This window comes from Hyaena hyaena, unplaced genomic scaffold (assembly GCF_003009895.1).
Source record: "Hyaena hyaena isolate Hyena2069 unplaced genomic scaffold, ASM300989v1 scaffold_245, whole genome shotgun sequence".
NCBI lineage: Eukaryota > Metazoa > Chordata > Mammalia > Carnivora > Hyaenidae > Hyaena > Hyaena hyaena.
This window is the reverse complement of record NW_024080878.1, coordinates 400,080-453,890: the sequence shown is the minus strand read 5'-3', so window position 1 is coordinate 453,890 and position 53,811 is coordinate 400,080. Positions and strand designations below refer to the sequence as shown.

Genomic DNA, 53,811 nt, shown 5'->3' with positions numbered 1-53,811 from the left:
GTTGCTTGAGATCTGCAAGAAGTGAAGTCAGAACTAAAATCAAGATCCAGACTTGAGCAGTCACCACCAATTATGAGAGGCCCCAGGGCTTCACTGCAGGCTCTGAGGGTTCAAATTGGCAGCCTGTCTCTAGGCTATGCACCCTCAGGCTTTGCGTGGCTCATTCTGCCCCATTCTAGCCCACCTAGTGCAGGCCCTGAGTGGTGGCCAGCTGTGACCTCCAGCCGACATGACTCAAATATTTCTATGACTCACTGCAAAGAGTGGCCTAAGTGCTGGGGCTCAAAGCCTGGCTTGGGGAAGCCCAGGCAGGTCTTAGGTAGCAGTAGCCATGGAGGATTATGTGTTTCAGGGGGACTTTCTTTCTCCAACTTGGTATCACTTGGGAGCTGACAGGCCCTCTCAGACAGGTTGGGCACAGGGTGAGGGGGAACTCCATTGGCCTCTTTGACCTAGAGGCAGAGGTGGGATAGGAGGGCCCTCCTAGAGACTGGGGGGGAAGCAGACCAGGAGCACTCCCCCATCAGCGCCACATACCTCAGCCCCCTCTGGTAGCATCCAGGACTGCTTCTGAGACGTGTGTGCTGTTGGGACATGCGGTTGTAGCTCCAAGGGGGCCACCTGCACGTGGGTGTGTTCACGCTGGTGTGCTTGTTGGGAAACAGTCTGCTACCTGGGAGTGAGTCACGGTGCTCAGCCCCACAGGCCCATCGGTCAGACTCCATGAAGCTCTGGAACCAGCACCAGCCTCAGAAGTGCGCTGAAATACCTGGCCTCTGAGACCCAGCCCAGGATCGCTCCAGGTGTCCATTCCTCAGTGGAAAGGTGATCAGTAGGGTGGGAGAGGGTACAGATGACCCCTAATTGTGCAGAATGAGGACTGAGATTGAGATTCTGAAGCCACAGGTCAAACTGGGGCTTGGTTGCTGGAGTGTTTGTTATCCTCAGGGGGCCCTGTGGGCTCTGGGAGTTCATTTGGTGAGGGTCTCTGAAGGGTAGGGGGTGCAGAAGTAAAGCCATTTGGAGTTTGGGAGAGCCCCATCCTCCAGCTGTGCCTCACTCTAGCAGGCTGGGGAAGCCTGCAAATTCACCAGCACCTCCAAGGGCTTTGTCATAGCCAATCCTCAGGACAAGCTAGTTGGCTAGATAAATGAGAGAGTATAGGGAGGTATTTGAGCCAGGCAAATTCTCCCAATTGGAGGTAGGGTGGTGAGGTGAGGAGGCCAAGAGCAAGTTCAGAAACTCAGAGTTGAGTTAGATCCCGGAAGCCTTCTTGTCTGCCCTGTTTCTCTCCCAAAGCAGGGGGTTGGAGGAGAAGATGCAAACACTTATAGCTTAATAGTTTTTCTTTTATCCCTGTCATACAAATAATTATACAAATAACTATGTAATTAACTAGATCATTGTGATAAGAGCTATGGAGGAAAAGAACAGAGGGCTGTGCCAGGCTGTAACAGGGAGGTCTAATCTAGTCTTGAGAGGAGAAGCCACCCTGAGAAAGGAAGTGACATTAAATCCCAGACCCAAGAGGTGAGCCAGAGGAGGTCCAAACGAAGAGGAGAAGAACATTCCATGCAGAAGAAACAGTGCATCTGCAGGCCCTGAGGCAGGTGTTGGTTCAGACAATGTCAAGGGCAATCTGCTGCAGTGTGGGAGCAAGTGGTGGGTGTCAGTAATGGGAGATGCTTCCGGAAAGCCTGTGTATGCAGAGCCAAGGGGCAGGCAGAGAATGGGGGCTTTCTGCAGCGAGCAACAGGAAACCATTACATGTTTGAGGGTGGGTAGACTAAATTTGCATTTTTAAAATATCTCTTGGCTGCATCTGGAGTATGAAGGCCGAACTAGTGGGGCTCAGGGTAGAGGCAGGGAGGCCAATAAGAGGCTCTTGAAGCGGTGTGCAAAAGACAATGATCACTGGGACTAGGGCGATAGCGGTGACTATGTGATTGGAGGGAGTATCTAAAAGTGACTCTGACTTATTTCCAAATATTTTTAAATCACAGGTTAATGAAAAGATTCTAAAAGTGTATAATAAAGAAAAGTAATACTTGGCCCTTAATTCCCACCTTCCATACTCACCTGCTAAGGTCGCCATACTGACAGCCTGAACAAGGGCAGCCTTGAACATCTTTTCCTGATGTTCTAAACAGAAAGAGGTTTTCTTTTAAATGGGTGATATTTCTTGCTACTCTGCAACCTACTCTTCTCACTTAACAGTGGATCACAGACACCCTTTGGAAGCCAGTAGCTTTAGCTCCAACTCACGTTTTAATGGCTGCATTATATTCTACATGAAGCTGTCAGACCATTTAGTCAACCATTGATGGATACTGATATTCAGATAGTTTCATTTTCTGCCACCGCAAACAATGAGAAGTTATAGGGTTATCCTTATATACATGTGATTTTCCCCCCGTAAGATACATTCCCAGATGGAGGAATTGTGGGTCAAAAGGCAGGTGCGTTTTTAATTTTAATAGATAGTGCCAGGTTACTTGCTCCAAATTGTAATAGATAGTGCCAGATTGCTTGCTCAGCAACAAATAGGATTACCCATTTTCTCAAATTTTTAGCAGACCCGAACATTTCACTCTAAAAATTTTTTGGCAACCTAATGAATTCAGGTAATGAAAACTGATTTTGCTTTAATTTGCATTTTCCCAATAATAATGAGGGAACGCACTTCATTGGCCAGTTAGATTTCCTTCTCCTAGAATGGCCCATTCATACCCTTTTTTCTGTTTTTCTCTTGGGCATTTGTCTTTTTCTTTACAATTTAGAGAAATGCTTTGTATAGATAGCATATTTTTCACTTTTACTGTTAGATATTTTGCAGGTATTTTTCCAGTAAATCGTCTGTCTTTTTTCTTGGTTTGTTGTATCTCTTGCCATTGAAGTTTTAAAACTCAAATTATTTCTTTTTTAATTAAATTAAATTAATTTATTTATTGAGAGAGAGAGAGAGAGGGAGACAGGCAGAAGGAGAGAGGTTCTTAAGCAGGCTCCATACTCAGTGTAGAGCCTGATGTAGAGGTCAATCCCATGACCCTTGGATCATGACCTGAGCTGAAATCAAGAGTTAGATACTCAGTGGACTGAGCCTCCCAGGCACCCCTCAAATCAAGTGGTTGTTTTCTTTTGTTACTCTTGCAGGCACCATCAAATTTATTCATATTATCCAAATCTATTTAATTTTTCTCCTTATATCTCTAATGTTTTCATTGTTCCATTTTTATTTTAAAATCTCTAACCCTTATGAAACATTATCTTTATGTGTGGGGGTAGGGACCCCTTTTATTTCTTCCAGATAGATAACCAATTATGGCAGCACCATTTTTAAGACAACTTTGTTGAGATATAATTCCCATACCATAAAATTCACCCACTGAAAGTGCACAATCGAACACGTATTAGTATACTCAGAGGTATGTTATTTGCCACAATCAATTTCAGATCATTTTCATCACCACAAAAAAGGAACCCCAAACCCTTTAGCTGTCACACTTCCAGAACTCCCAGCCCCTGGCAACCACTCATCTGCTTTCTGTCTCTATAGACTTGCCTATTCTTGGCATTTTATATGAATGGCATTATATAATATGTGGACTTTTATGACTGCCTTCTTTCGCTCAGCATATTTTCAAGGTTCATCCACTTTGTGGCATGTATCAGTACTTTATTCCTTTCCAGGGCTGAATAATACCCATTTGCCAGTTGATGAACATTTGTTTTTTTCCCCCCATCTTTTGGCTATTATGAATAATGCTGCCATAAATATAAGCGTACAAACTTTTGTATAGACGTATGTTTCCAATTCTCTTGACTATATAGAGTGGAATTGATGGATCATATAGTGATTCTGCTTTTAACTTTTGCAGAACTATCAGGCTATTTTCTAAAGCGGCTGGACCATTTCACATTCCCACCTGCAGTGTGTGAGTTCTGATTTCTCTACATCTTCACCAACATTTGTTATTATCCGACTTTCTGATTCTAGTTTCCTTATGGGTATGAAGTGCTATCTTACTGTGATTAACATGTATTTCTAATGATGTTGAGCATCCTTTCAGGTGCTTATTGGCTTATTTGCATATCTTCCTTAGAAAAATGTCTATTTAGACGGCAGTATCATTTATTAATTTTTTTCTCTGATGAAATGAAATGCAACTTTCATCATATATTAAAGTTCTTTCTGGAATTGGACCTATTTATTCGCCCTCTGTTGCACTGATCTACTGATCTCTCCCGGGTTTACACCATGCTGCTTAGATCGCAGTGGCTTTGTAGTGTGATTTATTGTCTAATAACACAAGTTCTCTCCAACTAGGCTTTCTTTTCATGTTTTCTTAACTAGCTTCAGATATTTAGTTTTCAAATGTACTTCAAATTGAAGTTTTTACAGTTCTAAAAAAAACCTTTTTTATTTGGGATTCTAAGATAAATTGTGTTAAATCTATATATTAATTTTGAAAGGATTCACTTTTTATGAGAGTAAGTCTTTGAAACCTGGCTGTCTTATATGTTCAGGTCTTCTTATATGTCCTTTAATATGATTTTCATGATTTTCTTCAAAGCAGATCTTTAACTTTGGGATGGTTGCTGTAGTTATAACTATTTCTGAGTATTTTATAGTTTGGTCACTGTTGCAAATTATCTTCATTTCTATTTCTTTTTTTTAATGTTTTTTATTTATTTCTGAGAGAGAGAGTGTGTGTGTGAGCAGGAGAGGGTCAGAGAGAGAGGGAGATATAGAATCTGAAGCAGGCTCCAGGCTCTGAGCTAGCTGTCAGCACAGAGCCTGACGCAGGGCTCAAACCCACAAACCATGAGATTGTGACCTGAGCCAAAGTTGGACACTTAACCGACTGAGCCACCCAGGTGCCCCTCTTCATTTCTATTTCTAATATGTCATTGCACTTAGGAGAAAAACATATTCCAATTTACCTTATTTTTAGCTACCTTCCCAATAACTTAATTAACCTAGTAGCTTTTGAACTAAATTTTATTGGATTTTCTCAAAATGTGATCACATCATTTATAAACAAATGTATTTTTGTCCTCTTTTCAAGCAGTTGTTTATTCTGATTAGTTCATTTTTTTGTGTTATTGAATTAGTTAGAATTTCTAAAACAAGTTGAAAAATAATGATGATAATGAGCCTCCCATGTTGTTCCCAAATTCTGGAAATTCCTGCTCTATATTATTGTTCATATATTTACTATTGGGCTTTAGTAAACAGTCTTTATCAAACTGAAGCAGTTTTCTTCTATTTCTGGTTTCATATTTGATTAGCAGTATTTGCTGAATTTTATCAAGTGATTTTTGGCATCTATTCCTATAATTATATTTTATTACCTTTATTTGTTGATGTAATGACTTATATTGATAGATTTTCTGATGCCGAATGAGGTTTTCAGTGTTAAAACAAACTCTCTTTTATATAGGGTATTACTCTTTTGATATTGTTCCCATATCCAGTTAGCTAACGTCTTACATCAGGTTTTGCATTTAAACTGCTCCGTGATTTTTTTCTTTCTTTTTAAATTCATTCTTTAGAAGCTTTGGGAATTAAGAAAATGCTAACTCATAAAATAAACTAGTAAGATTTCTGACTTTTCTCTTTGTCTGGAATAGTTTAAATAACATTAAAGATCATCGCTTTTAAAGATTATATAAAACTCACTTTCAATATAGTCTGTGCCTTGCGATATTTTTTATTTTATTTTTAATTCTGGTAAAATATATGAACATAAAATTTGTCAGCTCAACCATTTTTAAGTGTGAAGTACAGCAATGTTAAGCACATTCACATTGTTGTATGACCAATCTCCAGAACTGTTTTCATCTTGTCAAACTGAAACTCCACCCACTGAGCAAAAACTCCCCATTACTTCCTCTCCCAGCCCTTGGTAACCACCCTTCTATTTTTTTTGTCTCTACGAATTTGACTACTCTAGATAACTCATATAAGCAGAATCATGCCATATTTGTCGTTTTGTGACTGGCTTTTCTCACTTAGCTTATTGTCCTCATGGTTCATACGTGTTGTAGCATGTGTCAGAATTTCTCTCCTTTTTAAGACTGAATAATATCTCATTGTGTATATATATATATAAGTTCAGTTATTTGTTCACCCATTGACAGATACCTGAGTTGCTTCTGCCTTTCGGCTATTGTGAATAATTCTGCTCTGAACATGGCTGTACAAATATCTCTTTGAAACCTTGCGTTCAATTCTTTTGGGTATATGCCCAGAAGTGGAATTGCTGGATCATATGGTGTCTTGTGATATTTTAATGGCAGAGTTTTCATTTCTTTTTAAATCTCTTCTGTTTATTGGCCTATTCAGAATTTCAACTTCTATACTCAATTTTATTAATTTTCTACTTTGCCTGGAAATCATCTACTTCCTCTTGGTTCACATTTACTTTCACAGGCTTACACATATTACTGTTATAATTCTTTTCTGTACCTGTGATATATCTCTTTTATTTTTAAAAAATTTTAATTTAAATTCCAATTAGTTAACATGCAGTGTAATATTAGTTTCAAGTGTACAATATAGTGAGTCAGCACTTCCATACGTCACCCTGTGCTCATCCAACAAGTACACTCCTTAATCCCATCGCCTAATTTACCCATCCTCTCCTATCCCCCTCTGGTAACCATCAGTTTGTTCTCTATAATTATGAGTCTGTTTCTTGGTTTGCCTCTCTCTCTTTCTTTCCCCTTTGCTTGATTGTTTTTGTTTCTTAAATTCCATATATGAGTGAAATGATATGGTATTTGTCTTTCTCTGACTTATTTGACTTAGCATAATACACTTAGCTCCATTCACATCATTGCAAATGGCAAGATTTCATTCTTTTTTATGGCTGAATAACATTGTATATTTTTGCTTTTGTTTTTTTTTCCTCACCAGGTTTGCATGGTTGTCATTTCAAGAAACCAGGTTTGGGTTTTAATTTTTTTTTTAATTATTTTTTTCTATTATTATTTTCTATCTAATTAATTCCTGATTTTGACTTTATTAATATCCTTCTACATTCTTTTGGCTTAGTTTGTACTCTTTCTGATTTCTTAGATTAAATACCAAGTTCATTTACTTTAGTCTTTTTCTGTTTGTTTAATACTAAAAGCATTTAACGCTTTATTTTTTCCTCTAAGTACAGCTATGTCCCACAAACTCTGTACAGCACTCTGTGTTCTCCTTTTCATGACTAGATGACTTGCAACTTTAGTTTTGATCTTATTTTTGATCCAGTAGTAATTTTAAGAGAGCGCTTCCAAGCTGCTTGTTTTGGGCCTTGAGGTTAGCTTTGTTTTCTATTAATATTGCTGCTCCTGCTCCCTCCCTGCTTGCATTTGAGAGGTATATCTTTGCCCATTGGCCTTATTTTTACTCTTCTTTGTCACCTTTTTTGGGAGTATTTTAAATAGCATTTAGCTGTATTTTATTTTTTAACTTACTCAGACAGTCTGCTTTTTGATAAGGGATCTTAGTCTCTTCACACTTAGTGTAGTAAACTAATATACTTAGTTTTTTTTTTTTTTTTTTTTTTTTTTTTTTTTTGACCCTTGCTGGGCTTGATGGAAATTCTGGTATTAAGAACTGAGAGGCTGGTTTACTAAAACAAGATGAAGAAAGATTTGGAAGAAATATCAAGAGTTCAATTCGAACTTTCAAATTTAAGACCCTTTGAGATATCCAAGTGGAGATGTCAAGAGCACCTTTGGAAATACTGGAGCAGAAGTCAAGGGAGAGATCTTGAGTGCAGGTGACACACAAGGACAGCCATGGATGGCACCCCACAGGAAAGTGTTCCAGGAAGGCCCAGGACCCACTCCTCGGGAAGGCCAACAGCTAAAAAGTTTGGATGAAAGAGGAGAACTGACAATAACTATGATGAAAAGGGAATGTCCACAGGGGAATGTGGAAAACTCAGAGAACACATTAGTTTATGAAAAAGGCATGCTCAAGAAGGAAAAAATTAAATGCATTATTAAATGTTGAGAGGTCAGGTCAAGTGAGGCCTGGAAATAGTCCCTTAGTGACATAAAAGTCACTGGTGACCTTGGCAAGCCTTGTGGAGGCTGGAGAAGATTGCGTGCAGAGAGCGAGAGAGTGGGCGGTAAGGAAGAAAGACAATAAAAGGGAATGGATAGTAAAGTACCTCAAGAATTATGAAGTCCAGGGACTTCATTTGTTTGCTTGTTTTGGATGAGACACCAGAGTCTGTTTGCCTGCTGTGGTGAAAGGTCCAGCAGAAAGTGGAGATCAAAGGGGACAGGAAGAGCCAACAGAACACCTTGACAGGCGGTAGCAGATGGGCCGGAGCACATGTTGAGGAATAGGGCACAGGTAGGTAGAAGGCCATATTTGCCACTGCTTCAGGAGAGAAGGTGCATGTGACCAGGTGTCTGTTGTAGATGCTGAAGATAAAAGTAGGAGCATAGACTGGAGGCAGGAAGGGGAGGGTCTTACTGTCTGATACCTTCTCTCGTGTCAGTCAGGTAGGAGGTGATGTCATCTGACGAAACTGGAATGGGACAGAGGGACCAGATGGCTGGGGGGATGAGAAGGAAATGAAATAGAAGTTCAGGAGCATGAGCGAGCAAGCATGGCCTCAAGAGGCCCCCTAGGCAGGAGGGGCAGGGGAAGCAAAGCCTTTGATCCACCTGATGACCATGATGGAGTGTCCTTTGCATCTCCTGCTGAGCTCCACTGCCAGCAGGCAAAGCTGGCAGTGGGAGCTGCTCCCTTATCATTGTTCTGGCTCCTTCTTGCTCACACAGCCTTTCCCTTCATGCCCATAATACATCTAAAACAGGTTATAACATAAAAGCCATACAAATACCAAGTATCAGGTTTTATATATTTATAATATCTAGCCCCAAATTCTGATCCTTCTATTCTCCTCCTCAGGATCCTTTTTTCTAAAAAGTTGTGCGGTCTTCTGGGAATTACACGTGCAACCCAAGTGCCCTCTGGGCACCATTAGATTTTGAGTTCTCGATAAAGTCACTTTCTCTCTAACAATTCCAGCACTGGGAGGTGGGGTTGATGGGCATGAGGTATAGATGCCTCCCATGTAATTACAGCTGCTGTCTGATGCCCTTGCCATCTTGTTATCCACTCTATGCACATGCTACTGCCAAGGCCACGAAGCTGCCACCCCTAGCTGCTCTTCTCCTTTTTTTTTTTTTTTAATATTTTTATTTATTTTTAGGAGAGAGAGAGAGACAGCATGAGCAGGGGAGGGTCAGAGAGAGAGGGAGTCACAGACTCCGAAATAGGCTCCAGGCTCTGAGCTGGCAGTCAGCACAGAGCCCGACGCGGGGCTCGAACCCACGAATCGCGAGATCATGACCTAAGCGAAAGTCTGACGCTTAACCAACTAAGCCACCCAGGCGCCCCTGCTCTTCTCCTTTTTGACCCAGCAGGGAGATACCTCCTGCTTCTACCAACCAGCTCTTTCAGAGGGGGACCCCATAGCAAAGCTGTGGGCCCGGAATGACTCAGTTCCTCACTTGAGTTCTCCTCTTCCTGTTCTCCTCTTCTTGGGGTGCTGGTTGGGACTGGGACAGGCCCAGCTTAGCACCGTACCCGGAACCACAAGGCCCTACCAAACTCCAGGCCTTGTAGTTCAGTTTGGTCCCCTCATGAGGATCTTCTCTCAGAAACCTCGTTTTCTCCCCTCCAACACGGCCCCCGTTAAAGACGTCGGTCCTTTATGGTAGGTCTGTGCATGTCCACACCTCAGCTGTGGACTGATTTCAGTGTCTGTCACCAGGGCTTAGGGCCCATATACATTCAGAAGTGGAGCTGGGCTTCTGTTTCAGTATCCCTGACCACTCCATGATGATTAAGTTCTCTGAACTCTTTTTCTCTATGAAAACCAGGAGATTGGCCTTCTAAGAGCTCATCAGATCCTTGGTTCAAGGGAGGGTGGGTGCAGGAGCGCATGGGTGACCTCTCAGGCTGGCTTCTCTGGGCATAAACTCCAGCCGGACAGAGAGTCCCAACCGCAGGGCCATGCTAGCCCACATGGTGCCTTTCCAAAAATTAGAAAAAAGTGCTTTCTCTGGGTGAATGTGGCCTATAGGCACATGGCTTAGAAAGCAGTGAGAGGGCAGAATTTCAGCCCCCTCTTGCCCCCTTGGCCAGATGCCCTAGTAAGGAACAGCCGGCACTAATGTAGGCAGTGGCCATGCCTAGCTACAAAGAAAACTAAACAGTATGACACTCCAAATATTGGGCCTCCAGAAGAAGCATGTGCCTGGGTTCTGGTCCCATGCCATCTGAGACCCTGGGGGGAGGGGGCAGGGAGACGATACCCAAGTGTCTTTCTGAGCCACCATACTTGTATCTAAAGTTCAGGAAGACAGTTCCTTCCCCTGCCTCTGCAGCTCCCATTTTCTCTAGTGACCCAGTGTCTTGATACCATATCATCCTTCCGCTCCTGGGGAGAGCTGAAACACTCTCCTTGAGGGCTGATCATATCCCCCTGAGGCCTCGACTAAATAATCACACACCCCTCAGCAACCCAGGCTTCACACAGAGACACCCACTCCGAAGAATATAGATGAGCTGCTGCCTTAGAGGATTTGGGGGAACGGATAAGGGCTTTCTAAGCACAGGGATACCACAGGAGGGTCACGGGAGCCAGACCCTGCATGCAGGGTGTGTTCAATGATGGGAAAGCAGTCCAGAGGGTGAGGCAGGCGTGTAAAGACGGTTGCTGGGATCAATCAATATCAGTTGAAGCAAGGGGTAGTGGTGGTCACAAAGGCTTCTTCAGATCTTGTGAAGGACCTGACATGATAAGTAGTTAGGTTTTTGTCATGGGCATGTTGGAGAGCCATGAAAGATTTTTGAGAAGGAATGAGGCAGGGTCAGGTCCTGGCAACAGGAAGGTGACTCTAGTGTCTTGTACAGGACAGTGAGTAGGGAGGATTTGCCAACCCTGGGCATGGCGTGGTTATATTCAGCGCCAGTAGGAGACTGCAAGTAGCAAATTTGGAATATCATTCTGAAGAGCATCTCTACACAACCTTTTCTTCACCAAATGGAGTGTAATGCAATCATTTCACAAACTCTTCCAGATACTGTGTGGGTCCAAGTGCAAGGATGGATGACTCCCCCCCTACCCCTACTCAGCCTTCGCTCCACCCCTCAGTCAGAATGTGTTTTGATAAGTGGTGGCTTGGGGACAGCATAAGGGTGACAAACTGTGCCCCCCCCACCACCAATTAAAATTTTTAAAAAGCTTCTATGGAAGGAGCGAATATTAGTTTCCTGATTTATAAAGCCAAATGGATTAAGCTCATTCATTGCCTGAGGAAACAAAAAGGAAATCTTCAATACCTCTGTGCACATTGAGAACAGGAACAATACTGGTCTTTAGAAAGCAGAAACCTAATTTGGGGGAATCAATTACCCTCTGTGTCCCTGCCTCTGTGGGCTCTCATACCCACTCTCTCTCAATAGAGATTTCCTGGGAGGTAAAATGTGAAGTTGGTCAACCACAGACACACCCTCGGCTCAGCCTTGCAGACAAGAGGGAAGAACTAGGCAAAGGGTGGGTGGAGTTGGGTAGGGGTGTGCCTGGGTGTCAGGCACCTGTGGAAATAGGGGCAGGCGGTAGGGAGGGCTGTGGGATAAAAGCGGGGGTGGGGAGGAGGCTGTACTGAGATACGTCAAGGACTGGGGAGATGGGAACCTGGGGTTTAAAACGGGGTGGGAGTGGGGGGCTGGCAGGGGGGAGCATAGCCCAGCCAGAGCACAAACAGCACCCACCGCTTCCTGATCCTCTCATTTTCTCTTCAGCGTTCTGCACGTACACCTCGTGGGCTTGAGTGTTCAGCGGGCAATGCTGGGGCAGTTATGAAAACAGAGAGATAGGGCGCTCACCACAGTAGCCACGGAGTCACATTCACAAAGTCACCCACAATCTCACCATTCCTGTGCTGGATCTCAACCCGCGGCCCGCAGTCCCCAGACCCAAGGCCACACCCAGCCCTATGCACTCATACAGCCCCTCACTGTCACGCGCACGGACCCCCCACTCACACCCGCGCGGCCACAGGCTCAAACTCCCACCCGGGATCGCAATACATTCCGCCACCCCCAGGCTCGTCTTCGGCTCACACAGTGGCTCATCACCCCGCACAGCCCTCACTCTGGCATGCGGTCACACACACACACACACGCACACGCACACAGTCGCTCACACGCACACACTCTGGCTGTGCTTTTGTGTTTTGTCAGAATTAATGAGAAAAGTTCCCGTGCCCTGCGGGTAATTAGTGTCCTTGGAGTTAAATAAGCTAATGGCGGGCACCTCTGGCCCAAGCAATTATGTTTGTGTATTGAATAATTGATTCAAAGGGGGGAAGGGCCGCTAATCAGATCTGAGCATAATGAATTGATTTAATTAACAGGGGAACTGAGGGGCCCTGGGAAACGCAGGCTGCACTCGACTGAGGCGAGCGCGGCCCGCGCGGACGGAGAACGGGCGCGCGGCGGCTGCGGCGGCGGCTCCGGCGGCGGCGGCTCCGGCCCGGCCCGGGCAGCAGCTGCTGGCGCGTCTCCGGCGACCCCGCGGCGGACCGACGCGCCCCCGCCCCCACCCCCCGGACGCGCCCGCCCCCCCAACCCCCCTTGCTCCCTGCCCGCGGGTCTGAGCTGCCGGCGCCGGTCCGCCCGCCCCCGTCCCCGGCCGCCGCTCGCGGGGCGCGGAGCCCGCGCGGGGCCGGCGGGAGCAGCGCAGGCGGGCGGCCGCGGAGTCCGAGCCGCGCGCCCCTCCGCGTCCTCGGCCCCACGCCGGGCTGGAGCCGCCGCGGGACCATGGTGTTGGACCAGGAGGACGGTAGGTGCCCGGGGCCGAGGGCGGCGGCGGGCGCGGGGCGGGGGCGACGGCACGGGCCCTGCGGAGGCCACCCCATTCGCCTCGCGGAGGCAGCGTTCGCCCCGCGCCGGCCTCGGCCAGCTCGGGTAGCCTGGCCGCTTCCCGGAAGCGCGGCGCTGGATGTGCGCGCAGGCGAGTGTGCCGGGGTGCCAGGCTCAGCCCCCGGGGTTCCTCGGCAGGGTGGGGAAGTCGCCCGGGCCGCCCCGGACCCGCCAGCGCCGCACGCTCCGGCCCGGAACTTTCTCTCTGGCTCTTGCCGCCTCGCAGACACAGGGAGCGCCTCTGCGACCCGCGCCGTGGGCTTCCCCTGCAGTGCCCACTGCCCCCAGGTCTCCCAGACTCCCCGGGAGCCGGTGTCTGCACATCCCCCCTTCCGCACCCGACTGCGGAACGGCTCCCCCAGGGGGATGCCCCGAGAACCTGCAGTCAAACCGGCATGGTCCTGGGGTCTCTCAGATCTGGAACTTCATAGCTGCGGGGTGGGTGACATTGCTTCGCCCCTGGCAGGGTTCCCCCAGCCAAGCGTGTCGGGAGGTGCCCAACTGGTAGGGTAGGGCTCTAGATCCAGAATATCCGAGGCGGATTTACCTTGAAGCTAATGAAGTTTAAGCTTCATAGTCCTTCAGTGGTCATTTTGCGTTAGTAATCTTGTATTCCTTTTCTTAAAGAGCACCCCAGGCCCCAGATTGCAGAAGGAAGCTCGGCTCTCAAAAAAAATCTGGATCCACCCCTGAGTCCGACTCACAGCTTTCCCATGGTAGCTGCCAGTCTGGTGGGAGCACTCACAGCCTTGCTGCCCCATGGGATCATCCCCAGGGGGCTAGGGCAGTTCCTCAGTGCCTGGGAGATCAGGCTCTGAAGCATGAAGCAGGGAACTTTGAGGCTGGGAGGCAGTTGCTCGTCTGCAGGGAAGGGTCTGGCTGCCTGGCTTTTCTCTCTGGCCCCACAGTCCCTTGTCCCAGCCTGCCATCTTAGCCTATGGTAATCAACTGTCCTGGTTACCCAGAACCGTCTGGTTTTAGCACTGAAAGTCCTGCATCCTGGAAACCCCTTGGTTTGCCTGGGACAAACCAAGCAAGACACTTGGTCAGCCTGCATCCACAACCTTCTCTGAGCTGTTGTGCAGGAGTGGGTTGGCCTTGAGAGGATGGGAGAGACACTTTCTGGTGCACAAAATTGGCCTAGGCTTCCACAAGGCCTAACAAATTATAATTGCGGCTTCCTAGAAGGGCTTCCAGAAACCAAAAGAGGAAAGTTCATTAACTGTGTACTTCTCCACTCTAGCTGGTTGCAAATTCCTGTGTTTAGGCTGCTTTTGCGTTCCTAGGGGGCAGGCAGGGCATCTGAACTTGGCCAGCAGGCATCCTGATTGTGCTGCAAAATCTGTAGGGTCACTCTGTCCTGTCATCTGTGGCAGCCACAGGGCCCTTGTCACTCCAAATACCTCTCTGAGCGTCACCTGTGAGGCCAGTTTGTAACCCCACCTTGGAGACAGCTGCAGTGTGTTGGAAGCAGGGCCCTCGGGCTGAGGCACATCTGACAGCCTCCCCTGGGTTCTGGAATATCTGGTCTGCCCAGGCCCTCGGGCAGAGAGTCTCCCCCGCCACGCATGTGTGCATGCATGCGCGTGCGTGCATGCACACACACACACACACTCACACACACCTTCCAACCTGGTGCACAAACCCTTACTTAGGACTTTCCTGCCAGGTGCAGAGACAGACTGCTAGGACCTGCCCAAAACTTTGAAAGGCAGCCAGTAGCAACCCCTTTCTCCTCACTATAACCTGGGGGCTGATCAACCGGTCTCCCTCTGCTGTCCCCAGAGGCATTTCAAGGACTTTCTGGAGCACTCTTGGCCATGTTGACTTGAGAGTACATGCTCATCACCTGTGGGCTGTGTTGGATGCACACTACCTCCCCCAGGGGACCGGAGGGTTCCACCCTGGTGTTACAGGTGTGCCCATGGACCTGGAGGCAGCTTGCATGGGGGTAGGCCTGGGCACGGGAGTTACCTGCCCACCCAGAAATTCCCGGTGCTCTGAGAGGGTGGGGCTGGCTGCTGGATGGGTGAGGCTCATGTCTGGCTCTGTCAACCCAGCAGGCCCCTTCCTGGCTAAGAGTTCAAGTCACCTAAACCCTCCAAGGCTTGCTCGGTAGGTCTATAAAGTGGAAGGTCTCTGTGGAGGCCCTTCTCCAGATCACTATGGAAGCTCAGTGCTCACAACTGGGAGTGCAGAGAGAGCTGTCTGTGGACACAAGCAGCCCTTCTCACGCAGCACCAATCTGCAGACATAGCCTACCTGCTTCTTCAGCCCATGCCTCAGCACCCCAGGCCTGCTCCAGTCCCTGAGTTGGGGAACTGGGCTCCTGACTTCCCAGAGGGATGCTGGTTGGGTGGCTGCTAATTGGGCACCTTGGAGCCTTGGGGAAGCTGGTGTTGGGACAGAGTTCACAGCACAACACATGAACAAGAGAGTAGGGAAAGTGCCTCTGGCTAGTCAAGTCCTGGTTTGTGGGTCAGGGCCAGACCCTGAGAGTGAGGAGAAGCCCCCCCTGGAACTTGAGAGTAAGCCGCAGCCTTGGGAGAGTGAATGCCTCCAAGTACCACAGAGGCATCTACAGCAAGAAGCTAGCCCTTGCCAACCTGTCAGGCCCATTGCTTGTGACACTGTCTGGCCCCCAGCTCAGGCCAGGATGAAGGGTTGCTACTAAATGGGCCAGTGGCAGCAGTGCCAAAGCCTCCCTCAGACCCTCGGGGTATAGCTCTGGCTGCGGTGGCAGGGGAGAGATCAGGCTCGCAGTCCTGAGGGATAGTGAGGCTGAGCAAAATGATATATTTAACATCAAATATACTCAAGGACTATTAGGATTAAGTATTCAAGATGAAGGAGAAAGTGAAACCCTCTGAGCTGCGGATGAGGCATCTCATTAGAAGCAGCCTCTCTTCTGTTTTCTCAAAGCCTGACTTCCCTGCCCAGGATGGAGGAGGATGGGCTGCTGCACTGCTCCCCCATTCCCCACCCCTGTCAAGCACCCTGAATTGGGGCCTCCCAAGGCTTAAGGGGCACAGCCTGACCTCCAGGTCTCATTGATACCCAATAAGTCCCCCCATTGTTGGGGTGCCACAGTTTACAAGGCACATTCACATGCAATAACTCATCCCCACAGCAACGTAGGATAGCAGAGCATGTCTCCCACTTTACAAACAGGGAAACTGAGGCCCAGATAAAGTGATTTTCTAAGATCCACCATTTGCAATAGGCAGAGATGGGATGAAATCCCAACTGGTGGTCCTTTGCTCCTCCAGGGACTTCAGCTTCCTTCTCCTTGCCTGGGTCTAGTCCTCAAAAGTGTCTGCCAGGGATGAGCCTCTGACACATCTATCAGAGGCTCTCCTTGGATTAGAAAAAAATCCATTAAGATGTTCATCCCCTCCTGTAATTTGGTACTGTGGGGGGGGGGGGGAAGAAGCTCTTGGTATCTTGGCCACTTAAAAGTGGCCTTCCTAGAGTAGGCAGTCTGGACACTAGCAGAGAAGTAGGGTTCAGGAGGAGAGGAGATGGACACTTTCTTCCTTCCTGCCTACTGAATTACAGAGGAAGAATTTTCACCTCCTAAATAGCAGGAATCTTTTGTTCACTGCTGTTATCACCGGTGCCTCATAATAATACATGCTCAATAAATAGCTGTGAAATGAGAAAAACCTTCAAGGCCGTGCTGTGCTTGCTCAGAGAGAAGCTGAGACAGGATCCCACTTCCTGTGGAATTAGGATGTCCTTGTTGGTGGGGGAAGAGGGTTCTGGGGTCAGGGTGCTGCTGTAAGTGGGAGACTCAAAGTGAAAGACTTTGTACCCTGCAGAAGGTTAACTTTGCCAAAAATCCAAGAAGCAACCAGAAGCGTCTGGCAGAGCAGGTAAGAAGGGAGGGCATGAGGTCAGAGAAGGATCTTCCCAGGGCAGAAACCAAGGCTGAGGGGGTGTGAGTGACAGACAAGGGAGGTCCACCTGACCAAGTGTCTGGGATGAGGACCTTGGGTGCTGAGCAGAGCCACGCGCCGGCTGGGCCCGAGCTACCTCCAGGTGGCGCTGCGGAGCCGAGCACCCGCGCGTCTCCACTCCCCATTAACCCAGGAGGGAGGGGGGCCTCGGGAAATGTGTGCATTTATTCAGTAGCAGGAGTGCAAACCTCATACATTGAGGGAGAAAGGCAGCGGGAGACGGCCGCCGAGATTCCCCCATCTCTTTGAATATAATTTTAGATTGAGATTCAGATTAAATCCGAGGGGAAAACACTTTATGAGGCTGAAAGCTGTGTCGTTGCCAGAGCCAGGGTTATGAGCTATCAAATGCAATTACATTAAGACAGATTATACTGGGCAAATTGAGCCATTTAGAAGGTGAGAATCAAAGAAACGGCTCTGATCCTCTCTTCCCTGTTCTCTCTCCCTCTCCCCCCCCCCTCTTTAAATTGCAGTTCGTAGTTCCTTGCAATTCTGAGGCACAAAAGTAGGTGAGACTGCTTTTGTATCTGCGAAGTGCTTCACTCCTGAATGTAATTCTAGCTGAGTGCAATCTAGGTTAAGAGCCGGACAAGCGGGTAATTAGAGCCCGCTCGCTGCCCGAGGACCGGCCGCCCCGCCGAAGCGCGCCCGGAGTCGGCGCCCTTCTCCCGGCCGAGCCGAGCCGCGGCTGGACACGGAGCGCCCGAGATGATGGTGCTGGACAAGGAGGACGGTAGGTGGCGGGCGGGGGGCCGACGCCCCTGGCCCCTGGCCCCCCGCCGCGGCGCGCGGGAGCACACGCCGGGACGCGGGCGCACACACGCGGGGCTGTGCAGGGCTTGCCTGGCGGGCGGCGCGCGGGGTGGGGGGAGGGGGCGGCCAGGTGGGGCCGGGGGAGGAATGAGTGAGCCCGGGGCGGGCGGGCGGAGCGCTGGCCGCGTGCTGCTCTGCGGGGGCCGCGTGCGGGCTCGGGTCCCCTCGGATCTCGGCGCAGTGGCGCTCCGCGCGCGGCGTTCCGTCTTTGCGGCCGCTCGTCTCACCGCAGCCATCTCCCTCCCGCCGGCCGCGTAACCTGAGAGGCGAGAAGCGCCGGGCAAATCTGGGGCTTTGCGGGAACCGGACGCCAGAGCTTGCGACCAGCGGGCGCGCGGGTAGACCGTGTTTGCCCCTGGGTGGCCGGCGGGCCAGGGGAAGGCCGGCTGGACCCTCGGGAAGACAGACGCCTCACGTGCTGGCCTCCTATCTCCCTGTCCCCTGAGCGCACAGGCGGGAGTTTGGCCCAGAGGAAGAAAGTATCCCGCCACCGGCCAGTAGCACTCATGCTGGAGCAGCCCGCGACAGTGCAATGGGCCTGCTGTGGTGGAGAGCCTCAGAGGGGGCCAGGGTTGATGGAAGCCTCTAGAAGGTGGTCTCACATACCCCAAAGCTTTCCTAATTGGTAGTGCCCTGCAGTAAGTGTCCTGGTATCTTTAGGAGAGGTTGGGGAACCCAGTCGGCTTGAGGTTAAAACCAAGTGGGTGCCATGTGACCCAAATACAACAGCCAATGTCCAAACAGTAGCAGTTCCCTGGATGGCCCAGCACCCCCCACCCTCCCAAACCCCCGTAGATGAGGGTTGCCTGGTCTGTTGGCCGTTGTAGGGAGATTAGTATGTAACTGTTGGCACCCTTGCTGTTGCCTGACTTCTACTGGTAAGGAATGAGACCGTGGCTTTGCTTAGTGTCAGCAGAAATCCTTTTAGATTGACCATGGTGACAATTCTCTGACCTTCTACTAGTGAGTATCCACTGGCCTGTGCCCTCTGCCCACCAGGTCAGTGGTGTTGTTGACATGGTCACATGGTAAAAATTCCAAGTTCAGTGACTTACTCAAGGTCACACAGGATGTGCCCTTTGCTGCTACCACAGGCTGATGCTCCTAGCCTCCCCACCACCTCTAAGACCTCCATCAGGGAGGGCCACTTAAAGTGTCTGGTCTGGGAGTTGCATGTGGGGGAGCCTTATGGCCAGTAAGCCCATGAAGGCTATTTCTCAGCATGTATGTAGTAAGAGAGGAAGGGGAGAGCTAAGTGCTTCTGGCCAAAAGAATGCATTTCCAGGGTCTGGCTGGGATGGATGTGACTCCATCTCTAGTGTGCTTGTATCTCTTCAGGGACCTCTCTCAAGGATCCCCATGTGGGCTGTCCTAGGACTAGGCTTCTGCAAGTCTGTATAGAATGAAAAGAAGGGACCAGGTCAGGCCAGGAGGGAGGAGACTTTCTGTCGTGAGCTCCTGGGTTCTCTCAGACCAGTCATGCCCATATCTAGCCTTCACTTTCCTTCTTGGTAAAATGAGGGGCTTGCAGAAGCCAGTGCAGAAGGTCCTTCTTTGGTGTCTGGAGGTACTGTCATGATGGAAATCAGGGTATGTCTTCAGCCATGGTTATTTGGCATGCTTGGCTCTCCAGGCCCAGGCTGTATCCTTGGGAGGCCTTAGGGAAATTGGTCTCATAGGACAAGTTGGCCCACCACCTAGGTGGTGCCCTGTGCAGTCACCCCAGATTTCCTTTGAGCTCTGTGATACTCAAAATTTTCAGATGAGCCCTGAATGGGAATGGATATGTGGAGGTCATTTTAGCCAGTCTCCTGCCTTCAGACTGCAGTACCTCTCAACCACCTTGAGCATATGTGTTTCCCCTAGTCTCCACCAGATCTGCAGAGGGGAGCTCACAACATCCCTCAGTCCCCTTCTCGGTCCAGTCTAGGCAGTGTGGTACCCACTACAGTTCATACTACTGAGATCTGGGGACCCATAACAGCAAAGGACAGTAGACAGCTGGGGCCCTGAGGAGCCATTTGATTCTTATTCTGCCCAAACCAGAGGTGTCCTCCAAAACCAATCTTTCTGCTCATAAATCTACCCTCCACTCCATATTAGAGTCTGTCCTCCTCCGATTCCAAGAACCCCTGCGGGTGGCACCTTTAGTAGGGGAAGGGAGAAAGACTCTGGACCCGCTCACCTGCCCCTCTGTGCCTGCTGCCTAATTTCTTCCTGGCACTTACCCCTTTCAGCAGGTGGCCGTGTGGGCTGGGTGGCAGCATTGGTCCCCAGAGCCCCCAAGAAGCATGTCTCTCAGGGATGCAGCACTGCACCCTTTGTCTGGCTGCAGCAGGGACTCGGGGCTCTTATTAACCACCCCCAATGCCTTTTCTCCACCTGACAGCATCTTGTTGGAAGAGGCCGGGGCTCCTCTGGTTGAAGTCAGGTCTGCCAGCTGCCGAGGACCAAAGCTCTTGCTCTGCTGGGCTGCGGGGCTTTCATGTTGCACTTCTGAAAGATAATAAAATATCAATCGCTTTGCCGTAGCAACGGGTTTAAGAGACTTTCTGAAGTATTGAATCGTAGGAAAAAAAATTTTTTTTTTTTTGCTTTTAAGCACAGTGCATTATTAATAAAGTAATCCATTAGGTCGAGCAGTGAAGGGCCACCACAGAGAGGAAAGATCTGTTTTGCAAATGGTTAAACTTCTGGTTTTAAGATTAATTGCTTTCATTTGGACGCTTGCTCTTGGCCTAGCCATCTCCACTTTACTGGAACTCAGGGTCCAGGCTTTCTCAAAGCCGTCGGGCCTGCCTGTCAGCAAAGGAAGCCCTGCTCCAACTTTCCCGGAGAAACAGCCCGTCTTTCCCTGGCACCGGTGCCTGAGCTGGCACCAGGCTGCGGGCCTTCCGGAGAGGCTTGCAATCTCAGGAGAGCAAAGGGAGGTACTGCTCTGAGCCCTGAGAGCCAGATTAGCCCTCAGGCCATTGGAGAAGAGACCCTTGAGGAAAGGCAGGCAGCAGAGGGTCCAGCAGCCCCAGGAATAGTGAGAGCCTTGGTTGTGGGGGACTGGGCAGGGGAGGATGCAGAGGGCACCCTCTTGGGGTGCTGGAGTGTCCCCAGGTACATGCTGGCCTAGGGCAGGTAAGCTGCCTCTGCAAAGGCCCAGACAGAAGACTGGAGTGACCACGGGCAACAGCAAGCAGACTGGAGAACTAAACACTATACGTGACCCTTAGAGCATTTTAAATAAGTAAAATTGCCTAAGGAGAGTGGAGCTGGACTGAGGAGGGCCAGACAGTGAGTCTTCAATTGTTAATGACCGCTAGGAGTGTGGCTTCCACAGTGGACCTGGTTGATCCACCAGGGCAGGCTCTTGGCTATTCTTGGGTCCTGACCAGCTTTTGCTCAGCCATTGGCAAGACCCCCTGGGATAGCCCATCATGCTCGGACTGCAAAGAACCCTTGGGGTCTCTCCCAGTAGAGTGTGGCCAGGACATTCCTAGCCCCAGAGCTGGAGGTAGGGAGTGGGCCGTGCTGTTTCATGCCACAGACCCCAGCCAGTCAGCAGGAAGTCAGAGCCCAGCAGGAAGGCAGAGCCCGTGCCTGCTGAGGACTGGTTAAGGCCTTTTGAGGCCAGCAGCGTGGGGACCAGGCCTGCCACTTGCCTGGTGTCTGGAAGAGTCGGGTTTCCATCTGTAGCTGCCATGCCAGCTCCAGCAGCAGCTACCTCCTCACTGCTGAAAACAAGGCTTCACAAATCTTGAGCAGCATGTCCCACTGCTTACCCTTCCTGCCCCAATTCAGCCAGGCAGAGAGCTGGTAAAGACGGGTCTCCCTCACCCCCTCCCAGAGCCTTGGGTAAAGAAGCATGTGCTTCTCTCTGTTCCCTGCTCTTCCGTTCATTTGCCCACATGTAGCACTAAGGTGGGGACAGGGAAACAACATAAATTGGTCTGTCGTCCAGAATCCATGTCTCGCTAATGTACCCAGATTAACTCAACTGTAAATTGTCTCCTTGGATGGCAGTGTCTTGCTAAAAGTTTCCCATATGATTCATGATTTGGATTGCTTTTAACGGCTATTGGCTAAGCAAGCCGGTGACTGTACAAGGTGATGCAATTGGCATTAGTGAGGGGAGGCACGGGAGCGTGTAATGCAGTCAATACTGCATTAACTACTGATGCCCAATTACAGGGAGTGGGAGAGAGCCTTTCAGGAGCATTAGGACTGGGGGAAGCTGAGATCACTGGCCGCTGCTCGCCTAAAAGCTTCACCCTTTGCGTGCCGGTGCTTGACGCTGACGTGGCCACTCACTTGGCCTCTGTGGCTGCAGGAGCTGCCTGTCTCTCTTACCGTCCCTCTCTCCCTTTCAGAACATATCCCACAAAGATGCTTTTAGCACATGGGAATGCGCATTTTCCTAGAACCGGGACTGCCTTTCATCCCTAAAGAACTGATTCCCCACCCCAGCCAGTGTCCCAGAGTCAGCCCGGGTGGCTGCCCCACCCACTTCCATTTAAGGAGCCTCCCAGCAGGCCCCATTTGTGAGCAGGACCAAGAGGAGATCTATTTTGGTCTCTCTCCCTTGGAACAGATGAATGATTGCCAGCAAGCATTGGCGGCTGCCCCTCTGTGGTCGTGGGCAGAGGAACATGAGGTTTGGCCTCAGAACAGTGGGCTGCAGGCACCTGGCTGCCAGAGTTGAGAAGTGGCCATGGCTAGCAGGCCGGACCTTCTCTGAGCAGAAGACAGAGCTGAGGAGCCTCCCAGGGACACAACCCAAGCCATGTTGGGGTCCCCACCAAATGGGGGCAGAGCTGCCCATAAGGAGCCAGCAGGCCAAGGCTCTTATTCAGATCTACCACCAGAGACCAGAGGAACTCCTGATCAGGGGTGCTAGGAGATTGGAAGGAGTTAGGGAGGAAGATAGATTAAAAGGCCATTGGTTCCCCAGTGTGCCAGGTACCCCTGAGCTCGCTGCTGCCTCCACCTTTCTGCTAAGCTGCAGGTCCAGCGTGTCCACTGTGGTTTGGGGTTCCATGCCCAACTGATGTTGAGGTTGCTTTGCCTCCATGCTGTTTCATCTCCACAGTGAGAACAACCACATCTAACTGGTTGAGGTGTTAATGAGGATTAAATGAGATAATATCCATGTATACATTTGATAAACCAGGAAGCCTCCTGCCTTACACAGCGGCAGTATGATCAAATAATCGTGCCCGATTTGGCACCTTGTTCACTCACTCTCCCTCTTCCAGTTTATCCATCATGGCTCTTGATTGCTGCCGTCCAGGAGGCAGGCTGTCTTCACTACTTACCAGTGTCCACATCCCCACAGCAGGTAGCATTGCAGGAAGAAGGCTTCAAGACCACTCTTTGAAAGCCCTTCCATTTCTAGGGGGACAGTTGAGGAAAGTGGGCAGGAGAGTTGCCCAGGGTTTTGTAGGGAGCACAGAGCGTCAGCACCTTTCTGGGTTCTGTGCCCAGCTCTCATGGCCTCTGACCCTCGCCCTGAGGCAAGATGAGGCTGATGGTAAAAACTCTCATTAGGAAGGACATCAGCTGTACTGGCACCAGGTGCCTGAGCATCCCGGTTGTGGCCCTGGCCAGCCTACCAACAGCCCACAGGACACGATTCTGGCAGATGCTGATGGGCACTAACCTGGCCCAGGCCTTCATGGACTAGAGCACCCCAAAGTGCCTATGACACATGCCCCCTCCTACCGCCCACCCTGTCTACAGTGGAAGGACATCCTTCTACCCTCACGCTTAACTCTTCACGGCATCGCTAGAGTGAGTTTCCCTGACAGGTGTGCACTCAGGATAGGCCTACACAAGCGGAGTCGACGTGCACTGTCCCACAAGAGCTGATTTGGCACATCTCTTCCCAACTCTGAGTTCAGGGGCATCACGTTGGTAGCTTGAAATCAGCCATGGTGGGAATATTAACACCGTGGAAATTGGCAAACCCTACAAATAAGGGCTTTTTCTCAGACAGCCAATTGTTAAGTATTTATCAGCACACGCTGGATTGCATTCCTCTGGGGCTCTGGACCCACTTATGTCTGCTCTGCCACTGCCATCCTCCCATCCCACCTAGCGTCCTTCTCCTGGCTCTCACTACAACCAGGGACCCAGCCTCTGCTATCCCCACGTGCTGCCTAAGACCCACTGCCACACCAGCTGTCCAGTGCGGGCCTAACGTGTTCGCTCCGGTTTTGTGTTGCAGGTGGACTCCAGCATTTGCCACGGGGTTCTTGTTCATGCTGTTTCCCTTGCCTGGCATGCCCTTTCCCCTGTAGATGACCTGCAGGAGGCTGCTGGTGGTCAGAGCCTCTTACAGACCATCCCAAGCTACCCTCAGAGTCACATTGACCCTGCCTAGCAACAAGCTGGCCTCTTGCTGGGGTGTGTTCATTTTGCGTTTTGTCTAGGGCAGGAGTCCACAATGGCTGACACAACTTGAGGCAGATTAAAAGCAGGCGATGTGACAGGAGTGAGCAGGCGGGTCTAGGTTGCAGGGGCAGATGCCCCAGAGCTCAGGCCTCCTGGGTCAGAGTGGATCACTAGCTCCTAACTCCTGCCTCTTCCCAGCTGAGCTGTCCTGAGTGGCCTACCGTCTTCAGGTACAGCCTGATTCAAGAGAGCTGGGTGCCAAGTCCTAGCTGGCTGCTATGTGACTTCAGACAATTTACCGGGCCTCAGTTTTCACATTTCTAGAATGGGAGCATTAATGTCCATGTACACACTTGATAAACCAGGAAGCCTTATGCCTCTGGAGCAACATTGCTCTCTACACAGCTTACACTGTGATCTCTTTGGCTTCAGCTTCTCAGTCTTTTGGAGTCCTATAAACAAACTTGGTATTGTTTTACTGAACCCTTACTTAAAAGTGAGGCATTGTACTCTGTGTGTGTATTAGTAAGTTATTGCTACATAACCAACCACCCCCAAACTCAGAGGTTCAAAACAATAAGTATCCACTTAGCTCTTGAATCTGTAGGTCAGTGATTTAGGCTGGGCTTGGCTGAGCAGTTTCTCGGGTCTCAGCGGGACTCTCTCATGCCTGGCAGACGGTTGATCTACTGGACACCAGGGATACGATGCCCTCATCATCCAGCAAGCTCTTCCAGCCCATTTCCGTGGCAGAGACAGGTCAGGAGAGAGAGTGCAAGTTATACAGGGTTCCTTGAGGCCTCGGTTTGGTTCTGGCAGGTTTTCAATTTTGGCACATTCTGTCGGCCAAAATAAATCACAAAGCTAGCCCGAGTTCAGGGGCGGGGCAGGGGTGGTCAGATTCTGCTCTTGGAGGAGGTAGAAAGTCACATTGCAAAGTGTGCACACATACTAGCAGGAGAGGTAGAGAATTGGGGCCATTTCTATACTCAGTCCGAAGCATCTCCCATGTATGATCTCATTTAATACCCTGAACCACCCTAGAAAGAGCTACTTGTATTATCCTCATTTCACAGATGAGAAAACCGCCATCCAAAGAGGCTGTGTAATTGGTCACAGGTCCCCCACTTGCAAGTGCCCACGTTCAGGCCATCTGACTACAGTATGTGCTGTCCTCTGCGCTCAGCTGCCTCCCTGTTCCAGCCGGCTGACTTGGAGGTGGGGGAGAAGGACACCCAGGGAGGGTTCAGGGGAGAAGGGGTGGAGCGAGCTGGTGTTCTAGCCAGCCAGGATGCCTGGCGACAAGGTGAGGGAAGCTGGCTGTCTGGGTAGTTTTTCAGGGCTGCCATTGGAGGCGGGGAGCCTGGACGGGAACCACGATGAGGTTAGCCCCCCTCTGCCTTCTCTGGCTTTTCCTCTCTGTCCTGCAGGGCCACTGGACGGTTGGAAGGGGTGAGAAGCTCTGCGGTTACCAGGGCCGGCTCCAGCCTGGGCATGTATGCAGATGCAGTCAGGCAGGAATCAATTCATTGGTTAGCCCCTCACCTCAAAACGGGGCGGTAAGTGGGCTGGTGAGAGGCCTGTGTACATTCATAAACCAGCTGATTGAAAAGCAATATTTCAGATAAATACAAGCCAGCGATCTATCAGTGGTTGTAATAAAACCCAGGCTTCAGGCTGTGATTTTATTTTGAAATAATAAGAATTGCTTGATTCTTTTTACTTGAGTTACCATGGTAATTCCGGCGTGGAGCAGTGTTATATTGATTTAGAAAGTGGACAGTAATATTTCTTTTGTGTTATTCTGTTTCTAGGCCTTGATTTCTAATTTCCACTTGGAGATTACTTTTATAAATTTCTTAAGTCCTTCCACTTTTTTTCCTCTCACAGTATAATTTTCCTCTCATACGCCACTATGTTCTGAGCTTATTGGTTTGCTCTTATTTTAAATTAAACTTGCTGGTTTCAAATATTGAAATGACATCTTTGTCTGTGTCTGTACTTTGGTTTAGCAAAATATTACAGTCTGACGCTTTCTGCTTAATAATTTAAGGGAGGCATTCTGTCGGCCCTCACTGGGTGCTGATAACTTATGACTCAACCAGCGCAGGCCTTAAACTCCTGACATTTTAATATTGTGCGGCGGGAGCAGCCGCCCCTCCGCTCTGAGTCTCAGTAGAGAAGAACCTGTGTGGTACCCCAGAAGGGAGTTTTAATAATTCAGCCCTGCCCGTTGGTGTGATGACTTGATAGAGAGGGGAGGGAGACCCGTTCTTCCAACGTGAGTGGGAGCAGCTCTGGCCTGAGACCTGCTTTGCCCTGTCTCTCCTTCCCTGTCTCTCCCTTCCCTGAATCTTTACAAAGTCCAATTCCCGATCCCTGGTATCTGGGAAGGGCTGTGTGAGGGCTGCCTGTGGGCGCCATTCAAATGCTTGAACTCTCTGTTTCTCAGCTTTCCCGCTTGTAAAACAAGGGGAGCTGGCATGGGCTTTGAGTCAGACAGACTGGGTTCAGTTCCTGCCTCTGTCACTTAGTGAATTCTGAGTAATAAATTGTAATAGTAATTCTGACTAGTCAAGTGGGTGTAATCAAGACCGCTCTTTAGGTCCATCAGGCTTCAGTTGGCCAGCCTCCTTGTAGACGGTCTTGTAGGTGATTGGTACAGTTCCCTAGCCTTCCTTAGGTTTTAGTGAGGAACAGGGAAGAAAGTGGAAGGGGTTGTGCTTTGAAACACTGACCCTACTCCAGACATGTGTGGGGTTCAGATCTCTAGGAGGATTGCTCTTTGGAAAGGACCTAGAGCTATGGCTTCATGAGGTGGGTCAGCTCCGCCCACTTTCCTGGTCAACCCCGCCTACTTTCCTGGTCAGCCCAACAGAAAGCAAGGGGGCTCTGTCCTCTGGGCTCCGCACAGTACTTCATAGCAAGGACTGGACTCCAGAGGGAAGCTGACAGTAACAATGATTATAAGGCTGAGATGGGTCTCCAGGGTCCCCTCTCTGGCCTGAAGAGAGGTCCCTGTCCTGTGTGAGGTCACAGGGTCCCCTCTCTCTGGCCTGAGGAGAGGTCCCTGTCCTTACTATGTCAGTGAGGTAGTGTATTAGCTTATTGCTGCATAGCAAATTATTTCACAATTTACCATGTTAAAACAAGACCCATTTTTTAATCTCATAGTTTCCATGGGTCAGGGGTTCGGGTACAGCGTAGCTGGGTCTTCTGCTCAGGGCTTTATTTTTTTACAGATAATAATTACGGTGTTGGCTGGGGCTGTGATCTCATGTCAGGATTCATCTGGAGATTGAGCGTTCCCATTCACTTATTTGGTTGTTGGCAGGATTCAGTGCCTCATGGGCTGTTGGACTGGGGGCTCCCATTCCTCACCAACCTATGGATCAGAGACCACCCTCATTTCCATGCCACGTGGGCCTCTCCAACATGGCAGCTTGTTTCCTTAAAGCCGTCAAGAGAAAGTGTCTGCTAGCAAGGGGAACTCACAGTCTTTTATAAGATGTGACACATCTAATCACAGATGTGACATTCCATCACTTTAGCTGTATTTTCTTCCTTGGGAGCAAGTCCCTGGGTCCAGCTCACACTCAGAGAAGTGGGAGGATTACACAAGGGCATGAATATCAGAAAATGGGATCACTGGGGACCATGTTAGAGTCAGCCTACTGTGAGAGGTCAGCCTCTGGCACAGCACCTCAGGCCTCAGATGTCCAGCAGTTTAGCTGCCCCCAGAGAGCAAGGAACATCAGCTCCATCCCCAGGAGGCCCATTGCCTCTCCTCATACCAAGGAAAGCCACAGATGTCTCAGAGCCTTTCATTTAATCTTCATAGCACCCTTGGGAATCTGGAAGATCAAACACTTAGCCCCATTTTGCAGAGGAGTAGGTTGTGCTCAGAGAGGGAAAGACACTTGAGTAGGATAGCCCAGCAAGTTAGTATGTGGCAGACTTGCCTGCCATAAGCTTGGGGAATTAGTGGTAAAGATACTCCCAGGCCTCCCTGGCCCAGGTGGTAAGAGGCAAGAGCACTGATTGTAAGCGCACACAGGGACCACTATAGGGATGGAAACTTCTGGATTCCTTGTTTGACAGATGGTAAGTTTGCTGAGGACACTAAGAGCCTATAGAGCAACTGTCCATTACCTAAGGGCCTCTCTTCTCATTCAGTGGTGACCCTGGGAGGAGGTTAGGGTGGTTCTTCCTGAGCCAGTCTTTCTACGGCTGTTGGACTGAGGGCCTCAACCCTCCCCGAGTGCTGCCAGGCCAGGAGGAGCCAGCATCTTTGGGGCAGCCTGGGTAGAGACCACTTGAAGAGTCCTTCACGTGGGAGCAGGACTGAAGGAGGCTCTCCTGTGAGCTGGAGCACAGGGCGGAGCCAGAACTCCTGCGCCCATGGCCTGGCTCTGCCCCCAGTTCACGGTATGTCCATGGACTGGGCCCTCCCACCTCTGGGTCTGTGCTTCACTATTTACATTGCAGGAGTTTCTGGCTGCCTGATGCCTAGTGGCACTGTGTATGGAGACATAATTGTGGGGAACAAGTGTATTGAGGCCAAGGCCAGGAGCAGGAAACCATCCTAACAAGGTTTCTTTGTCTTTCTTTGGTGTCCTGGGGTCAGAGAAGCAGAGATCCCAGGTGAGGACATCTGTGGCCTCCAGCCCTCCATGCTTGGTCTTGCCACATTTGAATATAGGTGGATGGTCCCGTTTCCAGCTGTTCTAAGGCAGAGCCGCAACTAAGAGGCAGAGGGGACCCCTGAAGCAAGCCCAGAGCCTGGATGCCAGTGAACAGAAGCCACAGCCTCAGGCCTGAAAGGACCCTGGTTCGTTACCCCCTCTTATGTCAGGGAAACTAAGGCACCAAGAAGCATCCACTCCCTCTGTCAGCTGAATGTCTCTGAGATGCTTTCTGAGTAGAAAAGTCTAAGGCCCACAATGGGATGCCAGGGCTGTCCCCCATTTCTTTGCCTGTCAGTCAGAGGCTGTCTCTTGCAGGCAGCTGCTCTAACTCCAGCCAGAAGCTGTTTCCCATCTGTGAGCTGTGTTGGCAGGGGGTAGGGCTCAAGAGGAACAGAGGGTGGCAGACAGGTCTCCTGCAGTACAGGGTTCTGACCTGCTAGTCAGCCCAAGTACAGAGTGTCACCTGTCTCTTTGTCCTGGGGATGTTTTCGCACTGCTCTTTGATCCTCCAAATGCTTTGTCAGATCAGTGCCAAATTATGCCTTACATGTGAGAATAACATCTCATTAATATTATTGAAAATGTAAAAATTAAAAAATATCCAGAAAAAAAAATCAAAATTGGTTGGAATAATTAACACAAAGCAAAACTGGCAGCAGTTAAGATTGCACCTGGCAAAATATGTTATTGACTAAAATTTGATGGAGGAATCAGATCTTCCTGACAAAATTTAGATCTGCCAAAGTTGGCTCAGGAAATATTTTCTGGTAGAAGTAATTATCACAAAAGAAATCTCAACCGTGTCAAAAGCTCTAGTTCCTAGGATCTAATGTGAGCCGAAAACTGATCATGAACCAAATAGTCACTTAAAATTTTAAAATAATCAATCCCAATAAAAATAATTCCAGTAAGGTTTAAAAAAAATTTTTTTGAGTGCTAGGGGAAAAAAAAACAAAAAAGAATTCTAGTGAAATAAAAATGGGAAAGGGGGAAATCTTGGTTTAACACTGTGAATAGAAAATTGATCAAGAAATCAAACTGACTTAATGAAGCTCATTAAGAACTACTTTCTTGATGAAAAATCATTAATGTTAGTATAATTCTTATCAAAATATATGTGTTAGGGCTAGTTCCTAGTGGTAGATGCTTAGCAAATATTTATTAAGTGAATAGTGAGTGAATGAATGAATGAATGAATGAACGAACGAACGAAAGAACGAACAGGTAAAGGAAATTGGAGAGGAGCAGAGATCACAAGGATTGCTGTGTCCCAGAGAGAGAGGATAGAGTTACACTTTGTTAAGATTATTTGTACTACTCTGGGATGTTTTCCAATACCACCCAGCACTTTTCCAGTACTCAATGGACACCGACTAAGTGTCCTACAATTTAACTCAGTTTTGACATTCTCTAGCATCAGCTCCCACAGGTTAAGGGCTCAGTCTCACAAGACTATCCCCACTTCAGAGACCAGTCACAAATCCAGGTTGTCATCTGTACTGATGGCCGATCTGCTGTAAATCAGAGTTCCTGTGATCCCCTGCTCAGGTTAGAGAATTTGCCAGGATGGCTCACAGAACTCAGGGAAACACTTTCTTGTATTGACCAGTTTACAACTACAGATGAAGAAGTACATAAGGTAAAGTCTGGGGGTGGGGGGTCCTGAGCATAGGAGCTTCCGTCCCTGGGGACCTGGGTACACCACCCTCCTGGCACACAGATGCATTCACCAACCTAGAGCTCATCAAGTCTGGTTCAAGAGTGTTTTTGAAGGAATCTCCCTCCTTGTCTTTCCTGGAGGTCTGTCAGTACACAGGGCTGAAAGTCCCAGCCCTCTAATTGCTGGGTCTTTCTGCTGACCAGCCCCATCCTGAGGCTACCTGGGGTCCTCACCTTAAGTCACCTCAGTAGCATAAATGCAGGTGGGCTCATAAGGGGCTCCTCAGGAATAACAAAGATACTCCTATCACTGAGGAAAATCAAGGGTTTTAGGAGCTCTGTGCCAAGAACCGGAGACAAAGACCAAATATATTATTAAACCGCAGCTACTCTGGGGAAAATATTTAAGAGGAGATAACAGTAGGGGCAGAAAAGACAGTGCATGATCTGGGGGGAAGCATTTTTTGTTTTGAGCTTTTCAGGGTATCTGCTCCCCACCCCTCCAGCATCAGACTGCTCCTTGCTCCTTCCTTCCTTCCCTTCCTTCCTCCCTCCTTCCCTCCCTCCATCTCTCTTTCCTTCCCTTCATTTCCTTCCGAGTCTGCAGTCTGCACATGTGAGATGATGGGGTGCAGGTGGGGGTCTGGATGGCTAAGAAAGGAGGCAGTTGAAGTCCAGGAAAAGAAGGGTAGAGGGCATGGCTGGAACTGTGGCCTTGGGAACTTGATGGCTCATCTGAGGTCTGGTGGTGAAGATCCTGGCTAGAGCTTCTTAGTTGCCAGTAGCAGGGCCTAAACTTCCGGAGTTGAGCCTGAGGGAAGACAGACTAGAGGACCTGGCTGCAAACCTGTCCTTACCTCCCTCTGTCCCAGAGGCCCTTGCTTGTCTGCCCGTCTGTGGCCTGAGGCTTCCTCTGACCCTACCCTTGCTCTTCTATTGCTTCCCCATGACTGGACCAAGATCCTGACTTTCCAGGTTCCAAAGGAATGATCTGAAGCCCATGGGCCTGAGGCAAGCAGGAGCATACGAGGATGGGGAGAAGCAGCCAGTCCAGACTTGCCCAGCCACCCATGGGCCAGCTCCTAACCCCTCTGCCTCATGTGATCTGTCTCTGAAGAGTTTCTTGGTCTCCTGGCTCTGGGCCAGTTTTCTTTCTCAGACTGGCTTCTGTGAAAGCTAATTCAGGGACAGAGCTAAGTATTTCTACCTTATCTGTGTCTAATATAGTCAACCCCCCAATCATCTATAGCTAAGGTAGGCCCTGAGAAGAACAGAATTTGTGTCTGAGGGCACCTCCATGTGGTATGCATGAAGTAAGGTCTCGCCTGTGCAGTGAGCTGACTCTCAGGGGCATCTGTGGGTGGTACCACTCCCGCCTGGCTGCCCAGGGGTGACTCAAACCACCCCCACCCACCCACTCCATCCTGTCTCCAGGCCACACCCTCTTCTCTCCAGGCCCACAGCCCCAGGAGCGCTGCCTTCTCTTCCAGGATGAAGGCTTTGGACTCCCCTCAGAGGAGAAAAACTCCAAGAGCATCAGCCCAGGCACAGGCAGATGTGAAGTCTTTCAAATTTTCTAAAAGCGGCAGCAGCTGCATGAGGGTGTGATGGCTGACTGCAGAGGTGGCTTTCTTTTGACTTAGGAGGGAGGTTATAAGCATGGACTTTGGAGGCCAGCACTACTCTGCCTTCCTCTGACAGTAAGACCTCAGGCATGTCTTGCTCCTCCCCTCGCTGCTGTGTGACCCTGGGCAAAACCACGTATCCTTTCCGAGCCTGTTTCCTCACACGTATATTAGGGCCCCCAGCATCCTCCTTGTCCTTTGCAGAGAACTCAGATGGGAGAAGATGTTTTTGTGTGTTTTTCCAGCTCGACAGCACTGTGCCCACCTGGGGAGTTGTTAGTGAGAACACAGTGGCTGCATAAGTGAAGGGTACCTGCCCCCCTTACCCCTGAGAGGTCCTGACCCGCAGGGCTTTGGAAGAGAAGTGTGGAGAAGCTAAGGGATAGTTTCCCTAAGGGGCAGCTTCCTGAGACGGCAGCCCGTGGTGAAGCCATGGAGACTCATGAACCAGCCTCGTGCCTAGGAAGTGGGCCTCTGTCCTCTTGCCCCATGGCATCGGTACCCTCCTCTAGTGACCAGAGCCGTCGTGTCCCCTCCTGGGGGCTCTTCCCACATGTGGGAAACTTGGAGGCTGGTCTGTGTGCTCAGATGAGGCCTGAGGTGCCCTAACAACCTTCAACCTAACCTTGGTCGTAGCTCCAGGGTGGGTCCGGACGTGCCTATCACAGTGCAGGCCTGGTGCCCCCTATTGGCCAGGATGCTTCATCTTTCTGAATCACCCTCTCAGATAAGCCACAAAGGGCGCTGTCTCCCTCCCGTTGTTTTCATTTGACCCAGAGGCAGCCTCTGTGGCCTGGATGAAAGCCTGCACACCCCTGTCCCAGGGGGAGAGGGCAACACTCCTTAACTGAATCTGGGCTGGGGGCCTAGAGGGCCTCACTGTGATCTCATTCACTATGCACATAGCATAACTTGTGGTACCCAATGTAGTACAGGCTCAAGGTCTGAGAGAGGGACCCTCCCCCATGGGCACGCCCAGTTTTGGGGTCTGGCGTAGGCCTTAGAAGATGCAGAAATTCCAACAAAAAACAAAACATGAATGCAATAGTGGAAGCAAGCAGGTCAGAGAAGAGTGGTAGATCCAGTAGTGTCTGAATTTCCTGGGAAGCAGGCCTGGAAAAGTGGGTACAGTCAGATTTCTGGATGGGGAGGGCTGAGAAGGGAGGCAAGGGGGCGCTCTGGAGCCCTTTTCTCCCTATGGAACATTTGACTGCCCATGGGGTGAGCAGGGCTGGAGCTCCCTGTGAGCTGGCTGCTGGACCTCCTGGGCCTCATCCCCTGACTCTTGGACTTGACTTTTGTCAACTGGCTTCTACTGTTCGCAAAGGTGTATTTGTTTTTGTTGTTGTTTGTTTCATTTGGCTTTTTAACAGCTTTATTGAGACATAATTTGCATTCCACAAAATTAACCTTTTTAAAATGTATAAGTCAATGGTTTTTAGCGTATTCACAGTTGTGCAACCATCACAATTACCTAATCCAAGAACATTTCCATCACCCTAAAAAGAAACTGCATACCCATTAGCAATCACTCCCCATTCCCCCCTCCTTGGCAACCACTAATCTAGTTTCTGTCTCTGTGGATTTGCCTGTTCCGGACTTTTCATATAAATGGAATCATACAATATGCGGTCTTTGTGGTTGACTTTTTTCCTAGCCTCATGTTTTCAAGGCCCATCCATGCTGTAGCGTGAATCGGTAGTTCCCTTTTAGGACCCAGTAATACTCCACTGTGTGTATGTATCCCATTTATTTTTCCACTCATCATGGACATTTGGATTGTGTTTCCTTTATAGCTATTGTGAACAATGCTGATATGAACGTTCACATACAAGTTTTCGTGTGGCACATGTTTTTACTTTTCTTGGGTGTGTACTTAGAAGTGGAACTGCTAGGTCATGTGGGAACTCTGTGTTTAGGATACTTGTAATTTCAAATAAGGAGTACAAGAGAGTTTAGGAGAAGAAGTCCTTGGCTGTCGGGGCTTCCTTGCCTGATCGTTCCTGGGGACCAGGTTTGAAGGAACCTTGGATAAGTCCTTTCCCCTGCTGGCTTCAGTTTTCTGATCTGTGAAATGGGGTTCTCATGGATCCCTGCTTGCCCTGAGAGCTCTTGTTAGTAATTACTGCTTACACAGCATATCAAGGATTGCAGAGCACTAGCTGCTTTGTTCCTTAGCCCTGTGAGATGGAGATGGGTGTCACACTCCAGTTTTGCTGATAGGGAAGCTGAAACTCAGAGAGATTAAAGGACCTGATTGAGTTTACACTGTGGGTCGATGACCGCACCTGACTTTGTCTGAACTCCTGCATCAAATGTGTCTCTGGGTGGGGCAGACTGTCTGAGCCGCCACCATGTTTTAGGCCCTGTCCTGGCACTGGAAAATCAGGGCCCAGACGTGGCCAGGTATGTCTCTGAGTTAGAATGGTGCTATAGGAATAAGGAGTCTGTAGAAGTCCACTTTTTAGCTGTGTGTCTTTGGATAAGTTGCTCCACCTCTGTGAGCCTCAATTTTCCATCCATAAAACTGGAACAGTAATTGCGACTCATAGCACTGGAGAGTGTGGTAAGATGTTGGATATGAAGGGGCAAGCATGATGCCAGGAAAACAGAAGGTGTCACCTATATGCTTAGCACACAAGGAGAGCTCAGAGAGGGTACAGAGTGTTGTGGGACCATTGAGAGGTGGCTGGGCCGGTCGGGACTGATTTTAAGGAGGAGACATCACTTGGGCTGGCCAGGAAGGTGGGAGGCGGGTGGTCCCAGCGTGTTCCAGCCTGGGGCTGCCAGAAACTGGAGGGGCTTCCGGGGGTCTCCTGAAAGATCTCCCATCTCAAGGAGGGTTTGTGGACAGACCCCACTGGTGCCCACAATCCTCCCCCATAGCCCGGCCTTTAGATGCCTGAGAGGGGGCTTGCATGACTGCCTTACTTACCTCGAGTGGTAATAAAACACTTTAAATTTATTGTGACATTTGGATTTAATTAAAAAGTACACACTTAGGGAAGTAGAACATAATGGGGAGAAAGGCAGGGTGGCTTTTCCCCTCCTTTCTTCCCCAAACTAATTAGCGTTGTATTTTAAATTGTTTATGTGCCGCTAATCATCGTAATAAATCATTTATACTGAAAAAGACACACTCGGCTGTGCCCGCCGCGCGGGTTCCGCTCGCCGGGCTCTATCGCGAACAAATTGATCTGGAAGTGAATTTATTAACCACTGGGGAAGAAATCATTAGTGCTTTCTCTAAACATTCCCCAGGTACGCTTTATTGCCGCAGTTTATGCTGTAACTAAAAGGAGCATTACCCAGGCCCATGTTGTAATTTCCTTGTAGAGCTGACAGCCCACTCCCAAGCTAGTAGGGGAGGGGGGGGGGCAGGGGGCCCTTGCCTCCCCTCCCATATGTGGCCCGGTAGCCCCAGCCCTTTCCCTTTGCTCCTCATTCCAAAAGGGGCTCCCTGTGGGGTCTCTGTGGGCCCAAGGCTTCAGCCACCCCTTCTGTGGCCCCTCAGCTGAAGAGTCCTTCACAGTCGCTCCTGTTTATGTCTCCGGAGTGTGGCTTAAAGCAGCAGTGGCCTGAGAATTGAAGAACTGGGGAGCAGGGATTGTGAGGTCACTGGGGCCAGAGTCTTGTCATGGACCCACTCCCCAACCCAGAGACGGGGGGAAGTCATCAGTAGTGGGTCGATCGTATGCTTGGGGGAACAAATGTGGTTGAGCCGGGACCCAGGCAGCTGCTGGGGGACCATCGCTGAGGCTGCCAAGAGCATCCTCTGCCAGCCTGAGCCTCCCATCGCCTTCCTGCTCTGAGCCCTGAGGCCTTTTCTGGGGTTTGGCTGAGCAGCCTGCCCTGCTCAGCTTCCTGAAGAGGCCCGATTCCCTGTGTGTCCCTGTCTGTCTCACCATGCCAGGCCCAGAACGGTACTCAGTACTCCACACATGGTCCGTCAGGTGACAGACAGCATGATTGTCAGCTCTTTGGCGGCAGGCAGCAGGCCTTGGATGATGCTGCGTGTGGCGGCCACACCAGCTCTCCCGGCAGCCAGCCTCCCCTACTGACTCATACACAGGATCCTTTCTTTTCCTTTGCACTGGGGGGCTTCAGACCACTCTGACTTCACAGAGCCTGCTCTCCAAGACACTTACACTCACGGCAAGCTTTCTCCCACCAGGTTTCTGGAAGGGGTATTCAGTCCTGAACCAAGATCTCTCTGGGAGCCCGTGCCTGGTGTAAGATACAAACCCTGCCCGTCTGACTGCAAAGCTCTTATTCTAAATGGCTTCATCTACTGGTGCCCCATGAGCCTCCTCAACCAGGTTGGGAGGTGAATAGGGATCTGGCCCACACAGGCCTTGCCTTCAGCGTCTCTCATCCAGGTCTACAGAGGAGGGTGAGCAGCCCCCAAGGCCTCAGCAGGGAGCTCCAGGCAGCACCCTGGACAGGCACCCCAGAGGTCATGCAGTGTCAGCAAGACCTGAAGGGGCTCCTGTCCTGTAGCTCCTGGGTGCGGGGCACTGGAGTATCCCTCCTAGTCCCCTTGTCCTCCTTTCCCTCATCCAGCCCAGTGGCTAGCAGATAGGTTCTGGATGCTTCGAGAAGGAAGCAGAAACCAGCATCTGGCTGGGCTGAGTTTGCCTGGAGGGTCCCCTCCTTATGTCTGGAGAACACATTTAAAAGTTTGAATTCAAAATTGATTTTGAAGGGCCCTAATCTCTGATCCCCTGGCGCTCACGGTGTGTCTGCAGCTCCTGCCAGACTCTCGTTTTCTGGTTCAGCGCGTTGGTGCTCACGTCCCTGATGCTGTGAAATTGAGACTCGTTTGAGAGTCCGTGCCCTCCTCCTCTGCAGAGATTGCAGGCCCCTTGGGAGCCCTGTTTCATTAGATGGGTGACGTGGGCTTTGCGGGTGCCTAGGGAGCAGCTGAGTTGCTGTCTGGGGAACACAGCTTCCAGACGCTTCCCCTCTGATTTCCCACAGCTGTGCAGCTCCAAGCAGCATACTGTCAAGAGACCTGGGGCCTTGCTTCAGCAGCCCATGATGGGAGGGGGCTTGGTAGAGGCTACAGATAGAGAAAGGCTTGGGCCTAGGGTTCTTCTGTAGTAACCTTCAGGGGTGTTTTTCTCCCTCTGGCCTCCAGAGGCTCAGACTCGGCTGGGAGGGAGGAGTCGTCCCATCCCTAAGCCAAGAGGACCCTCAAGTGGGGAGCAGGGGAGGCTAGATCTTTGCCGGGGGAGGAAGGTTGCCCAGGCCACGGGCATAAAGGGAAAGATTGAGCTGATGAGGTTTCACAGATGACTGAGCTTTTGGGCTCTACCTCCACTCCTTGAGGGTTGGGATGGAGCATTTATGTACAAGGGGATGTTCAGAGGGGTACTTCATTCCTCACAGGTCTGTAGGGGTTGAAGAAGAGGATTGCTGCCCCTTGATCTAAAGGCTAGAGGGTTTACATTTGCAAAAGAACTGTCATTTCGCAGTTGGAGCCCTGGGGTAGGCCTCTCATAATTCCAGATTGAGGATGGCAGGATCAGGCACTGCCACAGTTGGATCTGCTGTCTTAGGCCACATAGGTATAGATGCCTAGCAATATGTGGCACAGGGCAGCAACAGGCCTGATTAAGCCTCCCATCTCTGGGGAGCCTGCCTATCTGCATCAGACCCCTCTGTCCAGAAGGCTCTTACCAGTAATATCTGGATAGATTCTGCTTAGTCTCTTTATTCATTAACTGAACTGATGGTTAAAAAGTGATGGCTATGAGGCTCAGTGCTGGAGACACAGTGATGAACAAGACAGGACTCAAAAAATAGGCCTTCATGGGGCTTTCATTCTGATGAGAAAGGCCAATCATTTGTCTTTAATACAATCACAAAAAAGGAAAACAATTACAAATTGTGATTAAAAACTCAGAAGGAAATGACAAGGGAGTCACATAAATGAGGAAATAAGGTAGTCAAGAAAAGCCTCTGTGAGGGGTGACATTTAAGCCAAAGCCTAAGGATGGGAAGGAGCCAGCCACACAAAGAGGCAGAAAAGGGTGTTCTTGGAAGGGGGAAACAGCATGTGCAAAGGCCCTGAGGCAGGAGGGAGATCTGGAAGGAATGTGGCTGGTGCACAGTATGGGAAGGGGAGGCAGGAGCCAGACCACATGAGGATATCATAGGCTCATTGAAGAGGGTGGATGTTATTCTCAGCCCACTGGAAGTTACGGAAGGGTTTCAAGCTGAGCAGTGACCTGACCTACTTTGTTCTGAAAGATTTCTCTAGCTGTTGTGTGAAGAATAGATTGTAGATAGTAGACACGAGAGGTTCATCAGGAGCTCTGCTGGTGGTGTGTGAAAGATGGTGGTAGCTCTGGAAATGGGAGGAAGAGGCAGGATGGAAAGTGGGAATCAGCAGTGGGGAGGTAATGAGGATGATGGAGCATCTGAGGGTGGCTCCAAGTCTCTGGCCTGAGCATCTGCGTGAATGATGGTGTTAGTGTGGTGAGGGGAGGCCTGGACAAGGGTACAGGGGCCAGGTCTGGGGGAGGAGATCTAGAGCCCTGTTTTCCACTTATTGCTTTTGAGATATGTGTGAGACTTCATAGAAACAGAGAACTGGTGGGGCACCTGGGTGGCTTAGTCGATTAAGCCTCCGACTTTCGCTTGGGTCATGATCTCACTGTTCGTGGGTTCGAGCCCCGCATCGGGCTCTGTGCTGACTGCCAGCTCAGAGCCTGGAGCCTGTTTCAGTCTGTGACTCCCTCTCTCTCTGACCCTCCCCTGCTCACGCTGTCTCTCTCCCTCTCTCCTAAAAATAAATAAAACATTAAAAAAAAAAAAAAGAAAGAAAGAAACAGAGAACTGGAAGGGAATGCCTACACTCGTTCTGCAGATAACTATGCAGATAACTGAACCATCATTGCCCATGACAGACTCTAAAGAGCACACGCAGCTTCTAATGTTTCTTAGTCCCCCTCACTGAAGAATGGCAGAAAATTGTGTGTCTCTGGAGAGCAGATTCCATTTGCACCCGCTACGGTATCTCTTAGTGCATCATCCAGGCCCCTGCAAGGTCTACACTGAGTCCCGTAAAGCCATTGACCGACACCAGGCTGTGCTGAGTTTGGCTTCTCTCAACAACGAGGGCCCATGAGATGTGTGTGGAAATTCCTCAGCCCCTTCATCTCCAAACATTCAAAGGTCACTGTGGGTTCAGACTTTAGGACACACCATTCCTAAGAAGGTGTGATCCACCAGAAACATGCTGCAAAACTGCCTGCTGCTTCCTACACCTCATAGGGCACTGGCGACTGGAGGCTTGTCCTGCTCCTGGAAGGGGTCTTTAGAACTTTCTTCTTTTGGCACGCGCCAGATTGGATCTAAGTAGAAGTTCACTTTCCCCATGCTTAGGGAAAAGATGGTACCATGCTGCCTCTGGCCAGGACACAGAACGGGAAGGGGTGGGGCCAGCAGCCTGGGCCTGAAGCTTGCCCTTAGGCAGGCTGTGTGACTTCTCTGACCTCAGGGTCATCATGGAGAAGAGAGTTAATGAATGTAAAGCACTTGGCACGTAGTGGGCCTTCAATAAAGGATATTATGCACTTGAACATGACTGTAGTGGCTGCAGGTGTGTGGAGACAGCACTGGGCGGTGCTTTCCTTCCACCTTCCCACGGCGGTGGACTGTGGAAACCTGGAAGGACTTAACACTTTAGAGAAGGCAAGGCAAGCACTGCTGGATCTCCTTTCTTTCTTTTCTTTTCATTTTTTAAATTATGAACTCTTTTTTAAAGTATTTATTTACTTAGAGAGCATGCACGTGTGAGCAGGGGGAGAGGCAGAGAGAGAGAGAGAATCCCAAGCAGGCTCTTCTGTCATCACAGAGTCTGATGCAGGGCTCAAACTCATGAACCAGGAGATCATGTCTTGAGCTGAAACCAAGAGTCGGACACTTAACCGACTGAGCCACCCAGGTGCCTGGACCTCCTTTTAATTTCTTATCCTGAGCCCAGCCCCTCTCTAGGACCCCCTCCCTCCCCTCTTCCCTCATTCACACACAAGGCCCTGGCTGTTGATTGAGGCTCCCCCCAACATTTGGGCTCTGGGCTGGAGCCCCCAGCCTGCCCCTCACAGCTCGGCCCAGCCCCCTGAAGACACGTGCCATCTCAAGGCTCCTATGTCTCTCTGAAGGCTACAATGCAAACATCTCAGGTCTGCCTCTACATAGTTCTCCTGTGCCCTTTTCATTCTTAGTTTCTGGTCCGAATCTCCTTTTTGGCCCCACTTAGAAGCCCTTTCAAGGTTCCACAGAAGCTAGGGTTTCTGCAGGGCCACCAGGTGAGCAGAAATGGCCTATGACACACCAGATCATGGAGACTGTGCCCTGCCTGGGCCATCAGTTCTCCTATCCTTAACCTAGGCCCTGCTGTAAGCATGCCTCCTGGCCCCCCGGCCCAGCATCATGCTGGCATCTAGGCTGCAGGGGAGGACCCAGATGCTACCCCAGTGAGCTTTCCTCAACCAGACCCTGCAGAGAAGCCATGGGACATGGGCTGGATGAGAACCTGAACTCTGCAATCTGGCAGGTGGGGACTTCAGTCCCTGCCCAGCAGCCTCTGGCTGTGTGACCTTGAACCTTCTAGGCCTCTGCTTCCTCATCCATTGAGTGGGCATAAATCATTAAGTACCTCGGAGTTAATATGAGGATTCACTGAAATAACAGGTGGAGTGAGTGTTGAGGAAATGGAGGGGGGAGGGGGTTATGAAGAGGTATCCAAAGTCTTGACTGAGAGGTCTCCATCTTAGGTTTTTTTTTTTTAATGACAGTATAACATCTATGCAGTAAAATGTACAAGTCTCAAATGTTCAGTGCAGTGAGTTTTTACATCTGTGTGCGCCCCTGTAAACACCACCCAGAACAAGAGCTAGGACTTTTGCAGCTCCTCACCAGGCTTCCTCATGCCTCCTGCCAGGCAATAACACACACCGTTATTCCGACATTTCTCACCACAGACCGGTTCTGCCTGTTGGGGTATTACATGCAAATAGAATTAGACAGCATGTACCTTGGCATCTGACTTCTTTCATTCACCATTCTGCTGTCTGATTCACCCATGTTGTTATGTGTATCAGTGATCCCGTGTTTTTCATGGCTGCGTTGTCATTCCATTGCATGACTACACCACAGTGTATCATCCATGTTACTATCAATGATCATTTGTATTGTTTTCATTTTGGGGCTGTTATGAAGAGAACTGCTCTGGACATCCTTGTACGTCCCCTCTGGTAGACATAGGCTGCCATTTCTGTTGGGCATATACCTCGGAAGAGAATTGTTGGATCATAAGACATAGATAATTTTTCACAGCTGATTTTTTTAAGCTGCTGTATCAAATACTGTCATAAATACTTCATGCCTATTATCTTATTTAATCTTCAGAATAATTCTTTAAAGTGGGTGGCCCTCATTTAGCAGGTTGGTAAATTGAGGCAGAGCTGGGAGGTGAGGAAGCCAGAATTCAAGCTGAGGCCATCTACACAGCCCGCCTCTTCTCCCAGACCCCCACGAAGGGCAGTGCCAGGGTGGAAGAGGCCAGTCCTCTGGTAAGCCTGGCCCAGTGGGGAGGTGGAGGCCACCAGAGCCCGGCTCCTCTCCCTCATCTTGCATGCTGAGTGTGCCACCTGTGAAGGGGTGCTCAGAGGGGTGGTAATGAATGTGCTCTAGGTACTGTAGCCACGCGTTTCAACAGTTGTTCTCGTTGGCTTTTGATTCCAAATGAGTAGGAAATGCTATTAGTTCAGGCCTCGCCTGCTGCATGGCAAGGCCCTGGGATAGAAGTGCAGTGAGACGAGAAATTGTGGAGATAAAACTGGTGTGAAATGGAGGCCTTCTCACAAGGCTGGATGTGTCCGTGCGAAATGAAGTTACTTCTGAGAAAACGAGATTTAAAGAGATTCTGCAGAATTAGATTACAATTTCAAATTTCCTTATTAAACAGGATTGATGCTGTGGAGGGGCCACTGGCTGGCTCTGTGTGGGACCCAACTCTGCAGTTCTAGGCCCAGGTGTGGGCCCACATGGGCACAGGCAGCTTGCAGGTGGCAGGGACCCAGATCGGATCCCCAGAGACTGCAGCTCCCCCTGCCCCCAGCAGCTGGAATGGGTGTGAGAATTTTGGGACTGACTTTCTGGGTTTTCACCACCACTCCTGTGGGTCCCTGTGGGCAAAACCCTGGGGCTCTCACTCTTCCATTTCCTTGGGAAGATGGAGTTGAGGACAGCACCAGGCCTCTTACTCATGGGTTTTGCTCAAATCAGAGCTTGATTTTGAGCTATGATCCATTTTTTGGAAATGTTTTTTAAAAGGCAGTAAACGTGCATGTGACTGCTTGTGCACAGATGTGTGTGTTTACATGTGCACACCTGTCATGTATGTGCCCAGATGCATGGATGTGTATTTTCACAAAACTTCCTGAGTGCCTGCTGTATGCTAACACCGTGCCAGGTTCTGGACTAAAACTGTTGTGGAGAGAATCCTTAAACACAGTCCCACTTCTCGCAGCCCCAGTGTCCATGTATGTGAGTATGCGTGCAGCCACAAGTATTTGTGTGTCGCTGTGCATGTTGGCAGACATGTCCTGCATCTGTGTACCTTCTCTGTAACGCCTCCCTCCTGGGTCCACCAGTCCTCAGAGGTTAGCAGTGCACGGCCTGGGAACAGAGCAGATGAATCCAGTGCTTGGGCCCAGAAGACAGACTGGCAGGATTCAAATCCCAGCTCTGTCCCATACTAACAGGGACATGCTGGAACCTTTCTTGGGCCTCAGTTTTCCCACTGTTAAGTGGAAATAATGTATCTATCTCATAAGGTGGTTGTGAGCCAGGCACTCAAAAGTTGAGCACTGCTAGCACAGACAGCATTCCCTCCCTGCAAGTTGCCCTTAGCCCTGGGAAAGCCTGGCTTCCCTCCCAGAGGAGGAGAAGGGGTGGCCATAGTGAGGGAGAGAAGCCCCAGAACTGCACTGGGTAGCTGTGCTGTGTGCTATGGGGACACAGATGCAGAAGCACTACTGAGACATATGCAGAGGTTATGAGAAATGCCAAGGCTACACCCGCCCATGGTCCCAGAGGAGCCCGCCCTGAGCTGCCACAGCAGTCCCTTCCCACTTGACGGGGCATCAGAGTCGCCTGTTGGACAGACCAGGCTGCTTCCTTCTACACACCTCTGCAGTGACCACTAGACTGTCCTTTGGGTAACGCTGGACTCTAGCCAGTGCCTGTGTGATCTTAGCCATGATGGTGGCACATTCAAATCCATTTATTTGCCTCAAAGCAAGTGATCATTGCTATCTGAGTGACCTGAGATGGAGCTGAGAGGAAGGTCATCCCTTCCTATGTGCCAGATGGGATGACACTAATCAGAGCTAACTTTTGACTGCCGGGTCCAATTAGTCCTCAGCTTCACATAGATTTACTCCCTTATTCCTCATGGCAACTCTGTGAAATAGGTACTATTTTCATGTTCATTTTACAAGAGTGAAAACTGAGGCACAGAGGAATTAGAATCACACAAAGGTGTCAGACAAACCCAAATTGAAGGATGCTCTATAAAATAACTGGCCTGTGTTCTTCAAAAATGCTAGTATCTTGAAACATAAAGACAGGCTTAGCCAGTCTTCCAGATTTAAGTGGACTAAACTGGACAAGTGAATACAATGCATGATCCAGAATTTTATTTTGCCACAGAATATATTATTGGAGAAACAGGTAAAATCTGAATGAGGTCTGTAGGTAATAGTGTTACATCAATGATCATTTCCTGGTTTTGTTAATCGTGTTGTATGAGAACGTCCTTGCTTTTAGAAAGTACACATCAAAGTATTTAGGATTATAAGGCTTCATGTCCCAAGCCAACTCTCAAATGAGTCAGAAAAAATATTATAGGGAGATCTGTAGGGAAGGATAAAGGAGACATGGTAAAATGTCCATATTTAGGGAACCTGCACGAAAGGTATACAGGAATTCTTCCTATTTTGCAAAAAAAGTTAGAAGAGAAAGGAAACAAGTGTCAGAACAGGGGGAAGGCGTCCTGGGATGCATATTAATAAAACGGTCCAATTCCAGTTTGTCAGTTCCCTCCTCAGATCCAGACTCTGCTGCAGCATCGTATGTATGACCTTTTTCTATCATCACCATCATCTGTGAGGAAAGAGACCTTTATGGCTCCCATTTCACAGCAGCAAGTCAGAAAGATGAGGGATTTGCTCCAGGCCCTCCAGCAACTTTCTCAGGCCAGAAAGTAGGCTCTCTGAGTTCAAACTCAGTGCCCTGAGCCTCAACCCCACTGGTGACTCTGAGTTTTGGTCCGGAGGGGGATGGGCAGGACCAGGCATTTCTTCCCAGAGCAGAGATGGAGGGAAGATCCTGGGACAGAAACAGACAGGGTCCATTTGCAGGATGGAGAGGGATGCTATTCCAGGATTCCGCAGGGAGCAGACCCAGAGGAGCCAAGCAGGACATGCCAGCATGTGGGAGGGAACCTCACATGCCAGTCAGAGTTGCCCGTGGTGGCTACAGGGCCACAGGGCGTACAGCTCTGAGTGACCCAGGGCTGGGCGGGGTGGGCATTCTGGGGTGGAAGACTGGCTCTGGAGGAGCTCAGCCTGCTGTCCAAGCTGGAGGCATCAGTAGGACTGGGAGCAGTGGGCTTGGCAGTTTGGAGAAGTCCGCATGCTGGATGTGAGGGACAGCGTGGCCTGGGGTGGGTGGGCAGGGATTGCCAAGGACTGGGGTCTGACCTGGCAGACCACTTAGGGGTCCCTGTGAAGAGGAGGGCTTCTCTCCTGGCTGGCAGGTGAGTGTGGGAAAAGCCAAATGACCTCTGGCAGTCCCTCCTGGTCACTGGGACTGTCTGGCTTGTCCTCAGATTAAAGAGCTGTGGGTAAGTGTCTGGCAGCCAGATGAGTCAGACTGGGAGGCTGCCTCCTTCCACTATCAGCCTGCCTGGTGTAGAGGCGGGGTAGGGGTTTGGTCGCTCTCCCCTCAGAGGTCATCCCCCCACACCCTGAGATTGAGGAGGAGCACCTAGGCTCTGCGAACTGGCTTATTTGGCTGTGTCCCACGTGTGTCTGAGCTTGTGCCCGCACGTGCGGGCAGGCTCAACATCATCCATTGTAAAATATCAGTGTTTTCATGGGTGAGTAGTAATTACTGGGTAATGCTTTAAAACCTTTCCTGAAGGAGCGCAAAGCTGTTTTTTTTCTAAAGTCAGGAGTACATTAAAAGGATTACCATGTAGATTTGATTTTTAGATAACACTAAAATGGATCCCAAATGGACTTCAGCAAAGGGATGCTATCTCCTTAATGGAAAGTGCATGGCCCGAGGCTGAGCTCCCAGAGCCAGGCAGGGGAGGGAGGGAAGAGGTGTCTGCTGGCTGACTGGCGGGCTGGGTGGGGGCTGGGGAGGCAGGGCAGGGAGAGAGAGCCCTGACCCTCTGGGGAGCATTTCACTTCATGTGCGGAGCAGGAGACCAGAGATGCCCCCTGTAAACCTCCTTGCCTTTCCAGGAGTGTTTTCAAGTCTCCTGAACTAACCCAGGAAGAGCAAATGGTATGGATGCTCCCTAAAGAAGGAAGGGGGGAGTCAGACTTGTCCCAGGACCTCAGCCTTTCTAGACAGAGAAGGCTCAAGGTCCCTGTATGCCCTGGGACCTCCTTGGCCAGGCTGGCCCTGCAGTTCTGTGACTCAGTGGACATCAGAAACTGGCAGAAGCCATATGGCTGCTGCTGCTGCTGCTTTTTTTTTTTTTACTTTAAAAAAAAAAGTTTTATTTATTTTTATTTTTGAGAGAGAGAGCACCAGAGGAGAGGCAGAGAAAGTAGGGGACAGAGGATCTGAAACAGGCCCTGCTCAGACAGCAGAGAGCCCAACACGGAGCTCAGACTCACTAACCACAAGCTCATGACCTGAGCTGAAGGCAGATGATTAACCGACTGAGCCATCCATGCTCCCCGAATCTGTGATTTCTTAAGAGTTCTCCAGGGCCCAGGAAGCAGAGTTCAGTACCCTAGAGCAGGGTTCCCAGGTCTTCCCAGCACTGCTAAGTGCCAGGCCCAGCCCAAGCACAGGCAGGGGGCAAGGGACCTGGGGACACTGCGTGGCCTCACTCCTATGGCCTCCCTGGGTCCTGTAGGCTCAGGGTCCCGCCGGGGAAGGAACTGCCAGCCTGTGCTGCACCTCACAGCCCTGCAGGCTCTGGGGCTAGGCGTGCTGGGGCCTGAGCTCAGAAGGCCAGCCTGTCCAGAGGCCATGCCAGAGGGAGGATAGAGCAGGACAGATGCTTCTAGTGCTGGGATCCTTCCTTATTTGGGGTATAACTTAGTGGATCGGGTGTATCCCCTGAGTGTGGATATTCCAGTTACAACCCCCACCCTGCTACTGAGAACACAAGCATGGAACCCTGGGGGCTCGGGCCTGCTACCAGTCTAGGTGAGCAAGGGGCAGACCAGCCTTAGTGGAGCTAACCAGAGGCCTGGCCTGAGGTTTTCCAAGCTAGTGTGTGTGTACAGGTATAGCTGTGCTGGCTGGCTGCCCCCTCCATGGGCTCAGAGGACAACAGCACCACCCTAGGACCCACCCACCTCCTCACACCTAGCTCCCCCAACCCCTCTCCTGTTTGCCCACACCGGATTCATCCCTGTAGGCCAGGTCTTGGAAAAAACACTTCAGAGCCCCCTTAGCTCTCAGGGATGCCTGCTCCCCAGCTGGCTTCCACAGCCTCCTTGGAGCTCTGTGACCAGGCTGGACCCAGCCAGAGGAGACACAGGCAGGCCTGAGGACATAGTCATCCTGGGCCTCATCACTCTCTCAGACCAATTAACCTTTAGAGCTGCATTAAGGAAATTAGTCAGCAAGCCTCCCAGCTAACAGCCAGGCCCTGCGGGGACAGGAGGAAGGAGGAAGGAGAGAGTCCACTTCAGCCTGGGCTGCTTCTCCCCTGCCCTCACCTGTCCTGCTGCTTCTGAGGGCCTCTCCCCAAGAGAGCCACAGGAGGCAGGGAAGACCCCCGGGCCAGTTTGATTAGTGGCTCACACTAGACCTTACCTTCAGACCTTCTGTCCCTCAGTTTCCCCATCATTCCTCAGAACATTTGGCTGGAAGAATTCTGAGGGCCCTTCTGACCTGACATCTGTGGGTTCTGAGACTGAGGCCCCTTGGAAGCTGGTCCTCCTCTGAAATTGGAGGAAGGGTCACACCCCAGGAAGGGGGAAGGGAAAGGGTGCAGCTAAAACGAGCCAGGGGCAGTGGGCCGGGGGTGGGATAGGAGGGATGCCAGGAGGTGGGAGCTGAACCCAGAGCCCTGGAGAGTGCTGGGGTCCTTGGAGAGGATGGGGCCAGGAGCGGGGCAGACTTCAGGGGCTGGTGGAGAGCCAAGGAGGCTGGAAGGTGTGGGCTGTTCCCCTCCACAGTGGACTCCTCCATCCACCTGAGCCTTGGTCAGGGAAGGCACCACCCACCCCCACTGTCTTCATGAGGGGCTCAGGCAGCTCTGAGGGACATCCCCCACCCCACGTGCCTCCCAGCCTGGGCCTGGGCTCTGAGACTCCCAACAGTCTTCACCACATTCAAGCCTCAGGGCTCTACACAGATGTCCAAACTCAGGACATCAGTCCCCACCTCCTCCTCAACTGTTGCTCCCTGTCACTCCTCGTGGCCCTGAGGCCAGAGGCTAGGAGCCTGCGCCTCTGTGCCCAGGCCAGCACACTAGGCCTGTGTACATGGGATGTGCATGAGTGCACACACTTGCCTGCTGGGAGGTGTGCCCCTCCTTCCAGGAAGCTCCATGCTGAAATTCCTGCCCTCTGTATTTTTTCTTATATGTTGAGAAGCACACATGGGCCCTGGGAGCTTCCCCCCACCCTACCCCACCCCCACCACTTTGGCTCAGAGATTCTTATCTTGGAGGGAAGAACAAGGATTCAGAGACTCTGAACCTCCCCTCCCTCAGGCCAGGGCAGGGAGAAAGTTTGAATCTAGCTAGAAGCTTTCCTAAGGAGAGTCCCAACTAGGCCGGGCCCAGCCGCCTCGCTGCAGGCATCTGCCGGGTGACCCAGAGCCCCGCTCCCAGCTGTGCGTGTCAGGGGGCACCCCCACGCTCTTCCTGATACCGCTACAGTACTACATGAATAAACCAAGAAGCCTGACTTTTTAGGTTAAAATGGTCGAAGGCACAAACAACATGAGGAAGTCTTGAGGTAGCAAAGAGATCTGTGAGTTCTAGTGGACGCAAGCGCATTATGAGATTCGGTCCGTAGGGCCACTGAAAGAGCCAGTCAGATGTGGCTGCATGAGGAGGTTTTCAGGCCTCCTATTGAGCAGACCACACAGGAGGCAGTGGCCGGATGGACAGGAGACACAGCTCAGGAGGGCCGGGCCTTGCGGCTATGTGTGCCCTGCAGCAGAGCAGATGCGGGGCTCCCCAGTGCTGCCTGCGGCTTCTGGAGGGATCTTCTCAGGGCAGGGAAACAGCCTGTGCTGTTGCAGCTGGAAGGACAGTATCCGGGGCTAGGGGAGGAGGCTGCTGGGGAGGAAGTGGAGATGCCTGGGAACCCCCAGAAAAAGCAGTGGGCCCCTATTCCCAGAAGGATGGGTCCCGAGGCCTGTGTCCATCTGTCTGTCATCTGTCCATCCGCAGGCGTGCCGATGCTCTCCGTCCAGCCCAAGGGGAAGCAGAAGGGCTGTGCGGGCTGCAACCGCAAGATCAAGGACCGCTACTTGCTGAAGGCACTGGACAAGTACTGGCACGAGGACTGTCTCAAGTGTGCCTGCTGTGACTGCCGTCTGGGCGAGGTGGGCTCCACCCTCTACACCAAGGCCAACCTCATCCTGTGCCGACGCGACTATCTGAGGTGGGCCTCCTGCCAGCCCTGGCTGCTCTGTTCAGAAAGCTCCCATCCCCCGGGACCCAGCAGGGCTCTGCCCCTGCCTTCTGACCTAGGCCCTGTCTGTGTGCACTCGTTCCGGACAGGCCTGGCCCAGCCCTGCTCCCCCAGATGCCAACGGAGCCCTGAAGACAGAGCCGCACATTAACTCCCTGGCCTCCGTGCCCAGCTCAGGTCCTGGGCAAGCCTTTGCAACCCCTGGGCACTGGAGATAGGTTTCCCTAGGGCCCCAGCAGGGCTTGGCCCCTCTCCCTGCAATCTGGGAGGGGACACTTCAGAGGACTTCTTGGTAGGGAAGCTCTAAATACTCTGGGTCCCGGGATTGAACTAGCTCTGAACCTTCTGTCTTCTAACCTTCTCCAAGCCTCAGTTTGCCCCTCCAGGAATAGTATGAAGACTAAAGCTTCAGATCATATTCCTTGGAGCTCTAACTCACCCTCCCCCACAACCTGGATCCTATCCCCTGGGGCTGTCTCCCCCAATTAACCCTCCCTTAGGCCATTTATGACATCAGCAAGGTTGGAAGGAGGCCACAAAGTGGGGGCCTTGGCTGAGACCCAGCATCTACATTTGGCTCCCACACAGGCTGCTGAGGGGTGGCCGGGCCTTGTGGGGAAGGAAGGCCTGCTGCATTAATTAACAGGTCAGGGCAAAGGCTTCGTGGATCTCCCTCTGTTCAGATCTGGGCCGTGGTGGGGGGCAGGGTTATCAGCAGAGTCTCCCCTACTTTGGGGAAGAGCCTAAGGTTTTCCTGCCTGCACCTTCTCTTTCTTCTGCCTTCAGCAGTTTTCAAAGTGTAGCAGTAATCCAGGACCAGTGACCCAGTGTTCCCCGCTGGGCTGGAGGAAAGGGCTGAGGCCAGGAGGAGGGGTTAAGAAAGGTTATTTCTGGGGACTCCTCCCACCTTGATGACCTCGACGGGGCCTCCAAGTCTGAAGGTTTCAGGCATCCCCTGGGGGCTGAACCTCCCAGGTTGAGAGGTATCACACCAACTGATGAGTCCAGAGGACCTAGGGAGTGGGTGCCACAGTGAAAGGTGGGCTTGTCAGCAGAGCCAAAGCACCCACAAGCATTCTGAGCCCTGCCAGCTACTGGGGCCTGAAGGTGATTTTTCTGGGTTCTGGCAGAGGGCAAGGAATGACTTTGGGGCCAGGTAGGTCAGTGGGCTGGGGTGGGGGTGGGGCTGGTGAGCTCCAGAGAATGGCTGTCCAGAGCCTGCCCCCTCTGCAGCCACTGCTCGTTGGAGTGGGGGCAGTGAGGCCCCCCTGTGGCAGGCAGATGTTGTGGCCCAGCCTTTGTCTGCCTTAATCTGAGCCACCAGGCAGCTCAGGCTGATGAATAATGGAGCCAAGCTCATCCGCAGGCGCCTGAGCTTGAGCTGGACAAATCAGGGATTAGAGGGTCTCCTGCCTGCCTCTCAGCGCCCTTGCCTCACTTGGGGCTTGCTCAGCCAGTGTGCAGGAAAGGAACAAGGAGGAGCCTGGCTGGCTCAGACTATTGGAACCCCCAGCCAAAGATTGGCCTGCGCTGGGGAGAAAGTGTGCACCCTGCCCCTTGTGCTCTTCAACCAGCCGCAAAGAGGAGGGACCCCTGCATCGTACCAGATATGCTGGGAACTCTCTTTGGGTGTCAGTCTTATTTTAGAAGCATCTTTGAACAAGATCACCTAGTCCAGCACCCCCATTTTGAGGAAGGATAAACTGAGAGCCAGGAAAAGGAAAAAGGGCTTTAGGCAGATCACCCAGTGAGCTGGTAGCAGAAAAAGACCGTCCCACAGGATTGTCAACCCCTATGGGGTTGATCTTGGGGAGTGCCTCGGTGGCTCAGTTCATTAAGCATCCATCCTACTCTTGATTTCAGCTCAGGTCATGATCTCAGGGTTAGAGACCAGCCTAGGGCACCACGTCGGGTGTGAAGCTCCCTTAAGATTCTCTCTCCCTCTGCCTCTCCACCCGCTCCACACATGTTCTCTCTCTTAAAAAAAAAATAAATGAATGAGTTAATCTTGTCAAGCCCTCAGAACAGTGCATGGCACATAGTAAACATACACTATATAGGTGTTCACTAAATGACTTGGGACTGAGAGTTTACAGTTTTCACAACAAGCCTGCAAAGGATCTATTTCAGTGTCCCTGTTTTACAGTTGAAGTAAGTGAGGCTCGGAGAGACTCATGACTTGCCTGAGGGCAGGCAGACCACCTCTGAATTCATGCTTGTGTGACTCTGGAGTCCTTCTCAGGGCCCACCCCAGTGTTCTTCCAGTGGCCCTGGGTGCTACCCGAACCCCGGTAGGAGCCGGGGAGGCGGCCTTGTCAGCCCAGCCAACCCCCGAGCCCTTACACTCCCCTCCCTGGATGGCTGTGCCTGATCTCTTCGCAGAATCTAGATGCTGCCGTCTGTGCTCCTTCCCCCTTGCCTGAGCCCACCTGCTAAGCGCACGGGAGTAGAGACTTGGGCAGAGGCAGTTCCCCTGCCCTTCAGCCCCCTGAACCCTCTGCACCATTCCCTTGGCAGGCTTTTTGGCACCACAGGAAACTGCGCCGCCTGCAGCAAGCTCATCCCAGCCTTCGAGATGGTGATGCGGGCCCGGGACAATGTATATCACCTCGACTGCTTCGCTTGTCAACTGTGCAACCAGAGGTGAGTGCGCTGGCCTGGCGGCAGACCCAGCACATTCACCAGGCCCCAGCTAATGCCTGGGGGTGCAGACCAGGAGGGCTGTGGACGTGGACGTGCAAGCGTGGGTTCTGTTGTGCATACGTTGTAGGTGCATGCTGTCCAGAGCATGCGTGGGCACATGTGTGTTGTGTGTGCCTGAGCCCTGGAGCCAAGTGTGTGCACTCCAGCACTGTGTGTGCATATCTGTAGGGCACAGGTCTGTGTGAACGGGTCATGCGTCAGCTTACTGTGTGTGCACACTGTGCCGCGGACATGTATGTAGTTTTAAATGTCCCCGTACAAGGTGGGTATGTGTGTGTGCTCTGTGTGCAGGCGTGTGCACGGTGAAGGAGTATGAACGTGCACACATATTAAATGTGCATGTACAAGGGTTCTGAATGCATGCCCTGTGCCCTTGTGTATGTGCCACATGTAGTGCATGTATGTACATATTAGTGAGAAGGAGTTCCCAGACCTGGAAGGTGAAATCCATTATGGGAACAGCTACTCACTCTTGTCTGATCCCAACCTGCCTCCTTTCTGGTCTTTGGCTCCTACACAGTGTCCCAGCCCTGTGGGAGGCCCCGGGGACCTAAGGAGCCAGAATCCTCAGGAGCTCCCATGTCAGGAAGGGGCTAATACAAGTGTTCCCAGAGGATGAGGTCCAGAGGGACCTGTAGGGAACGCTGAGGGGATAGCTGGGGGCTTGGCCAGACCCTCTGTTAGGAGGACTCAGTGAAGTTGCAGTGCCACCTGGTGGTTGCATTGGGATCTGCTGGGATGGGGCCTATGCCCCTGGGGACCCACAAAAGGCCTAGCCCCCGGGGGACATCTTTGAGGACAGGCTAAATCCTCTAGTACTTGAGGGGGCTTGGAGGGGGGGGCAGCAAAGCAAGGTCTTCTTTGGGTGGGAGGGAAGATGGTGGACAGAGCCACCTCCTTCTGGAAGGATGCTCCAGGAAACCTATAGATTCTGTTCAAAAAAAGAGTACCCTTCACTGAGTCATCCTCTTAAGTTGGGGAAGGGAACAGAGGAATGGAAAAATCAACCGTGTTACCCCTTCCTCCTTCCCTATTTCTACCTCTCCCCTTTCTTGGTCTTTTTCTGTTTCTTTGTCCTTCTCTCTCTTTTCCCTCTCTGGGACTGGGGTAGGCTATTCCTATACCTTCCCATCAACCCCACCCCTCCATGGAGACCTGCCTGTGGCCCAGACTTGTCTGCCTGTCTGTCCTAACCCCAGACTGTAGGGCCTGGCTAAGGACTGGGCTGACCCAGGGTGATTGACCAGGTTTGCTATGAGACTTGGGGATCCCTTCTGGAAAATTCAAGGAGCAAACCCTCCAGGACCTCAGTTCTCACATGTCCACCTCCTGGGCTGGGCTGGGGCCTGTCTGGAGCCCCCACCATCCACTGGGACCCCTCCATGGCCTCTCTCTCCTGCTTGGATTTTCCAGATTTTGTGTGGGAGACAAATTCTTCCTGAAGAACAACATGATCTTGTGTCAGATGGACTATGAGGAGGGACAGCTCAATGGCACCTTTGAATCCCAGGTTCAGTAATGCCCGGAGCCTGGCCTCCAGGCCCACCTGTCCGTCTGCCTGTCTGCCTGTCTGCCCACCTGCCTGGCCGGCCAGCCACTCTCCTGCCGTTTAGAACTCCTCCGTCCTCGATGGGAGGGACGGCCCTTCCTCCGCCGCCCGTCTGTGTGTGACCCCTCCTGGGGCCAGGCTGGGCCTGTACAGTCTGTCTTCTGTATATAAATGGGAACATTTATTTTATGAAAAATGTAATGCGATTTTATTACTGGCGTGGATTAAACTTATGAATGTTTCCGGGGAGGTTACTGTGCGTTGATCACATGACTGACACAGACCTAAGGTCCTTCCCCTCTGCTTGGGAGCAGAACAGGGCCTTCCCTTTGACCCCTCCAGAGTGGGGTGTGGAGCAGGGCATGGGGGTCCAGCTGGGTAGAAGCTGGAGGGAAGGGGACAACCCCAGACATCCCACAACCAGGGGTGGGCTCTCCCCTGGCAGAGTATATACCCTGGCCCCCAACATAAAGAGAGGCAAGATGAAGCCCTTCCTTCCCTGGGTGTCCGTGTTACATCCCTCCACTGAGACCGCCAGCCAGGAACCCAGCCCT

At 50.9% G+C, this 53,811-nt stretch overlaps 1 protein-coding gene across 1 annotated transcript; it reads left to right on the top strand.

Annotated features, from left to right (window-relative positions):
- Positions 1 to 12,568: 12,568 nt before the first annotated feature.
- On the top strand, positions 12,569 to 53,496 carry LMO1 (LIM domain only 1). The gene is made up of 5 exons (XM_039244620.1): positions 12,569 to 12,872; positions 17,388 to 17,647; positions 48,762 to 48,975; positions 51,523 to 51,648; positions 53,122 to 53,496. The coding sequence occupies exons 2-5, from the start codon at positions 17,623 to 17,625 to the stop codon at positions 53,225 to 53,227; spliced, it is 471 nt and encodes a 156-aa protein (XP_039100551.1). The 5' UTR covers positions 12,569 to 12,872; positions 17,388 to 17,622; the 3' UTR covers positions 53,228 to 53,496.
- Positions 53,497 to 53,811: the final 315 nt, after the last annotated feature.

Bases quoted from the DNA above. Each gene is read 5' to 3' on its own strand.
- LMO1 (XM_039244620.1), top strand. From the start codon at position 17,623: ATGATGGTGCTGGACAAGGAGGACG. The intron at 17,648-48,761 runs GTAGGTGGCGGG...GTCCATCCGCAG, and splicing joins GGTGCTGGACAAGGAGGACG to GCGTGCCGATGCTCTCCGTC. The intron at 48,976-51,522 runs GTGGGCCTCCTG...TTCCCTTGGCAG, and splicing joins TGCCGACGCGACTATCTGAG to GCTTTTTGGCACCACAGGAA.